The following is a 71,468-nucleotide window of genomic DNA, read 5'->3' as shown; positions in this document are numbered from 1 at the left end:
TTCTTCTTGTTTCTCGGATTTCTCGTTTGTAGTTTTGAATTTGAATTTTATTTTATTTATTTTTTCTTCCCCTTACTGTATTCTTGGTTGTCCTGTGAAGCTGTCCAAGAAGGTTATAAACATGGGTGAATTGCGGAGGCTGGCATCGCAAGGGATACCTGATGGAGCTGGTATTCGTGCAACAGTATGGAAGGTATGAATAGTAGATTAAAATGTTGTAAAAGGGTCAACTAATGGGTGATGTGAGTGTACAAATTTTATTTTTTATTTTTAATTTCTGCCGAGTACAAGTTTACTTCTGAAGTTATGGTTTTAGGTTTTGATTTTGAATAGTAAAATTTTGAATTGAAATAATTATTTGATGTGATGTAAATATGTATTGACGAATGTTTTGAATGTAAAATTAGATTTTAGTGTGCTAAATTAAGTAAAAGTTGGGTATTTGATTTGATGTGTTTGGGGGAAAAGAAAGTTGAAATAGTAAAATCACCGGTAAAATCTCACAAGTAAACGGAACTTTGTTTTTATTGCTGGTATGTCCAATTGAAAACTTTAGTTGTTTCCTTGAAGCATTTTTATGATTGCTTTGTGCTTGAGAATTAGCGTTCTCTGTTTATCATCTATTTGATTAGATACAAGTTTTTATTGTTCGATTTTTCAAGTTAATGCCTCAGTTATTGGTGGGCGTTAGTCGTCACTTTTTTATCTTCAGAGAAAACTCATTTTTGCTTGGAATAAATTTTACTTGCAATACAATGGAAGCCGCTGTTAATGATGCATGGTGCCTAGCAAGTAAAGTATATTCACAGTTTGAAGCCCCCTTTAGTTTTTGGGTTGGATTTTAATGAGAGCGACTTGACTATATGTGTAATAATAGAAGGTATTGGTATCTCAATCAATTGTGTAAGTTGATCTTTTGAGGGGTATTTTTCTGTGGTGGCACACTGCTCTGAATCTCCATTCTATGTATTGCTTACACTTTTCCATATCCAGTTGCCTCTGAATTAGCTGCTGCATATGCCTCTTAACATTATTGAACAATGAATAAATCTCTTATAAGGATGTAGGGGTGTTGCATGCAACCTAAGACTGACAATCCTGCTACCTTGCTTCAAAAGTAGTACTGTTTGTAACACTCTCTTTCTTTCTTTTTTGTTATTTTCTTCAGATTGTTTATAAATGTTGTTATTTAAGCAGAATGATTAAGAAAGATTATTGCTGCTGTTTATTTTAAGACACAACGTGGACTTCCAAATGGCATTTATTGGACTATGGACAATCATGAATGTTATTTAAAAGATCACTCAGAATTTTTTATTTGAATTTCTATAGATTTTCTATGTATGAAATTTACTTGTTGGTTCTTTGCAGCTATTATTAGGGTATCTCCCAGCTGATCGTTCTCTTTGGCCTTCAGAATTGGCCAAGAAAAGATCACAGTACAAGAATTTTAAAGAAGAGCTGTTGATGAGCCCTGTAAGTTCTTGAATATTGCTATTCAGCATTTGCTATCAGCACCTAGGTTCTGTACGCATATGCCCGCTTAGGTAGGAAACTAATATAGTAGCTAAGTTATGTGAAGATTGGTATTCCAGTGAAGATTGGGATTCTAGGGCAGAATATTATCGTAGAAATTATAGTCACATTATTGATTATTTCTATTGCAATGCATCCAGACTTTAATGCATCCTAACAACATAAGGTTAAAAGAATGTCAAGAAACACTAAGCCTGTGTTCTTTTGTGGTTTTTGCAAAAGAATTTTACTATTCAAATTCGTCTTCAAAAATATCAAATCAATCAAATATTTTTTTCTTTTTTATATTATACTATAAATTTATTTTACATTCAAAACATCACATCAGCATCTATTTATATCACATCAAACAACTATTCAAATTCAATTTTTTACTATTCAAAAGTCCAAACCCAAAAACCCAAACCCACAAACAAACACACCCTAATATGTTTTGCAAATTGTGCTTTTGTACCGCCTTGTTTTTGGTGGGTGATCTGGAGATTGAGGCCTAGGACTATGTAAAGTTCACTTTATCCATGGGATAACTGAATTCCTTTATGAGGTAGGCCGTAATTGGGGATAGTCTTGAGATCAATTGGCAAGGTTGTGTCTCATTTATTTATTTTTATTATTTCTGACGGCTGCATTGAGATAGCAGTAAATCATAGTGGTCCCCAAAAAATGAGAAATCTCATGACTTGCCCTGCCCTACATTGCCATATATTATAGTAGAACCCTGCATCCTTGACTTTTTGCCCAAACGTAGGCTAAGCCTATTGATTAATTTTATTATTTTGTAGCAAGGTTTGCTCTTTTGTTGTTCTTTCTTTCTGACTGTTGTTCTGAACGATAGGAGATTACATTTGTTTTCTAGTTCGAGATATTTCAAACTACTGCAATAATCTTCACAGTTATGATTCTGAAACCAAGTGCCTGGTTGGAAAATAATCTTACTACCTGAATTGATCTGTGGACACTGTTTCTACTTTCTACTTATGTTTTGCACTTCTTCCACCACACGCCTTTCATTCTTTTCCACATTTTCTAAATGCTTTCATGGCTAGTCAGTCAGAGATTACCCGGAGGTTGGAAGACTCGAGTCTTGAGAACTATGAACTAAATGGTAAGGGGTATTTGTCGAGATCTGAGATAAGTCATGGGGAGCATCCATTAAGTCTTGGGAAGAGTAGCGTATGGAATCAGTTCTTCCAGGTACTTTGGTTTTTTTTTTTTTTTCATAGCGATGCTAGCATGTTATATCAGTTCGTCCTGGCCATATGCTTCATTGATTCAAATTTGCGAGTTATCATGTTCTCTTGTTAGCTAAAAGCGATGTCTGGACACATTTTAACTCCATCCAATACATGATGCTTTAGGATTCTGAAGTTATTGAGCAGATTGACCGAGATGTTATGCGCACTCATCCAGACATACACTTCTTCTCAGGGGACTCAATTTTTGCTAAATCCAACCAAGTGGGTGTAATATTATTCCTCTATATCATTCTCTGCCTTCATGCGGGCACTTTTACTCATATTTCCTTAACTCCTTTACATTGCTCTTACAGGAGTCTATGAGGAACATCTTGATTGTGTTTGCAAAGTTGAATCCTGGATTGAGATATGTTCAAGGGATGAATGAGCTTTTGGCACCATTATTCTATGTATTCAAGACTGATCCAAATGATGAAAATTCGGTAAGCTAGTTTTCTAGTCTCTTTTAACTTTTAATAGTTTTGAGATGAATGGTTTGAAGAGATTATTATTCCATCTGAAATATCTGGGTTATTTTATACTTTCTAATCATGTCTGGACCAGATTATATGAAAATTTTGGAGCAATCTCCCAGATTACATGTTTGGATGAGGGAAATATGATGGAAACCTGACTAATGTACCTATCAGTTGACTCAATTGCAATATTTGAGTAAATATTCACTTTTGCGTGGAAGGACACATTTCATATAGAAGATTCTAGTTGCTTGTAAGATATGCTGTCCCAGAGAAAACTAAGGATGTGTGTTCCTTTAAGATTTAGATTTAGGTTTGGGGCTTAGTAATAGTACAAATTTATATATATACATTTGAAGCTCTCTATTTTCTTATATAATCAATTTATGCTAATTATGTGTATATATATATAGCGTGCATAATTTTATTCTCTACAACTATATCCGTATTGAATATATTTAGTAAGGTATAACTTTTAAAACACTAAAATATATATTTTAAATTTATTTTTAATCAAATATATATTACATCATAGCTCAACCATCATCAAAATAATTTTTCATTCAACTGAATTTCCAACCACAAACCGAGGACAACCAAACAAGACCCGTAACTCTTAGACCTGGATGGGCTGCACTCAAACAACAGCCAGGGTGTGATTATTAATTTACGATCTGGAAAGCTGAGTTGATGTAATTGTCTAGGATTATTATCATTTTGAAATCCTGCCAACATGTTTGTGAGTAGAATGAGGAACCTCAAATGAGTTAACTTCAAGAGTATTCTCATTTTAAATTTCTTCACTATATATATATATATATATATTTACACCTAAAAATCTTGTACTTCTAATAGAACATTGAAGTGGTTCTATAGTTCTGATAGGCTTACTGTTATTAGAGCTGTACCCAACACATTAAATTTTATAATGCTTTGATAAGAGCATATGCAGTAATGGGATTTCATGCTTGTTGACTTCAAGTTCTAATAAACTTATATTTAAAATATTTCTGCGGTTCAATTTTTGTACTATGTGTAGGCTTCTTCCCTGCCACTAATTCTGTATTTTTATTTATTTATTTATTTATTTTTGGTAAGTCCAGCAGGCGTATGCTGAAGCAGACAGTTTCTTCTGTTTTGTGGAACTATTGAGTGGATTACGGGACAATTTTGTTAAACAGCTTGATAACAGTGTTGTGGGGATCCGTGCTACCATTACAAGATTGTCCCTGCTTCTGAAGGAGCATGATGAGGAATTGTGGCGTCACCTTGAGATGACAACACAAGTAAAGTTCATGGATCACATTTTACAATTTAGTTTTAGGTTCTTTTTAATTTACAAGTCCAAAGTAGCACAGTATATTATGCATGAATATTAAATTTGTTTTACAAAAAATAAGCAGCATGCACCTCAGTTATTCAATAAAGATTGATGCAAAAATACACTTAACTTGGATCTTACTTTCATGCATTAACAAGGAGCTAAATGTTTATTTTATCTTTTCTTTTATAACTTACATGTTTATTCTTGTCATATACAAGAGGTTTTGTGGTAGACATGATATATTTTTCTTAAATTTTGGTGTAAGTCAAATATGTACTTGTGCTCCTCATGTTCAGATGAAGAAAACTGTATTGAATTCTATTTCATCCTTTAGTATAGAGGTTCATGTGCTAAGTAAGCTACTAGAAAAATGCTAGTTTAAAGATTTTATTACATCATGGCAGAAGTTTGATCTTGTTCTTCAAATGATGGTTGTTTATCTGAGTTATTGGAGAAAAGTAATTGTTTTGGTCAATAGAACTAGAAGGAGAATTAACACCAGAGTGCAAAAGAAGTCCTTGAGAATAATTAGAATAGTGAGTTCCATAAGCCCATCGCTTTGGAGGAGGAAGGAGAAGTCAAACTTGTGTACTTGCATGTACCATCTTGTCTTGGATTATAATAATAAGGGAGAACAAAGGAGTTCATGAGCATTAAAGTGTGGTCTTGATTTGTTGATGTGTGCTGTGATATATTTTAGAGAGTGTTGTATATACAAGGCCACAACAACCATTCTTTACATTTAGGGTGTGTTTGTTTGAGAAATTGAATTTTGAGTTGAGATTTGAATAGTAAATATTTTGAATTGTAATAGTGATGTGATGTGATATAAATAGGTGTTGATGTGATGTTTTGAATGTAAAATTAATTTTTAGTATAATATAAAAATAAAAAATAAGTGTTTGATTTGAGTTTTTGGAAGAAAAAAAATTGAATGAATAGTAGGATTTTGGGTGAATCTTTGAAACGAACGCACCCTTAAAGTAGCTATTACACCACCTGGTTCTCATATTGTAGTAAAGTGTAAATGAGTACCAGTGGAGTGCTTATAATTTCCCTGTAAAAGAAAATTCAGATATTCATTTTAGTTCTCTGCATCATATATCTATAACGTGCTTGTGTATGTGCAGGTCAATCCCCAGTTTTATGCTTTCCGATGGATTACACTCCTATTGACTCAAGAATTTAATTTTGCCGACAGTCTAGTCATCTGGGATACACTTCTGAGTGATCGTGATGGTCCTCAAGTAAGTAATAATATATACTATTCCAGTTCTTGATTTTTTTTTTTTGGCAGCTTTGTCCTTGGGGGTGGGGGAGGGGGAGGGGGAAGGGTGGCAATTGCACTTTAAATGAAATTGTTTGCTTCACTAGAATCATAATCAGAGTGTGTAGAGAAAGAAAAAGTTTCAAATGTTCAATCTAATTAATGACTATGTGACACAAACCTTTTCTATTAATGTAAAAACATATGCAATCTACCCCATGACCAATGAATGAACTTTTTAAATATGAGCATTGTGGGTAGTCTTTTGTATACAAGGTAGATTTTGGCAATGATGATTCTCAATTTAAGGTTTCATTGAATCTGATGTGGAAATTATTGAGGATTCTATTTTGCATCCATTAAATATCTTTGAAGGTTTAAAGACAAGAACCCTGCAATATCAAACGGGGTTGATACACACTTGAATAATAAAAATGCAGCTTTTGGAGATGCTAATATTTACAAAAATAGAAGCGTGTGGGGGTGGATGGGGAAATTCAATTAGTAATTGGAATCAAATCGAGAAGAATTAGATCGGGGATGGAAAAATTCAATTAAATAATTATATAGATTATGGAACTGGGAGGTGAAAAGACAGGATGTTAGATCTAATAAAGAAAAAATGTATTTACTACTTCAAAGATAAGCCGCAAATCTTGATGCTTAGGATTATGTTTAGTTTCTGACACATTATTCCCTCTGCATTTATAGAAATAACCCTTCATGAGTATTTCTCATTTTTTCCTTGTGACGGAAAATTACGACATGGCATTGACCAGCCAGATAATTTCGAATCACTGCAGGAAACACTGCTCCGGGTTTGTTGTGCAATGCTCATCATTGTGAGGAGACGTCTGCTGGCAGGCGATTTCACTTCAAATCTTAAGTTACTGCAGAATTATCCATCAACAAACATCAGCCACCTCCTCTATGTTGCCAACAAATTGAGGGTTCCCTTGTCGGGCTGAGCTTTGTGATCCTTTTGGTGGTTATTGGTTTCGTGTATGATGTTGTTTTCTGTAAGAAGGATGGATGTGGTTGTACATGTAGTTTGGTAATAGGCATTGCTCTTTTAGAACTTAGCATTTTCCCATGTTTCTGGAATATCTTGGACACATATTAAATGCACAATACGAGTTACTTCTATCTCAGGTTTTCTTTTTCAAAACCTTTTAAAGGTTTGCATTTAGGTCTTCGTCTTGGGTTTTTGATTGAACAATTATTTGATGTGATTGGATTTTGGTTTGAATAATTATTTGCTGTGATATTTTGGAATAAAAATATTACTTTTTTTTGGCTAAAAATCTGGAAAATTAGTGAAAAACTGGAAAAAGAAAATTGTGTATTTTAATTGAGGAATGTGAAGTTGAGTCTTTGTTTAAATAATAATTTTGTTTGTAGATAATAGTTTGCATAATAAGGAAACTGAAATCACATTATAAATGAAAAGTGTACACTATTTAGCAAAAAAATTTTTCTTACAAACATCCAATTAATGTATTGAAAATTTTGCTAAATAGCATAATTTTAGACAAAATCTTCCAAAAGAACATACTCGATACTTATAATTGAACTAAAATTGATATATTTTAATTATATTATGATTATTATTATTTTTTTTTTCCATTTTAACTATATCAACTATTCTAAATTCAAAAATAAAAAATTTAAAAATATAACAAAAAATTAAAATTTTAGACCGAAACAGAAAAATACACGGCCGTGTAGAATTATACATGGCCGTGTAACAACATGGTCATGTATAATTATACACTGAAATATACATGGTCATGTAACAACATGGCCGTGTATAACTGTACATGGCCGTGTAACAACATGGCCATGTATAATTATACACTGAAATATACATGGCCTTATAACAACATGGCCGTGTATCATTGTACATGACCGTGTAACAACATGACCATGTATAATTATACACTGAAATATAGTGTATAATTATACATGGCCATGTAACAACATGGCCGTGTAACAACATGACAATGTATAATTATACACTGAAATATACATGGCCATGTAACAACATGGCCGTGTATAATTGTACATGGCCGTGTACTTTCTAGGTCAACTGCCACGTCATCTCCGTCATGTCCACATCAGCAATTTCCGTTAGTTTTTTAACGATGGGACCAAAAATGATAAAAATTGTTTATAATAGGATCAAAGTTGATTGAAATTGTTTATATTGGGACCAAAATTGATGAGTTTTTTATATTGGGACCAAAATTGATGAATTTTGGTTATATTGGGACCAAAATTGATTAATTTTGATTATATTGAGACCAAAATTGATTTTTTCCTTTATTATTTTTATATGAGTAGTGTTGTTGGCATTTTAAATATTTTTAGCGTTATATATTAATAAAATATATACAATATGTATATCATTTTGTAGAGAATATAATTTTATATAATGCAAATAAATAAAAAATTAATTTATTTATTTATAATTAACTTAAAACTAATTTTATTAAAAATAAGAAGTTTTAAATATAGATAAAAATATTTATTTATGGAAGAGATAGATAGAAATAAAAGGGGTTTTGAGTGGGTCCTACGTGTAAGAGGTTAGAAATTTAATTAAATTGATTTATATTTGTTAAATATGTTTAAATGAATAAATTTACTAAAAATAGAAAGAGGTCATCTTTAATAGGACAGACAAAAAAGAAAAATGGGTCATCTGTCGCGGGACGGAGGAAGTATTAAATTTAATCTGTTACTATTTCCGTTGCAATTTTTCAACGGACATAATATTCCTCATAGAGTGTGACAAATTTATTCTTTTGTAATATTCTCTCACAACAAATCACAATTGCGATTGTCTCCTATTTGCTTAGAAAATTTCGTTGCACTTTTGTAATAGATTGTATTCCGTAGTAATATTTCGTAGTACTTTTGAATTTTTTTGGAGTGGATGCAGAGAGAAAAGTCGAGGAACGCAAAATTTGTTTCCACATTGTTTATGATCTAAGACACTACTACACTACACTCCGTAAGAACAACGATTTCGTTTTTATACATAATTTGTTTGATTGTATTTTAATGTGTTCTTATAATAGTAAGCAATGACATAATTAGTTTTCAAATTCTGGAGTAAAACTGTTAAGTCCGTTTTAATTTTTTTATGATTAGATTTTTTATCCAACTTTTTTTCTCAAACCATGAAACATCATTTTTGGTTCAAATCGACAATTCAATCTTTGCATAAAATGTAAGAACATAATTGTCTGTTCACTTTCACTAATCCGACACCACTTCTTGGATTTCCTTTGCACATAGCTCGGGTGAAGAAGAACAAGAATGAAAGAATGAAGATGAAGAAAAAGATGCTATTGAGGTTAGGATTAAGATCAATTTATCTGGACTATATTAAAAAGTATATATATATATATATACACAAATTTATACTTAAAGAGAAAAAAGGCTTGATCTCTCCTTAAGATAGGGGTGTGTTTAGCTTGTGGTTGTACTTGTATTTTTTCTTTGTGTAATACTCCCTCCGTCCCATATTTATATATCCATTTATTTTTTACATGAAGTTTTAGAAATATTAGGATTATATTTTGATAAAGTAGGAATAAAGGTAAAAAAAACTAAATTAACCCTATTAGTATTGTATGATATAAAGGTAACGACATTTGTGTAATATATTGTAAATTAGAAGGGTATTTGTAATATTAGGTAGATAGTACAATTACTAAAAACAATGAAATGAATACTTTGTTATGGGACGGACCAAAATAAAAAAAATGGATAGATTGTTAACGGACGGATGGAGTATATTTTAGAAAAAAAATAATAATATATATTTTTTCCTCCGTCTCATACGAAGGATTTCATTTTTTGATTTTTTTTCGTTCCAAAACAATGATACAATTTTTTAATATAGTAATTGTATTACCTACTTAATATAATTTTACAATTTACAAATACCCTTCAAATTTATAATATATTATATAAATGTCATTACCTTTAGACGGTGTTTGGTACATAGAAATGAAAATATTATCAATTCTCTTGTTTGCTTGAAACAGAGAATTTATTGTTGAGAAATAATTGATTTCCTATTCTTGGATTTTATTTATCCCTTACCCCCAGAGAAATAATGAGAATTTAAAATCGAGAAATCAAAAATTTCTTTCTCAATTCTCGCGACGATCACCAGACCCACCCAGCGGCTCACTTCTTTCTCGCGTAGCGACTTTGCACCATCACTCTTTCAGCAGCGCCGCATCGCTGCATCTACACCCTTTCTACTTGCACCGATCAGACTGCAAGCTCTTCTGTGCAGCCTCATTCTTCAACGGACTGCAACTTTTGTGCCAATCTCTCTTGTCACCTGCGTCCGTGAAGGTTTGAAATAAATTTTGTTTGATTTTCTTCTTTTTATTTCTTGTTTGTTTGTGTGCTGTTTGTTTTAATTTCTTGGCATCAAGATTGATCAACTCTTATTTTTGTTTGAAATCGACTGTTTGATTTTATTTTATTTTTTGGTTTTTTGGTGTTGTTTGATTTGATTTCATCTAATGTTATTTATTTATTTATTTAATATTTTGCGCTTGAAATTGATGTGCATATTGGTCGTATAAATGTAGTTGAAATTTATAATTTTATAATACGCATAAGATGAGGATGTTATATTTCTTTTTTAATTTTTGTTGCTAGAAACAATAAAAACTTATTTTGTTGAAGCATAAGTTGTGTACTTTGATTGGATCTGATTATATCAAAAAATTAAATTAAATTTTTAGCACCCACTCACTCAACTACTAAATATTAGATGATTTTGATTTGGATTGAATTGAATTGAATTGGATATGATAAGTGTATTGTATATATATGTTAATGCATTGTGTGTAATGGTTAGATACAAATGGACTATTACTTGCTATATATCTAAATATACTGCCTAGAAGATTAGCATTTGGGCACAAATGAGGAATTAGGAAAAAGGTTGGTGATGCTCTGCTGTTGCTGAATTGGGAATTAGTGTAATCTTGTAATGCATTATTATTCTATTGCTAGGTATGATGCGTCGAAAACAAGACTTGACTTAATTGATTCTGTTAGATTGCTCAAGGCCTGAGAGATGTGACATAAACAACACTAGAGTAGCTACATTTTTTTTTTTTTTTTTCTAAACTAGCAAAACTTGGACAAGGTACTTCTAGAAGTTGCGTGTGTGGGTCGATATTGGATTGTTAGTGCATGGATATTGTTCGCAAGTCTTGTAGTACGTACTTAGGATGGCAATATTTTCCTTATTGTGTCGGTTGGGGCGTTTGTTGTTTGGTTATAACGGAGATGGAACTGAAGGTGGGTCGAGTAGTTTGTAGGCCACTTGTTCATGGAAGTAGAATTGCTGATTTTTTTTTTAATTGTGAAATTATTTGATGTTGAGAAGGTTTCTATTCTTTTTTTTTTGGCTAAAATGATTGTACTTTTTCTCATTAGAATGATATCGTAATTTCGGCTTTTTTAAACTTTTTCTGTATTAGTGAAGAATGCTACTTTTACTGCAGTTTGTTTGTATGTTTTGTTTAATTAATTGATTTCATTGTAAAACTATAATGTATGTTTTGTGACAATTTTGATCTAAATGTTTGTAACATATGCTTGCAAGAAACAAATGGAATCTATATATATATATATATATATAGATCTTCATTTCGAATTTTGGAGTTGAACAATGATAATATACATTACAATCTTTCGACAGCTTAGTTTCTAATTTCATAGTTTGTTTTTGTTACTTCAATAATCAAAGTATTTTTTCTTCTTATATACTCAAATTGATTAACCATTTAAAATTAAATAATATAATGAAGTGAATTAAAAAATTTTGATTGAAGCAAGTAATTAATTTCATATTAACAAATAAACGATAGTTATGAAATAAGCAGTAAAATTAAAATATTTATTCTTTATCCGATATAATAATTTTTTAATTTTAAATTTTAAGCAATATTATTCTCGTGGACATATTATATTAATGTAGATTATCAATGAGTATTATTTTATTTTATCCCATATAATAGTTTTATTTTATTTTCTTGCATCAATGAGTATTTTTATGAAATTATTTATGTGATTCGCTCAACAATTTTTTTTTTATTTTTTTTATCATTATCTTTAGGTATCGTTGATTTTTATTTTCTTTTAATTATTATATGTTGTCACTAGCTTGACTCTATTAGTAAGTAAGAATATTTGCAATGTACTTTATTTGACAGTTGTATTGTGAAGATCTTAATTAATTCGACTATTTTATTGAATAGAATACTTTTATGTGTAGATGACAAGATCACCACTGAGAGCAAGAATAGATCGCAATAAGTGAGTTGCTAATTTAGTTGCGATAGGTACGTTCTATGTCATGTATGTGGTGATTCGTTGGTGAATGATGTCTAGTTTTTATTGGTATCGTTCAATTGAATCAGAGAATGTTACGTACAAACTATTTAATGAGTTACCATAAAAGACGAAAAAATATGATGAGGATGGTTTATGAAAGTGATGTAACAAGTGTGGTTAACATAAGAATGAATATACATGCATTTTCAACACTTTGCCATATTATAGAATTCAAAGGAATTAAAGAGTAGTAAAACATGTTAGTCGATGAGTAGGTTGCAATGTTTTTACATATTCTTGCTCATAATACAAAAAATAGGATACTAGTCAGTAGATTTCATCGATCTGGGGAAACTATAACTCGGTGTTTCAAGTTAGTCTTGAATGTTGTATGTCGATTACACAAAGATTTCTACAAAACACTTGTGTCGGTGCCAGATAACGAAACCGACAAAAGATGGAAATGGTTTAAGGTTAGTCAAACATATTTTTAGATTAGCAATATTAACTGATAATCAAATTTATTAAGTAATTTTTTTTTTTTTGTTTTTTCCTGAAGGGTTGCCTAGGAGCATTAGATGAAACATATGTGAAAGTTAAGGTTCCAGTTGTTGATAGAAAACCTTATCGAACACGAAAATGAGAGATTTGTACTAATGTCCTCAGAGTATATACGAGGGACCTTTTATTCATGTATGTATTAGCAGGATGGGAGGGCTCTGCAGCTAAAAATAGAGTTTTACGAGATGTAATTAGTAGACCTAATGGTCTTAAAATAACTCAGGGTATGTGATCTTTTTAAACAATATACATATATAGAATTGTATATTAGTTAACATAGATGTTATAATTAATTGTAGGAATATACTACCTTTGTGATGCAGGTTATACGAATGGTGAAGGATTTTTAACTCCTTATCGAGGTCAACGTTACCATCTCAATGAGTGGCCTCATCCACCTATGACTGCCAAGGAGTTATTCAACATGAGATATTCATCGGCAAGGAATATTATAGAAAGGTGTTTTGGATTAATTAAAGCTAAATAGGCTATTTTGCGTGATAACGCATATCATCCCATAAAGTCCATGCCACGGATCGTCATTGTTTGTTGTTTGTTACATAATTTTATATGAACAACAATGAATGAAGATCCCAATGATAATGAAGTCGCAGCAAATCACGCGTAACTTACAGAAGACCATGACAATATTATTTGCACGATTGAGACTTTACAATAATAGACTAATCGTACAGATATCCTAGCTAATGAAATGTTTAACAATTGGAACGCTAGACGTACTAATAATTAGTTTTCATTAGAGATAGTCTTATTGTTTGTTTTTTCATACATTTTTCATTTTTCATTTGTCCTCATGCAAAAGATAGTATTGCTACAATACATACTCTATTACAATTGTACTTTGTGTATGTAAATGTGCTATTATAATAATGCTAAATTGTTTTAGTAATTTGTGTATATAAATGTGCTTATTATGTTTATATATTTTTATATAGATATGGAAGATTCAAATGTAGTAAGAAATATCGAAAGAAGCAAACATACTTGGACAAATGAGGAAGATACTAAGTTGATTGATGCATTGATGGATTTACATGCATTTGGGAAGTATACGGGTGCTGACAACGGTTTTAAACCGGACTATTTAAATAAAGTTCAACAATTACTAGATATAAGTCTTCCTAACTCCGGTTTGAAAGCGAAACCATATATAAAATTAGGATAAAAACATAGAAGACTCATTTTAGTATTATGTATGATATGGTGCACACGAGTGGGTTTGGTTGGGATGAAGAAAAAAATTGTGTTATTGCTGAGGAAAGTGTTTGGGACGAATACATCAAGGTATTTTCTAAACACTTATATATACATATCTTAAATGATATTTATTTTAAATTTATTTATAATTATATTATAGTCTTATAAAGGTGATGCAAATTTTTGAGGCAAGTCATTCCCGTTCTATGATAAATTGTGTACTATCTTTGGTAAGGATCGAGCAACGGGTAGTCAAACAATTGATCTTAGAGAAGAAGATCTCATCCAAGAGACCCAAAATTTTTTTCCAAACGATATTGATAACTTTGATTTTGTTGAAGAAGTTGATCAAGATGTTCGTCGATTGATGAACCAATCGGAGTGTTGCAAGCCAACGTAAGAGACGTAAAAGCCCAGACGGATTTGAAATATATTGGGAATCGTGCAAAGAGATGAAAGAAATATTAGTTAAATTTGGAGATATTGGTGAATCTCTAGATGTCAATTTCAAAGAAAATTTAGAAGCTCGTGAACTGTACGAAAAAGTTGATGAAAAGATAAGAATTTTACCGAATATTGATATCATATAACGTTTTAAAGCAGCTGATGAGATCAGAAAGAATGTATTGCGAGCACAAACATTTCTTACTATAAGTCAAGATGATAAAATTAGCATCACTAAAGCATTTGTAAATGGTTCAATGAGATAGGTATTTTATATTTATATAGTTACTTTGCTTATTTTAGATACAGAAGTATTGTATTTTATTTAATAATTTTTATAGTACTTTATTTAGGATTTTTTGGATTAAAAAATTATGTTTTTATTATTTATTTATATGTTTTTAAGTATGATTTTTATTTGTTTAAAATAAAATTTCTTTGAAAAAAAATTATAATTATGCAATTATCTGTTTATAGCTATTAAACAAGATATTTGATTTTCTGTTACATTTCTTACTGAATTCTTTGTTTTACCAAATATAGGAATGAATTTTCATTCTCTATTTCATTTCCATTTATCTGAAATTTTTTCTCTATTCCATTCTCTATACTAAACGTAATCTTATATTATATAATACTAATGAATTACTTTAGTCTTTTTACTTTGAATAAAAACTAATCTTTGAATGTAATATATTAAATAAAATGCTAGTATATAAATATAATTTAATATTTGTAAAAATAACATTCATTTCGTCGGCCAAATTTATTTTTATTTCTTTTTAGTTCGTCGACTAAATTTACATATTACTAATTTTGTAAAATTCAATAACTCAATCTTTAATTATTACCTTTTATTCAAAACTAATTTAAAACCAATATTACTGTTTTTATTACTCTATTCTATTTTTATTTAATTTAATTTTTAACTAAATTTTTAAAAATCATTTCACCTATTTTTTTTAAGTATATCATTTTTTTAATAAAATATTTATTTATTTTTTTAATCTATGTGTAAGACTCCTTAATTTTAATGGATGAATGGAGTAACAATAAACTATCGTAAATAAATAATAAAAATATGTATTTAAAACACACTCGGTTAGTCGTCTTCAGACCGAAGTTGAGTAGTACAACTTCAATGAGCTTCGTCGTACTCGTACCATGCCTACTCATCTACTTAGGCCTAGACCTAGTTGCATCTACGTACAATATAGTTCTTTAGGTTCAAGAGCATTTGGCCGGTCAATTTTCACTCAACAACTTTTCTTTTTTTTTTCCTTTTTTTTTAAAAAAATAATTAATTAATAAATAAATAAACTTTATGTTGGGATATGAAGCTTGATTATATCCTAAAATCTAGGGATATGATTTGTGTATTATATTTTAGATTTTAGAGATATGATTTTGATATTATTGTCAAAGGCTTAGACTATAAATATCCATGTATTCTCACTTTAACAGGTATCTGCATACTTTATAGTAGAATTCCTGGCTTGGCAGCGCCTCCAGACGTAGATCATCGTAATCGAACTGGGTTACCAAATTCTTGTGCTCTTTTGTCTTTATTATCTCATCTTGATTTCCTGGGAATTTCTGTAACAAGTGGTATCAGAGCCTAGTTCGTTGATAGGGTAGATTGAGAGGAATCGGACGTTGGATCGTTGTGGGAATCCCTTGTGACCTGCGGAGGTGCCTTGTGTCGAAAGTCTTCTGGCGGTGTTGGGTTGGTCCCGACTGGTAGGTCAGACAGCGGGTCCCTTTGTGATAGGCGGTGCAAGGTTGGCGGGAAAGGATAAGGGTTTCGGCAAACGCAGCGGAGGAAATATCCGATGTGCTCTCATATCAAGTGAACCTTAGGTTTGTTTGTGGGAGTCAAGATGGGTGATCATCATGTTGTCAAGGTATTCGATGGTATGAACTTAGGTTTCCAAAATATGCATATAGAAGATTACATGAATGGTAAAGATCTAGATGCGGTATTGAAGGAGAAATCCGAAGACATGGATGAAGCCGAATACAAGAAGATCGACAGGAAGACGATGAGTGCGGTTCGACTAACCCTTTGGGAGAATGTCTTGACTGAATTTAGATTTGAGGCAAAAGAAAAGGGTGAGATCAAGTCAAAGTTGAAGCCGAAAAATAAGGACAAAGAAGATGCAAGTCAGGTGGTATGTTGGAACTGAAAGGGGCACTTGAAACGACAGTGCAGGGCGCCGGAGAAGGATCAGGGTTCAGCAAACGCAACGGAGGAGATATCCGATGCACTGATTCTGAGCGTCAGCAGTCCAATGAAGTCATGGATTTTGGTCTCAGGAGCGTCATTTCACTCATGCAGTGATTCGAGAATCATGGGATCCTATACCACAGGTAATTTTGGTGTTGTCTATCTTGCAGATGATAAGACACTGAAAATTGTATGTAAAGGAATGATTCGAATCAGAACACCGAATGATGGGGAGTGGAGATTGGATGAGGTATGTTGAAGTGGAAGATGAAATCAGTCTTCAAGTGGGAGATTGTTGGGATATGAAGCCTGATTATATCTTAAAATCTAGGGATATGATTTGGATATTATAATATAGATTTTAGAGATATGATTTTGATATTATTGTCAAAGGCTTAGGCTATAAATATCCATGTATTCTCACTTTAACAGGTACCTGCGTACTTTGTAGTAGAATTCCTGGCTTGGCAGCGCCTCCAGACGTAGATCATCGTAATCGAACTGGGTTACCAAATTCTTGTGTTCTTTTGTCTTTATTATCTCATCTTGATTTCCTGGGAATTTCCGTAACACTTTAGTTATTAAATTGTGTATTCTGTAACCAAAATTATTTAGTTGGAGTTTTTTAATAATAATTTAAATTTGATATTTTGTGAGATAAAATAATTATATTTTTATAAAACAATAAAATAAAAAAAAATTGGGAAAAATATCACAAAAAAATAAATAAAAATCTTTAATAAACTACACGTTCTACTACCATACTTAGATGCCAACATCAAATGTTATAGTCTATAATCTGTTTTTTAATAATTAATTTTGAATATATTATAGTTTAAAAATAAAAAATGACAAACCCAAAAATCTCGTCTAAAAACGCGATAATACTAGTGTTTCACGTGTTTTGTGGCATTTTCAATATTTTAAACTATTCTAGAAAATCATAAAAATATGTATATATAGTTATAATATTTTAAAATAAATAAAAAAAAAAGCAATTCTTTATGTGTTCGTACGAAGGTTTGGATTTTAATTTTTAATTTGAATATGTTGGACATGGGTCAAAAAGCATCTAAACGTGAAGCAGACTCAAAGATAAAAGTGGAGTCAGAGCTCATTAGGCACGAAGCCGCTCAACATAAATGGAACTTCAAGCCTCATAGTCAAAGACTGCTACCTCCACAGAGCCGAAGACAACAGTTTCCATTAGATTGTGGTGCTTCCACAGGGCCGAAAGCAGCAGTCTCCATGGACCTTAGGGCAGCAACTCCTTGGACTATGATGCCTCCATCCCGGAACAATGTTTCCATAAGATCAGAAAGCGTTGTCTCCATTGGGTTGAAAACAACTACCTCAATTGGACTGCGGTACTTCCACAAAGCAGAGGAAGGTTGCCTCCACAAGATAGAAAGCAACAACTTCTACAGATCATGAGATAACTATCTCCGTTGGCCCTGGATTAATAATTTTGTACTTAACATTAGTGGAGGGCCTATTCACTTTCATATTTTTATTCAAAAAGCTCCATGGAACAAGTCAACAAGAGGACAACGGGAGATTCCATTTAACTTGAGGCTGTTGGGGATACATCCCCGTGGACCGGCTAAGAGTACGATGGAAACAAGTCGGAGTAAGCGGCAGATCTGGTTCGGAGGCAATGGAAGAAGTTCAGAGCAAATGGAACCCAGTCCAAAAGCAATGGAAGCGGTTGGGAGCCGATAGAAGGAGGTTACCAGGTGGTTAAGAGCTGATGGAAGGAGGTTACCAGGGAACTGATGGAAGGAGGTTACCAGATAGTTGGAGGTAGTGGAAGGAGGTTACCAAACAGTTGGAGGTAGTAGTGGGAGGTTACCAGGCAGTTGAGAGTGGTAGAGGAATAAGTGGAACTACCTTATTTAGTGGGAAGAGACTGTTATTCTATCTTAGGATTAAAACTAGGAAAAAAACACATCATACACACGCACAAGAAGATGAAATCGTATTTTTCTCTATTTTATTTTCATGTTTTAGTTTCGTTTTATGCATTTTAATTCGAATTACATGGTTTTTATCCGCTTTCTAGTACATTTATCCGAGTTTTAGTAGATGTTAGTTTAAATCCATCGAAATCGATCGTATAGGCTCGAAGCCGTGCAGGCTCCACCGAAGGAGCCGCCCAAAATCCGATGACGGACAGGCTCTTTGGAGTACTTCCGGAACCCACACCGACAAATCGACAAACTATTTTGGAACCTCCGAATTTTAGGATCCAACAATTGCCACGCCTAGTGGGACCAAAGTTGGATTTTTCGAAGAGTGATGAAGAGGTTCATATGGGGTTCATTTGTACCGCCTGAAAAAAGCTACGGAATTGTTGCAGAACATCCAATGCTTCAGGCCTTAGGGCCGGGGCAGGCAAGATCAGGTTGGAACCAACAACCTGCAGGAAGCTGGAAGCAACAACCTACAGAGGGCTGGTACTACCAGTCTGCGGAAGGTTGGTTCCAACAACCTGCGGATGGCTGGAGCCAACAGCCTGTGGAAGGCTGGCAACAGCCTGCGGAGAGCTGGAACTATCAGTTTGCGAAAGATTAGAACGAACAGCCTGCGGATGGATAGAGCCAATAGCCTATGAAAGGCTGGCGATAGCCTGCGGAGCGCTGGAGCCAATAGGCTGCGGAGGGCTGGAACCCCGTGGCCGTTGGAGTTTTGAAGAGTAGTGTTGAGCCTCCATGAGGGGCAAGCAAATTTTCAACATTTGGCATGATCCCGCCAGGGCGATTAAGCGGACAACCTATGTGGAATGCCCCAACACCACCATGGGATGTCACAGTCCGAACGTGGGTAATCTTCAATGGAAAAGGGTCATTGAAACACAGGGGCAAGGAGGGCAGGCCGCAGAGATACAGCCCCCAACCTTCTATCAGCAGGTAGCCGGAGTGCAGCCGTTGACACCAAATTAACAGAAGGCCAAGCCTCTAATGGACGTTGATGTCATCGCAGATTGCATAAGGAGGACATTTTCAAACAAAAGGTTTGAAAAGAAGCCTAGTGCCACTTTGAGTGTAGAAAATTCACCTCCATACGAAAAAGAAGCTGCAGGGGCAGAGACTCCAGATACTGTGGAGGCTCTAGTTGAAAAGGAGTCTTCGAAGGCAGAGGTTCCAGAAGCAATGGAAGCTCTAGAGCTTGTGGAGGCAAAGACTCCAAAGGCTGTGGAGACTCCAATTGAAAAGGAGTCTGCAGAGGCAGAGGTTCTAGAAGCCATAAAAGCTCCAAAGCTTGTGGAGACAGAGACTCCAGAGGCTGTGGAGGCTCCAGTCAAAAAGGAGTATGCGGAGGCAGAGGTTCAGAAGCCATGGAAACTCCAAAATTTTCGGAGGCAGAGGTTCCAGAAGCCATGGAAGCTCTAGAGCTTGTGGAGGCAGAGACTCCAGAGGCTGTGGAGGCTCCAGTCGAAAAGGAGTCTGCGGAGGCAGAGGTTCCAGAAGCCATGGAAGTTCCAAAATTTACTGAGGAAGAGACTCCAGGGACCGTGGAGACTCCTAACAAAAAGGAGGATGTAAGAGCAGAGGCTCCATATGAAAAGGACTCTGCTGGGACACAGGCTCCAGAGACCATGGAGGCTCCATACGAAAAGGAGGCTGTAGAGGAAGAGAATTCAGAGGCTATGGAGGTTCTATACGAAAAGAAGTCTGCAGGGGTAGAAGCCCTAACGACTTTAGACGAAAAGGACTTTGCGGAGGCAGAAGCTTTGGCCACAAAATTAGCATATGGAAAGACTTATTTGCGTCTGGCATTGATGCCAACCAAAGGGTTTATTCCTTTTGCTAATACTATGTTGGCTAAAGGGCTGATGAAAGACAGGCTTAGCATCCAGCCGTCAAAACCTTTGGTTCAAGATTGTTTAGGACCGAATGCATCCGCTAAAAAAACCGTCTTCACAAGAGTGACATTTGATAAAGTCTCAAGTTTGAACAAGGAGAAAGTAAGACAAAGGATGGTCAAGAGGGAGCTTAATGTCGGTGTCAGAATCCCAAGTCCGAAAGTCTCAAAATTAGAGAAGAGAAAAGTATACAAAGGACCCAAGCCGGAGGCCATCATAGCAAAAGTGAAAGTCACAAATGGGAAATATATTTGGACTGTTACCACGGCTGACCAGATCACCATCATTCCCAAGGCGACATGGAAGCCTTCTATCGCTAAAGAGAATGAAAAATAGATTATGAATGAGCCGAAGCTTTCAACTATGGGGGGCAATAAAGGGACTCACCAGAATTTAAAAGAGGCGAGCTCAAAGAAGAAAGTTGGAGGCTTGTATGGAAGAGGAAAGGTCGCATGTGCCGTCTTCAAAAGAAAAACATATGAAAGAGCCGCCTCCAAAAAGAAGCAAGCTATGTAGCCGCTTCCAGAAAGAAATCAGGCCATGGAGCCGCCAAAGAAGCAGGCTGTGGAGCTGCTTCCAGAAAGAAAACAGGCTGTGGAGCCGCTTTCAGAGAGAAAGCAGACCATGGAGCCGCCTCAAAAAAAGAAGCAGGCTATGGAGCCGCTTCCAGAAAGAAATCAGGCTGCAGAGCCGCTAAGGAAGCAGACTATGGAGCCGCCAAAGAAACTGGCTGTGGAGCTGCCTCCAAAAAAGAAGCAGGCTATAGTGCCGCTTCTAGAAAGAAAGCAAGTTGTAGAGCCGCTTCTAAAAAAGAAGCAGGCCATGAAGACGCCAACGAAACAGGTTGTGGAGCCACTTCCAGAAAGAAAGCAGGCCATGGAGCTGCCAAGGAAGCAGACCATGGAGCTGTCAAGGAAGCAGGCTGTGGAGCCGCTTTCAGAGAAAAAGCAGGCTGTGGAGCCGCTTTAAGAAAAGAAGCAGGCTATGGAGCCACTTCCAGAAGGAAAGCAAGTAATGGAGCTACCAATAAAGCAAGTTGTGAAGCCGCTTTCAAAGAGAAGGCAGGCTGTGGAGCGGCTTTCAGAAAGGAAGCAGGCTATGGAGTCACTTTTAGAGAAAAAAGAGGTTGTGGAGCCGCTTCAAGAAATAAAGTAGGTTGTGGAACCGCTAAGGAAGCAAGTTCTGGAGCCGCTTTCAGAAAGAAAACAGGTTGTAGAGCCACTTCCAGAAAGAAAGCAGACTGTGGAGCCACTAAGGAACTAGACTATGGAGTCTTTTCCTAAAAGGATACAAGTAAAGGAGCCTCTGGAAGAAGTTCAAGAGTTAGAGGAAGTTGTCGTTGATGAAGAGCCTATCTTCGAATGGAATGATGTGGCAACGATGATAGAATTTAATAGGCTCGGGCCTGACCAAAACCAGCATGTCAAGCCTTTGCACATTCGGGTCGATGATGAATGGCTATCCGCTTGACCAAATTCTGGTGGACAACGGAGCTTCTGTGAATGTGTTGCCAATTGAGACCCTACGGAAGTTCGGAAAGACTAGTGACGATTTGATTTCTACATTTGTACGGCTTACCGATTTTGTGTGAAATTCTTACAAATCGGCAGGTATGATCACTTTGAATGTGCAGGTGGAGACAAAGGAAATATCGTCAAATTTCATGGTGATTGATAGTAGGCCATTCTATTCGGCTCTCTTGGGACGGAATTGGATTCATGCATGAGAGTGTGTGCCTTCGACACTCCATCAAACGTTGACGTTTTTGGATGGAAATGAAGTCCAAGAAGTGATGGTCGAGGAGCATCCCTTGTCGACAAAAGTGACCACAGCTTATTCAAGTGAACGGCTCAAAGCAAAAGGACATGGGCTCAATGGAAGCAATCGTCCAGCCCTTTTGAGGAGGGCATTGTTGGACATGGGTCCAAAAACACCTGAACGTGAATGAGGCTCAAAGATAAAAGTGGAGCCAGAGCTCATTGGCCACGGAGCCACTCAACATCAATGGAGCTTCAAGCCTCGGAGGCAAAGACTGCTGCCTTCCCAGAGCCGAAGGCAATAGTTTCCATTGGATTGTGGTGCTTCAACAGAGCCGAAAGCAACAGCCTCCATGGACCTTAGGGCAACAACTCCTTGGACTATGGCGCCTCCATCCTGGAACAATGTTTCCATAAGGTCAGAAAGTGTTGTCTCCATTGGGTTGAAAACAACTACCTCAATTGGACTGCAGTGCTTCCACAAAGCAGAGGAAGGTTGCCTCCACAAGATAGAAAACAACAGCTTCCACAGATCATGGAATAACTACCTCCGTTGGCCCTGGGTTAATAATTTCGTATTTAACATTAGTGGAGGGCCTATGCACTTTCATACTTTATTCAAAAAGCTCTATGGAACAAGCCAACAAAAGGAAAACTGAAGATTCCATTAACTTGAGGCGGTTGGGGATACATCCTCATGTACCGGCTAGGAGTACGATGGAAACAAGTCGGAGTAAGCGGCAGATCTGGTCTAGAGGCAATGGAAGAAGTTCAGAGCAAGTGAAACCCGGTCCAGAGGCAATGGAAGCTGTTGGAAGCTGATGGAAGGATACCAGGTGGTTAGAAGCTGATGGAAGGATGTTACCAAGGAACTTATGGAAGAAGGTTACCAGACAGTTGGAGGTAGTGGAAGGAGGTTGAGGTAGTGGAAGGAGGCTACCAGGCAGTTTGAGGTAGTAGTGGGAGGTTACCAGGCGGTTGAGAGTAGTGAAGGAATAAGTGGAAATGCCCCTTTTAGTGGGAAGAGACGGTTATTCTATCTTAGGATTAAAACTAGGTAAAAATACATCACACACGCACAAGAATGGAATTGTATTTTTCTCTATTTTCTTTACATGTTTAAGTTTCGTTTTATGCATTTTAATTCGAATTACATGTTTTTTATCCGCTTTCTAGTATATTTATCCGAGTTTTAGTAGATGTTAGTTTAAATCCATCGAAATCGATCGTTTAGGCTCGAAGCTGTGCAGGCTGCACCGAAGGAGGCGCCCAAAATTCGACGATGGACAGGCTCTTTGGAGTACTTCCGGAACTCACACCGACAAATCGACGAACTATTTTGGAACCTCCGAATTTTAGGATCCAGCATAATAGTAAAATTTTTGAATTGAAATAGTTGTATGATGTGATATAAATAGGTGTTATGTGATGTTTTGAATGTAAAATTAATTTTTAGTATAATATAAAAATAAAAAATAAGTGTTTAATTCGATATTTTTTTAAAGAAAAATTTTGATAAATAGTATAAATTTAGGAAAGTCTCCCAAACAAACACACTCTATAAATTAAATGTATAATTTAACTGAAAAGAATGCGTTTGTTTTGCGATGGCTTAAAAACATCATATTATTATGTAACAAATATAAAAATAATAAATTTATGTAATATATTAAATCTTATAAAATATATATATATATATAAGATTTTTTTACTAAATAACACACCTTAATATTACTAGAAAACAAACATTTCATCCATTTCAATTCAAAAATATTATTTATTCTTTTTTTAAGTATATTAAAAAATAAAATTATTATACTAATTAGTGTAAGTATATAAAATGACTTAGATACTTTTACCATTATAAAGTCTAAATAAAACAATAGTAATATTTTTGCAATTTGTATAAAAAGTAAAGATACTTTAATATTTGTATATAAATTATTTTTATTATATATTATGAAATAAATATTTTTCAGTAAAACAATCAAAATAATAAAAAGAATATTTTGAATTGAAAAAATATATATATATAGAAAAACCATGCTTTTTGAATTTAATTTAATAATATTTACTAAAAATAAATAATTGTATATTAAAATCAAATCATAAAAATGATCTAATACTCCTTACGCCTTGCATTAAGCTTATACCTTAAATCAGGGACAAATAGAGTAACAAAAACAGCGAAGGAGATTAAACTCAAATATAACAGTGGCGCAGATTCGAATTTAGCTGCGCTGTTGTGTAGGTTTGAAACCAAAACAATTTGATAGAAATCTTTAATTTAATTGAAAAACTTAATAATAAGTCTTATAATCTTTCATTCAGGATATTGCACAAATACCTATTTTACTACTCCATACACTAAAATTCAAACACAAACCTCAACCTTAACAAACACTAGTCAAGAAAATATGCATTGCACACTGACACTCGTGCAGAATAAAAACTGTGCGAGGAAAAACTTAACAGAGAACTTAAAAAAGGATTAAACATCTGCAAATTTATAGGCAAAAGTCCCAACAGAGTTTGAAAAAGCTCAAAATTTAATTTTAAGGCTTAACACCAAACAGATCCATGTAATTTGCGCAACAAAAATTTCAGTTTGAAGATGGTGTTCTTCAGTACTTGATGGGAGCAATGATGTCGAGCTGTTCCCCAAGCTTCTCCTCAGCAACCTTTTCGGCTTTCACTCTCAATTTCGTCAATTGCTTTCTCTTCTCATACGTCGCCTGAGCCCTTTCTTTTCTCTTCTTCTCCAGCTCCTAAGAACAGCGAATATCATCATAATTAAAATAAAAGCAAAGAACAACCTGATTCTTAAGACACCTATAAAACTTTTCATCAAGGGCATGCAAGAAACATTTGTGAAGATGCAAAAATGAATTTCCTCTATACGAGTTAGTATAGTAGCTGAAACTTTACAGTCAGGAGCTCAAGCATTGGTATGAAGTATAGTAGCTTGGGCACCGGGCAATCTTTGTGAACGGTATAGAAATGTTAAAACAAATGTCATACAGCAACAATACGTACCAAAATTTGTTTCAATTTACACGATCGGAAAAAAATAAATAAATAAAATTTTGAACTTACTCTGATAGTGTCATAATGGTTCCATCCAACTTCAGATGAGAGCCTACCCAACAAACAATATTTATGGCCAGCTTGAAGTCTCAATACCCTATTTGTAACATTGTAAAAAACCAAATACATTGTCAAGGATTTAAAAAGCTAGCAATGATACCATTTTTTTAATGAAAAGGTCAACAATAGAATGAAGAGTCATACTTGAGAGCATCAGGGATAACCATCCTCTTAATCTTGTCGTATGGTGGTGGGATACCCTCATACACCTTCAGTCGTGCCAGCGCAGCTTCTCCTCGCTTGGTCTTGTGCGGTATCATACTATCACATTTAAAAAAATTAGTTGAAGAGAGCATTTAATTAACCCAAATGTTAGTCATAAAATTGTAATTAATTAACTTAATAATTTCATCCCACACACAGAAGTATCAGGTCTATAAAATGAACTGAACATGGAAATTATGCAACAGATCAAGAACCAAGCACCAGATGGCATTCAACTCTTCGGAAGGGAGAATGCAATTTGAAAAGCAACTAGCATTTTCCACATTTAGGATATTACAAGGAAATAAAGAGATGCACTATATAGCAACCAGCATTTGATCCGTTAGAGCAGAAACAAACCACAAGGCTAACTCATAGACGCAATCACAACTTCAGAAGGTTAATTCTCCCAATTATAAAACCAAATATAACAATGAATTTCACAGTACCATAGGACAACCCAGCAAAATTAAATGCATGTTATAAATAAAAGATCAGTTGAATATAGTTCATGCTGAATCACATCAGATATTTACGGATTAACTTAGGAAAAACGACTATTATGTGCACAAAAAACCTCTATACATACTATCGACCATATAAAATCGGGCAATTCTCATTAACGAACCTTTGAACCATACAAATAATGAATAAATAAATAAAACGGAAGAGAAAACCACGAGCATACAGAAACCGATAAGGCCAAAAGAGAACACAGAAGAATCCGTACCCCCGAATGGTTCTCCACAGAATTTTGGAAGGCGCGCGGAAGTGAATCGGCCCATGAGAGGGCTTCGTGTTCATCCTCTTGCGGAGGAACCTCAAATACTTCATCTTCTGGCGCACCAATCCGCCCGACAGACAGATCTCCTCGCATCGGACGACCACCACTTTCTGACCATTCAAAAGCTCCTTTGCCAGAATGGATGCCAGGCGGCCGAGCATGTGGTGCCTGGCGTCCACTACCACTCTCTTCGCGCAGATCCCCGAACCCGACACCATGTCTCCGTCCCTCCCTCACTCTCTCTCGTCGAAGCAAATTGGAGGCAGCCGTTTCGAATTAGGGTTTCTGTGACTATATTTATACCATTACCGAGTCGCCATAGGGTTTTTAGTCTTGATATCTATTTTGGGCTGAAGCCCAAAACATACGGACTTAAGAGACAATTTATTGATATTATAGTAGTATAAATTTATAAAATTAAATAATTATATTTTGTATTTGTATTTTTTATAAATAAAAAGTAAAAATAATTAATTATAATATGTTTAATTGGCTTCATTATTACCTCTTTCGCTGTTTTTCAATATATACAATCCCGGACAATTTATGTAATAAATATTGCTTTACTATATTAAATAATAAATAAATAAATCTTGATTAGGGGTATCAATATTGAACCACTTTAAAAAGTCAATCCGTTTGACCAAATTAATTTTAATTTCGAACTTAAGTGTTCGGGGTTTTGAAAAATTCAAATCAATAAAAAAAAAAAAGGTTAGATCATATCGGATTTTAGATTGATTTAATAACCCCAAATATAAAAATTAAATCATCCGACAATTCAAAACTCAACCCCGACCTAATTTCACCTAAATTTAATAATTAAAATTATAATTTTATTTATTTCAAATTATAATATATTAGTATAAAACAAAATAATATATTATTTAAAATTTTAGTATTGGTTTAGTTTAATCGCGACCCTTAATATTGACAGTTGGCCTACTCCTTAGCCTAATTCAATGGGCTCGATCCAAATCTTTTAGTCTAAATCCAAACTTCAAAATCAAATCAATTTTATCTTAAATCCAAACTCATTAGTTTGTTAGGTGTTTGTAATTGTTTGGGAAAGTTTTTACATAGAGTTAAATAGCCCCATGCCGCACACGGGGTTTCCCCATTATGGAGAAACCCCGCGTCAGTTTTTATTATTAAAAAAAAAATCAGAAAAATAATATATAAAATTACAGTTTGGAACAGCGTTGCTCTACCCAGCACTTAGAGCAAACGCGGTAAGTTTATTTTGGATGGCATCACCACCTGTCTTGAGGCAGTTTTTGCAAAAGTAAAAAATTAAATTACACATTAGAGATTAAACCCACGCTGTTTTGAACCGGCTTCCTCTACCCGGCTTAGTGCAGTAGATGTCATATCTGGGGTGTACTTTTTCTCTTTCTTCCTTTCTCCCCCAAAATCTTCCCGCAAAAAACGACTTCTGAAAGAACAAGTTTGTGTCTTTTTCTTCGTAGTGGCCAACTTCCGGTGTCTTCGCCGCAATCATCGCAGTCGGATCAATGTTGGGACAGAAATCGTCTTCGTCATAGGTCCGCTCATCGTCATTCGGTATGTTCTTTAACACAACAACAAGGGTTTATGGTAATCGTTGAAATCAGTGTATATCCAAATCTTGAAACATTTACCAAGTTCAGAACATTTATTCTAAGATAACATTTGTCAATTTCAGAAATATCATTTCTAGGGCAGAAGTTGATTTCGTTTAGAATCTTTTCCTAAATCTTCTTTGGAAAATTCTATTTGCACCAAATATTTGAATCTCTTTATACCTAACTAGGAAAATTCTATTTGTACCAGGCATACCAATCTCTCTAAACCCAACCAGGAGAACTTTTAGGCAGAAATTCCGATGGGCACTTCTTGTTGCCCATATTTTTATTTTTTGAATGTCATTACACCGCAACTATTTTTTACATTTGTCATTTTGTTAATTTCTGTTGTACATATTTTTTGTGGCGATTTGATCCTGAGTATTGTGTCGTATGCTCAAACTTTTATGCTGCTACAATATTATTTTTAAGGAATTGGTCGAATGAGCTTGCCGATGAATGAAATCGTTTGGGGGTTACGTATATTGACGGTTTGGGATATAAAATTGCAGATTCTCTAATGTAATTAGGTTGGGATAAATCAGTTGCTACTAATTATGGGATATATAATCTATGTTTGTTGCTAATCTTTCAAATTTGAGACTATAGTTCTATCTTGTTCAATATTTATAAGGTATTTAACAATTCATAAATATTTGTTGTTGGTTTGATGAATTTTGGGTACATGATAGCTACATCTCCTAACCTTAGTTTGTTTGGATGTATTTCTCAATTTTCAACTTTAGTGCTCCTTTTAAATGCCGCAATCGAAATTATTTATAATTGTGTAATCAAGTTTTCCTACATATTGTGCTTGATATTTGTGTCTTTTTACGTGCATTATTGGATGTAGAGAATTTGAAATTAAATTAATTTATTTCTTCTTTAGGTCTGAGCAATGGCGGATGAAGACGGAAGCCATAGAGATGACGAGGTATACGAGATAAATGATCTATCCCAATCAAATACCAAATCTTCTCAAATACCTCCCAATACATCCGCCTTCACACAGATTAGTCCCAATATAAGCCAACCAGCATATGTCGTCCCAAATCATTTCAATATGAGTTTCGGCCGTCCTTTTTTCACCAATACAGTACTACCCCAAAACCAATTGAATTTCATGTCGCATGGTGCTTCATCTCAGCCTCCATATCCCGAAACTCAATTATCACAAGATGTTGCATTACCATTTAGTCCACTCTGTCCACCGATTCACAATCAAAGTCCTTCGTAAATCAATAATCTTGGTAGGTCGCTGGAGACCAACCAACGCGCAAACAAAAATTGGGACATATATGAGGATTTGGAGTTGACCAGAGTATGGTGCAACATGACAACTGATGCTTATGTTGGTGTCGGCCAAAAGAAACTGAGAATGTGGGAGCGTGTATGGGAGACTTTCGGTGTTTTAATGGAAGAAAAACATGGAGTGAGCAGACTTGAAAATAAATGACTCCTGAAGGATGTGAGAACCGGTGGACGGACATCCGATCACAATGTACTAAATGGACTACTATACGTGTCCAAGCACAACCACAATGTCGTAGTGGTTGGAGCCCAACAGACTTCGTAAGTCACTCTTCTATCTTTATTGTAGTTTTTACTTTTTAGCTTCGTTTGAATTCTTTATATTAATATTAATTGTGTCATAGGAGAGTTATTGTCATCATACATTTCTGGAAAAACACAAGAAAGACTTCAAGTTTGAGTCATGTTGGCATATTGTAAAAGATCAGCCCAAATGGTTGGAATTTGCTATCAAAAAGAAAGACAACAAGAGTGATCGATGTTCTGAGGTTGAAAAGGAACATCTGGAGGAAACACCTGGAAGTGGTAATGTTGATGAACCCTTCCCGAAGACGTCTGTTGATTCAAGTACTGTTGGATTACAAACGGGTCAAGATGCAAACGCAAGGGCTCCATCTTTGTCAGATTTAGGTGGCCCTGCTGTGATTGATTTAGAACGTCCAATTGGTGTCAAACGGGCCAAGACGGGTAACAAAAAAAACAATCAGAAGAAGCGTAGATTACAAAGGCTTGAAGACTCACAGGCTTCAGTGGCTAAAAATATCACTGCTGGTCTAATGACTATGGACTCCACAAGCCGTGAAAGGTGGTCTGCATTTGAGGCTTTTGAAAGCAAAAAAGAAGAAAAGAATGATAGACGCTATGAACGCTTGTTGATAAGAGCTGAGGAAGAGGTAATTCATTTATTTTTGTCCATGGCTATTATTATCGTTAACTTTTACCGACAGCCCATCTGAATCTAATGTGCAATATTCTTGTGTTAATATTAGCATAAAATGAAAATGGCTCGAGAAGCTGGTTTATTGACCAAAGAGCTTGAGGATATCGGCGAAAAAGTGATCGTTGCGTGGGAAAACCTTAAAGAGTTGGATCCTAATAATTTGTTGACAGAGGTCGATGTAAGACGTTACACAATAAGAAAACAGCTGGTGCGGAATTATGAAGTCACTTTTGAAAGTGCGTACGAAAGTGTGCAATTTTTCTTTATATGTTATATGTGGCTAATAACTATTATATTTTTTCAGCGATGCTTGAAACCTTGAATTCTAGTCGAGCGGCGGATTCGAATCACAGTGGAAATTGGGCCAAAAGTCATGCAAGGTGAAAGTAGAAAACGTCTGTTCAATGACGATAACACTGTGGAAGGTATTTAATAACACAACAGTTAGTTTGTCGAAACCGTGACCGGGGGAACTATGTTGATGTTTTCCGTTTGTTTATAATATTGGGGGTTAGCTTTTGTTTTTGAAATGTGCATATCGGATGTGGGTGTTCTTTTGTGGATAATTGTGTAGAAGTTTTAACTATTTGCATGTAGGTTTGTTATGTTTTGGGATAACATTGTAGCAAAACCAAATATATTTTTTGCTAGGTCATCGAGCAGTAGATCAAAGATACTTTGCTGCATGTGCTTTTGTTTATTTAAAAGTTACAATGGCTTTATTTATTTATTAGTTACAATGACAGTCGATCAAAAATAGTTTGCTGCATATCCCGTTATTTATTTAATATTTACAATGGATTTATTTATATTATAGTTACAATGAAAGTCATTATGTTTATTTAAATTATATGGAGTGGTCAATGATGATATATGATTTCAATTGTATGGGTTTGTTTATTTAATAGTCAATGTTGTGTCGGGTTTAGGATTTTGGTTCAAAATAAAGCTTTAGTCAGGTTCGAATTGATAATTTTTTTGTTAAACCCACAACTCAATTCGATATGAATATAATCCGAAAACATGAATTGACACCACTGAATTATTGATATATATAGCATTAGATTTCAAATATTTTAAATTCTTGAATTATTGACTTTTATAAACCACTGGAGTCCAAATATATGAAATCCGTAAAATATTGTATCATAAATAGCATGTATGAATTATACAATAGCAACTTTCCTTTTCATCTAATATTGAAAAATTCATAATATTTATCGCATTTTACTAAAAAGTTATTGTAGACCTCTTGTGCTGGTTTATGATTGTTGACGATCATAACATGATTTGAATTATCTTGATACTAGCCTAAATTCGTGCGTGTGCCGGCAGCATCAACGAAAAAAAAAGAATATTGTAATTTTAATCTTGCATATGAATTTATATCTTTGTTTTAGATTAATAGTCCATTCATATCAAATCAATTTATTTATTTTTCCGTATTAATTTATTCAAAATTAATTTATGCATTTTTTAGTAATTAAACTATTTATAACTTAATGTCGCTATTAATATTTAGCTAATTTACAATTCATATTTTTTTTGAACGGTACATTTATAAAATATTAATACAAATTTTTTAATATAAATAACAAACGAGTAAACATATCTCGACCATAGTGAATATTGTTGTAATATTAACATAGGATTAGCCAATAGAAATATTAATTATCTCTATCGCTAACCACTATTTTATATATTATATATATAAATATAATACAATATAAATATATTATATGTACGTGTGAAGCTTGTATTTTATATATTGTATATATATAAATATAATATAATATAAATATATTATATGTACGTGTGAGGCTTGTATGCTATGTGTGATAATATATGATATATATGTCTATTATTTATTAATATATATTTATGTATATGTATGTATAGTATATTTGTATATAGCAATGTAAATAGACAGAAGAAGGCAGAGACAGACGAGAGAGAATGACTGAGGGAGTTAATTAATGTGTGTCCTTTTCATTCCAAATATATATACATATATATATAGGCAACTTCTACCAATGGTAAATGTCCACATCTATGAATAATAGACATCCATATTGATGAATACACTATGCCTATAAGATGCTACGCGTATGCAACGTAGGATATATGTATACAACACTCCCCCTTGAATGTTTTTACATACGAAGAATGTGTCTCGTTAAAACCTTACTAGGAAAAAAAATCTAGTGGGACAAAAAAATCCTAGTGAAGGAAAAAGATTACAACATTCTTGTATCAATTCGCTCCCCCTGATCTGAATATTATTTGAGATCCCTTGACCGACGCATCCCAATTTTCTTCACGAGTTTTTCAAATATTGCACTCGGTAATGCCTTGGTTAATATATCCACCAAATTATTATCTGATCGAATTTGCTGCACCTTAATTTCACTGTTCTGTTGTAGATCATAAGTGAAAAAGAATTTTGGTGAAATATGTTTTGTTTTATCTCCTTTAATGTAACCCCATTTCAATTGAGCTACATAGACTGTATTATCTTCATGCAATGTAGTCGGGGGATTTTATTGTCGGATATTAACCCGCAATTTTTCAGTATATGTTGAGTTATTGACCTCAACCAAACACATTCTCGACTAGCTTCATATATTGCCAATATTTCAGCATGATTTGAAGAAGTGACAGTTAAAGTTTGTTTAATTGATCTTCAAGAGATCACTGTTTCGCCACAAGTGAATATATAGCCAGTTTGTGACTTGGCTTTATGAGGATTAGATAAATATCCTGCATCGGCAAAATCAATTAATTCATGTCGAGAATCTTTTGAGTAAAATAATCCGAGATCAATTGTTCCTTGGAGATAGCGAAATGCGTGCTTAATCTCATTCCAATGTCGTCGAGTAGACGATAAGCTGAATCTTGCCAATAAATTTACAGCAAATAATATGTCAGGTCGGGTGCTATTAGCAAGATACATCAATGTGCCTATAGCACTCATATATGGCACTTCAGGGCCAAGTGTTTCTTCGTTTTCCTCTTTTAGTCTAAAAGGATCCTTTACTGGATCGAGTGCTCTGACGATCATTGGGGTACTTAGCGGATGTGATTTATCTATCAGGAATTGTTTCAGTACTCTTTTGGTATAATTTGATTGGTGGATGAAGATTCCACTTTCCAACTACTCAATTTGTAAACCAAGGCAAAATTTAGTTTTTTTCAAAATCTTTGATCTCAAACTCTTTTTTCAGATATTCAACACCTTTCTGAATCTCATCAGGAGTTCCAATCAAATTGAGATCATCGACATATACCGCGATAATTACAAATTCAGACCCGTTTTTCTTTATGAAAACACATGGACATATAGGGTCATTTATGTAACCTTATTTTGTTAAGCTTTCGCTGAGACGATTGTACCACATTCGGCTTGATTGCTTGGGCCCATACAAAGATTTTTGCAATTTGATGGAATATGATTCTTTTGGCTTTGATTTGAATGATTCAGGTATGTTTATCCCTTCTGAGATTTTCTTATAGACATCATTGTCTAAAAAGCCGTAAAGATAGGCAGTAACCACATCCATTAATCGCATATCAAGATTATAGTGTACTGCTAGGCTCACCAGATACCTAAATATTATTCCATCCATGACCGGCAAATATGTTTATTTAAAATCAATGCCCGGTCTCTAGGAAAAACCCTGGGCTACAAGCCTTGCCTTATCTCAAGCATCATGAAGTTGTTTAATGAAAAAAAAAAAAAAACAACAACTCAATCATACGTTAATTGTACAAGAGTAGTGATAGGTAGTTGCCTAGCCCTTTCAATATCCCATTGATGCATTCAGACAAATTGACTGTTAATATACCATGTCGCTACCCTTCATCGTAGGCAAGTGTCCATTTACTCTTCTAAATTTTCATAAGCCAATCATAAGATGCCGGCTTCAAAAGCTGGATTGCTGTTAATGTTCCGTTAAACTCTATTGGATCAATGGATGCTCTTACCCTCCAATACATATCTTTCAATCTTACATCTTTAATTCTTTGGTTGAAGTTAAAACATATATGCCGAAGGAAAAATCGATGTTGACCACAAGGTGCGTGAAATGCAGGAATACGATCAACTGCATTTGTGATTCCAACATGTCTATCTGAAATTAGACATGTATGATATCCATCCTGCATAATATACATGCATACACAATAATCAAATAAATATCATTACTAGAATTTTCAAAGTATATATAATTTACAACTTAATAAATTATATTACCTGCTTACTAGCTGGAGAAACCACATCCAAGATTCAGTACTCTCTGTATCAACAATGACAAAAGCTAATGGCAACACATGATGGTTGACATCTATAGTAGCAACAATCAACATAACATGCTTGTATTTTGCATATAAATGAGTCTCATCTACAATAATCACATTCCAACAATGACAGTATGTCTCAATACAAGGTCCGAATCCCCAAAACACATATCCTAATGAGTATTTTTCTTGATTTGCTGCTTCTACATGAGCCCACTCAACAATTATATTGGGTATGTACTTTTGAAGTGTCTTTATATAAGCTGGAAGTTTTTGTACCGAACTCTCTCATGTCCCGTAAACATGCTAAATTGCACGTTTTAATCCATATCCTGCCTTTGAATAAGATATATCAAAACTATATTCTATTTTCATTGATCTTTTCACATTCGCTAGCTCATATGCCGTATTTCTACTAAAAAATCCCTTCAACAAATCCGCTATCATGTTAACATCCAAGTTGCTATGCTCCAACGACGCATCATCCGAAATACACGTGTGATCAGGCAGCATCGTAATAAGTTGCCAACTGCATTTGCTTTTTATCACTAAATGTCATCCTAAAAATCAGAAAAACATTATATTTTTTGTACACATTCCAGTTGCATCTAGGAGTATCGTATGTACCTTGTAGAAACTCCTCCCGAGGCAAATTCTAAAAAAGTTGAGTCGAGGGATGTTCTATCTTACCCCCTGAAAGTGGTATGGTATGTGTTTCATGACATCTCGATGACCCTAGATTTGGACATTATGCAACACCACAATTTTCTTGGTCATCATTTTTTTCTAGTGCTATTTTATCGTCTAATTTTGACAGTGATTCTGGTTCACTATATTCATCTTGACCAATTCATTCACAATAAAAGCCCGAGCTATTTAATCTACACTAGGAGTATCAACAATTGCATTTTCAGAATTTCTTTGGAATTAAAAAAATAATTCTAAACACTTGCAATTGTTGGTTGAATTTAAGAAATGCTCGAGATTAACCGCAGTGATGGTAATTAACCTCAATTTCTGAATACCCCCTCTTTGCGTCTACATTTATGACATTTTCAAATAATAGAATACTGGCGTCAATCTTTTCCGGTCACATAAAAAATAATACCTTCGAAATCTTCAAGTGTACTATTACGTCCAATAAAAGTCATATATTTAGGATCACAGTCATATTCTATTATACTAGAATTGCGAATAATATCCCCATCCCAATTTAATAAAATATCAATATTGCTATTAACACCGGACATCTGTTCAAAAAATAATAATAAAAACATATTAATGCTACACTCATAAACAAACACATAAAATTATTTAAAAATAAGAAAAAATTATAAATTTCATATCAAAATTATCAATATCAAAATAAATGAACAAGAAATAATAAAATACAAATATAAATATATCATATATATTATATATATTATTGTATAAATATATAGAAGATTTTCTAACATTTTACAAAACGAACAAAATATTCTAAATCTTCCAAAATTTTTATAATACTTAAAATTTGCATGAATAAGTATATACATATCAAGAAGATAAAAATAAATAAATAAATTACCGAGCAGGATAAAGTCGTCGAGAGATAATGCGTGTGAACTTTTGTGGTATGATAAATAAATGGAAAGAATGAATTTATTAGTGTAACAAATAAAAAAGTTTCCAAAGCTCCTTAAACTTGATATCCAAGAGAACTCTTTGGAGTGTTATTAAATTCAAGGTGGTGTAGACCATAACTGTACCAAAATGAAATTCTCATAACTCTTTAAATTATCAAATTAAATAATTTTTAAAACTATTTTAAACTCTACTTTTAAAAAAATATTTTTGACTCAAGGACATTATTTTAAAAAACTTCGTAGTTTAATTCACTAGTTCATTGGGGGATCGTAAGTCCCATGGACTTCTTCACATAAAATATACATGCACAGTGTATATTAGAGGGCTGGGCAGCCAGGCCTACTCATAAATCCAATTCAAAACAGACCCCGCAGCAAGGCCCAATAATTTAAATTTAAATTTAATTAAAACCCACTCACCCCTGATCTCCCATCATCTTCGCCCGTATGTTCTTCTTTCATTACTACTTTCTTTCTTCTTGAGCAGGCTTCGCGCGAAAATTGTGTGAGTTATTTAACTGATTCAACTGTTGACAAGGGATCGTAATTTTCCTATTGTGGTGGTGTGGCGAGTTGGCGAAGCATGATTGACATTAAACAAATTACGCCGTCTGTTCAGACAACGCCAAGTGCAACGGTAACCAAAGATGATTCTCACTAACCGGCGACTCAATTCCTCACTAGGATCTGGATTCTGATGCTAACCCGTCGATTAAGACGCGAATTACTCCTACAAAGGTCGAAGCATTCGAGGAATTTTGGCTCATTCCACAATGGACACCACATGTTCGATGAAATTCCTGACCCACCGCTGGTCTCCGTTCATCGCACGATGCTCAATCTCATACGGCAGCATCGCCAGGGCGAAGCGCTTGGATTTTTCAAGAAACATCTTCGAGCGGGTCTTTCTGGAATCGACGAAGTTGCGGTTGTTATTGCTTCCAAGGCTAGCATCGGGCACCCCAAGATTGGGTCTCAAATCCATGGCTTTGCCCTAGTCTCTGGCTCTATGCATTATGTTTCAGTCTGCAATTCGTTGATGAACATGTACTGCAAGTCGCGGGATTTAATGAGCGGTCTACGCTTGTTCGAGAGCTTGAAAGATCCCGACACTATATCTTATAATACAGTGCTGTCAGGATTCGAAGAAAGCAAGAGTGCTCTTTATTTTGCTAGCGGTATGCATTTGAAAGGCAAGAAGTTTGATGCCGTGACGTGTACTTGCGTGCTCGCGCATTGTGCGGATGCTCAAGAAATTGGTCTCGGACGGCAATTTCATTGCCTTGTGTTTAAGTTTGGTTTGGAGGCCGAGGTATTCATCGGGAATGCTTTGGTGACGTTGTATTCGAAAGGTGGGAAAATTGCTGATTCCGGCAGAGTGTTCGGCGAAATGATTTTTAAGGATTCGGTTTCTTGGAATGCACTTCTCTCGGGATATGCTCAAGATGGTTTTTACGGATGCGAAGCTGTTATGAGGTTTGTTGAGATGGTGAAGTGCGGCGTGAAGCTTGATCATGTCGCGTTCACGAGCATAATTTCAGTTTGTGGTCAGGACAGGGATTTGAAGTTTGGAAAGCAGGCACATGCTCTGTCGATTAAATGTGGTTACGGAGCTCATGTTTCCGTGTGTAATGTATTAATGTCAATGTATTCCAAGTGCGATATGGTTGGAGATTCAAAATTGGTCTTCAAGAATATGGCCGATCGGAATGTGGTTTCTTGGACGACAATGCTCTCCATAGACGAAGAGAATGCAATGAATTTGTTTAAGGAAATGGTACGACAAAGCGTATACCCAAACGATGTTACGTTTGTTGGATTGATTCATGGCTTGACAAATCACGATAAGATGTGCGAGGGTTTATTGGTCCATGGCTTTTGTGTTAAATCGAACATTCTTTCTGAAACCAACGTGGCGAACAGTTTCATTACTATGTATGGGAAGTTTAGTCTCGCGGAAGACAGTCTTAAAATTTTTATGGAGATCGGCGACAAAGAGATTATATCGTGGAATGCTTTGATATCGGCTTACTCGTTAAATGGTATGTACCAAGAAGCTCTACATGTGTTCTGGTCAGCTTCGCAAGATTTAGTGCCCGACGCTTACACATTTGGCAGCGTCCTGCACGCAATCGCCATGTCTGAATCGATCTCCCTCACACAGGGTCGAAGATGTCATGGCAATTTAAGAAAACTCGGATTGGATACCGATCCAGTTGTCTCGGGCGCACTTCTTGATATGTATGCGAAGCGGGGGTGCATTCGTGAATCTGAGAAGGTTTTCGATGAACTGGACGAGAAAAACCTGGTTTCTTGGACAGCTATAATATCGGCTCATTCGAAGCACGGGGACTACGAATCGGTCATGAAATATTTCGAAAAGATGCTCACTGAAGGTGTGAGGCCAGACGCGGTCACGTTCCTGTCTGTGCTGACATCGTGCGGTCACAATGGAATGGTCGACGCAGGAATCGAAGTTTTCAATTTGATGGTTAGGGAGCATTCGGTCGAGCCATTTCCCGAACATTATTCTTGCATTGTAGACATGTTGGGGCGGGCCGGGAGGCTGGACGAGGCGGAAGAGATTCTGAGGCGGATCGATATCCCGGGAAGGCCTGGGATATCTGTGCTGCAGAGCCTGCTCGGGGCGTGCAGAATTCATGGGAACGTCGATATGGCGATCCGGGTGTCGGATGCTTTGCTCGCCATGGAGCCTACCGAATCCGGGTCGTATGTTTTGATGGCTAACTTGTTCGCAGAGAAGGGGAAGTGGGAGAACGCGGCGAAGATGAGACGATTGATGCGCGACAGAAAAGTCGCTAAGGAAATAGGATTTAGCTGGGCGGATATCGGCGATGTGTTCTTACATGGATTTTCGTCGGGCGACAAGACGCATCGGCGATGGGAGGAGATCTACGGAATGGCTGAGCTGCTGCTGCTGGGATCTGAAATGAAGAAGCAAGAAGACGACGACGATGATAACGGTAACAATTTTCATTCAAATTTGGGTTGATAGTTCCATTTCGATTTATTTATATTCATGGTTCCTCCTCGTGGTTGTGGTTGTCGTCGTCGTCTTCTTTTTCTTGTTGGTACAGAGTGTTTGTAGCTCCTCGGCTACTCGGCTCGCCTCTCCCTCGGCGTTCTCCCTCATTTCCTTGCTCACTCGTATAGCTCTATTCCTCAAATCCTCGCAAAACGGTGTCTCGGCCATCACCATACTTATTGTCTTGGCCATCTCTTCGCCTGTGTATCTTCCATCTCGACTCTTCCCGACCTCCACTCCAACGCCCACCTCCGTTGCCAACCTAGCATTAGCCGGTTGCTCGGATTTCATCGGCATGGCTATTATTGGAACGCCAAAATACATGCTTTCCATCACTGAACTCCATCCGCAGTGGCTCATGAAACTGCCGATGCTCCGGTGGGCCAAAATCTTCGTCTGCGGTGCCCATCCTCGAACTATCATTCCTCTCTCGACTACCCGATCAAGAAACCCTTTCGGCATTGCTTCTTCAATCCTTCCCGTCTTCTCTTCCGAAGGAAATCTCACGACCCACAAGAAGTTCGCGTCGCAAAGTTCTAACCCTTTTGCGATCTCTCCTAGCTCATCCCCCGACAAAAAGTACTCGCTCCCAAAAGAAACGTAGACGGTCGAGCGCTTGCTTTTTCCGCTTAGCCATTCCATGATCTTCGCGAGCATCTCCTCGTCATCGTATGGGTACGCTTCGTTGGCATCTGCAATAAGCGGACCGGTGATCACAACCCGTTTCTTGCATATATCGGAGAGGTAATCGATGTACTTTCGCTCGACAGCCCGGCAGCTTTTCATCAATATGACGTCCCGGGACAAGGCGAAGTTCCCGAACAAGAACTCATTATCCTCAGCATCTTTTATGCTCTTACGAAACCCGAAGTCGATCATCTCATAATCCTGTAAATGTATTGCCGGATAAGGGAACGTCGAGCTCGTCCCCTCCATGTACATATGGTAATAAAAAGCATACGATGCTGCGCCCGAAGCTGCAAAGAAGGCCGAATCTATGCCTCTAGAGAGCGCGATCTTTGGTGCCCACGGTTGGAAGAAGTCGTATATTAGAAAATCGGGCTTAAGGGAGTCGAGAATGTCCTGGAAGCTGCAGCTCGATTCTTGGAAGGCCTTCAAGAGGTTCGGCCAAAGACGGGGAGGCAAAGCTTTGGTGGTGTGGAACTGTGGGGGGAGCTCCGGCGATGCTGCCATGGGAAGCTCGACTAGTTGTATCGTCGGGTACTCGTTTCGGATGTGTTTTCGGATGGAAACGAGGTTGATGGCTGTCGAACAAAAGTAGACATGAAAGCAGCTTCGTCTTGAGAGATGCTTGGAAAGTTCAATGAAAGGAAATATGTGTCCATGAGCTAACCATGGAAACATTAGGATTCTAAACTTGCACTCTTCTACTTCTCCTTCTTCTTCCATGGCTAAGCTAAGTTCACTTCTTAATTCTCAAGACTTGTTAAAGAAAAGTTATGCAAGTGTTTGTATACAGTGTGTGTTCTTTTTACTTTTCAATTTTTTTTATTTTTTTATTTTTTTTTTGTTGTCTGATAGAATAATTGTTGATTTTAAATATGGTTTTAATAGAAATGATGAAATTGAATAATCATAAAATTGAGAAAAAGAATTATAATTAAAATAATGAAGTCCACTTCTCTTCTCTATTATTATTATTATTATTATTTTTTCTACTATTATTAACTAAGAAAGAATTATAATATTATATAGTTATTAATATAGGATAACCTCTATCATGCCTACAGGATAACCTTTGCCATTTGCATAGTTTGGCTAGTATGATTATTCTAATTAATTTTCGACGTCAAAGAGTAAAAATTAAATTATATAGCATTATTCTATACTTACTTGAAACCATACTTCAAGTGAGCATTTTGGGGGAGTTTTACTTTTATTTTTTATTTTTTATTTTAGTAATGAATGGTGAGAATTATATAAAACGAGACACATATAATGAAATAGTAATGAAAATAAAACGACACATATATAATAAAAAAAATATAAACTTTGAAAACCTTAAAGTAATTTGTTTTCACTGTCTTTTCTTTAATATGTAAGTAAAAGAGAATTATTATACTTTTATAATTATTTAATAATTTTATTAAAATAATAATATTATATTTAATATAAATAGATTAATAGCCGACATTATAAATAAAAAATTACATATAAAATTTAATAAAAGCACAACTGATATATTTATCTATAATATATATATATTTGACAAAAGGATTTAATTTCCAAAACCACCATTTTTTGGAATTATTTTATATTTTAATATTAGATTTTGGATAATTAGTAGAATTATTAATTATTAATTTTTATTTTTTGGAATAAAATTAAAGTTTGTTGCTATAATAATTGTTAATGTGGAGATTTTAATGAAAATAATGTAAAATTAAAAAATATATTTCAAACTTGATAAATTATGCCTGAAATTCAGATCCCTAAGCACTGAATTTGATTACACTAAAAACAGATTACAAAAAATAAAGATTAGAAAGTAAAATTCTTTCAAGATATTTTTTTGGGTTCTTGATGATGCCCCCATCAATAACGACTTCGAAGTATTTATTCTGATCTTCGGTAATCGTTCGGGAGGTTACAATTCAGCCACTTAGATTGTGGGATAACCGCTTGACGATTATACTCCGAAAAACTCAACGGTCTCAGTCGGGTGGTTGGAAGCATCCTGATGTGCCAAACTGGCTTTCGGGAGTATCTCCATGGGTTGAATTGTAATATTCACCAACCAACCACGTTCCTGAATCAACATTCATTGGGCTACCGACAAGCAGTTAAGGGTTCAACAATCTGCCCCCTCCCACAAGAATGTTAAGGGTCACGTCTCTGAATACTTTGAGATGTGACTATTCACATGACAACCTCTCTATGCTCGAGTGATGCAGACGCATAATTGCGACAGTCAAATGGCACGGAAGGGGGTTAATAAAACCTTTTGTCCGTCATTCTCGCATTCTTCTTATTTTTCTTCGCGTCTCTGCAATTTCTTTCAAACTTCAACCCTCTTAACCTTCGTGCAATTTCCCTAAAAAAATTTGAGTTTCTCGATCCCCTTTCCCTTTTTCTTCCGAGAAGAGAGATGAATTCTACCATACCCTTCGATGGATCCACACTCTACCCTGCATTGACTTCATCTCCGGCCACCACTCCAGTGGTTCGGTCTTTTATAGAGCTCCGACTTCCTCCAACACAACCGCCATCTGACCATTAGCAACGAGGCTTTCAATGCCACATGCTTGTGGGATGGGATCAAAACCAATCTTTTGGACCCCAAGGAAGAATTCCGCACCTGGTATGAGAGGGTAGAGAAAACCTTCGGGAAATAATGTCAACAAAAAGGCTTGGACAAAGCCATCCAATTCTCTTGCCAAACCTTCAACATCCGAGATACCATAATTCGGAGAATGGCTGCTTTATGGATTGAGAGGTTAGTGTTTTCTTGCTACCATCTTGCCCCATCAACCCGAGCTTGCTAGATGTGGCAATGATCGCTCAACTCCTAATTGTGGGTGAAGAGCCCGTGGTCGAGACCCTAGATGGTTCAGAACTAGAAACTGACCACCTTGGGTGGAAAGTGAAGGCTAGCCCGAAGAACAAGGTGGTCATCTATGGGCTCTTCATCCCCATGCACTGCGGCGCGAAAGACACCCAAGTGACCGATGAAGAGCATGTTGCTTTCCTTCTGTTCTGTCTCTCCAGGTATGTCATTCTCCCCATTTTCTTTGATTTACTTTTATCAATCCATATCGATATATTCCTTTGCTATTTGTTTGGTTTTATAGGTACATTATCTGTCTCTATTCCAAATCCATTTCTTAAACCCATACCGATATTGCAATTCATTTTTCAATGGCCGATTCTTATCAATCTTTACCTTATTCTTGGACAATTTTTTCGAGGGCCTAGCCAAACCTCTCTAAAACTTTCTAGCCCTTGAAAACTTAATACCATTTGTTCCAGCCCTGTCTGGTCTTTGAAATTTTTTTCCTGGTTGTACTTCCCGACCATTTTCTTTGGTCACGTTACTCTCATTCTTGATTCAGGTATCTTATTCGGCCAGTACCGCCTATTTTTGTGTCTTGATCGGAAAAGCCACAAAGATCCTGAGGTTGTGATCAAAGCCATTTTGGAAAACCGATCTCTCTAACTCCAATTATTATCCTTACTCTCATCTTTCTGCCTTTGCAACTTTGCCCTTATACTTTCTTTCTTCTATTCCATATACGCACCCGCTTCCGATTTCCCTTCCATATCTAACCTTCTCTTACTCCTAGGATTCGGCCTTGAAACCCCGATCCTTTTTTGCTAGTAAAAAGATAGATTAAAGTAGGAAAGCCTACGCCATATTCCCTTACCAACCGCATTACCTGACCCGCCAATTCAGGTGTCTCCAGGACATTCCCGCCTTAGTGCCCATTCCCGTCTTATTCGTACCCATGCCCAAAATAGTGTAACATCCTACACCATTAAACCATACACCGATCATCTCATTGCTTACCTCAAAAATCATACCTACACCCCATTTAGAATTTTACCAAATAACATTCGAGCTTTTCGGGGATGGAGGTCAGATCTAGCCTGGCCCGTGGTCGGTAGGCCTGTCGCTGATTGCATGTGTATTTTTTTTCCACCGCCAGCTGCTCATTCGGGGTCCCAACTCATATTTCTTCCCCATCCTTTGACAAGGAAAATTGCTCCGGGGCCCCCACAACCCAAATGACAAAAAATTGCCTAGGCTGAAGGTGCCAACTCTTCGTGCAAGAAAGCCAAAACTACCACAACCGTGCAACCTGCCTACTCGGAGACTCGTCGGGTGGCCAAGGAAGAATATATGACTGATCTGTCAGTGGACTTGTCCCTTTTCCCAGAGTTCTACCTTTCCGCATCACGACCAACTCCTCCAAGTAAAACCACCCTACCTTAGTAAATTCGAAGACTTTAGTCACTACTTGTTCCCTCATTGTGAACCTCCGTCAACCTGACTTCTACACCAACCATCCATCAATCCAATCAACCAACTGCAGTGGTAGGCCGACACCAAACATCAATCCCCACTCCTATCGAAATGACACCTCATGCATCGGCCGCACACAAACTCCTCCACCCGAATGGACCCCTGCTCTTGAGGTATTTCCCAAAGTTTACCTCTTTTGTTATTCCAAATGTCCTAACATCTCACTTTAATGTTAGGGACCTGCTGCCCGAGATGAGGCTAAACTAGTCGAGCTACCGATTTTCCGATTACTCACCAAGGTGCAGGGGCACCGGTCGAGAGGCAAGACCCCCCATGGAAGGCCACTATAGCTCGCCTCTTTCTCAGGTATTTTTTAACTCTTCCGTTTCACTTTCCATTTCCCTTCTTACTTATGCCTTTTTTTTCTTTCATTGTTTTGAGGTTTGGCGAGAGGCCGAAGCTTTCATAACTGACCACCAGCCAATGATCGACCAGAATGTTGAGGTGTTGGTCGAGAGGCAAGATCCTCCTGTTGAGGTCCAAGATCTTTCCAGCTCGTCCTCTCATTAGGTGCCCGACAAGGCTCCATTTTCTGTAAGACATCCCGGAAAATGTTTCCCTAATCTATCTCCCCTGAGGTCCGACAGGTGTTATCAACAATATCGGGGAGGGCCCTTGCCAGCATATCCGTAGTTGAACTGAATAACCTAATGGACAATCTCCTTGACTTACGAGCACCCAACTGATTGGATCTCCATCCATCTGTGTTCTCCACAAATTCTAGGACGACTATCCGAAGTGGTCATAGATTTTCCGTCCTCCAGTCGGCAACGGCTCAAGACCTCCAACCGTACATTTCCCCAAGTAATTTGAAAAAAAAATAAATGAAGTGGACACTGCTCTGGCATGATCACAAGAACAAATTCATGCCCTCCAATTATCTGAAGAGCAACTATCTGCAAACATTGTCTGAAACCAACAAGAAATTGAGCACTTGAAGAGAAAGCTCGAAAAACAGATAAAAGAACTGGAGGAGATAAACATGTTCCTATCCAATGAGCAGCAAATCGTGGCAAATCATTCACATCGTCGTGCAGATCTCGAGAACTAGTGAAAAAACTTGTAAACATTCTTGTAAACACGTGGCTAACTTCACACCATAACCCTTGAGAACTAGTGAAAACAACGCACATACATTAAATAAATAGCTAGCATCTTGCATGTTAAACAATTGTCGATCTTGAAACTCTTGATAACAACATCTCTTGATACTATCAATGATGTCTTCTTAACAATCTCATGTTCGTGTCCCAACCAGGAATTGAGAAAATGTTCTTTAACCTAACCTGGTTGGCCAACACCCTGTATCCGGCCATCCCAACGATTTAGTTTAACTTTTAAAATATCTTGATTTCAAATTCAAGTTCTCCCAAGGGGACGCCGAACCCTACACCAAACTACCCGTTTAATGCAACAAGTTGTGGATGGTTATAAAACTTCCAAAGCCATGCTCAATTTCTTCCCCCAACTTGCAACATCATATGGATTTGATAGAACACCATGTGATGGCCATTATGCCTGACCTTAGCTGGGTATGTGAATTCTCTTAACAAAGAGCAGCTTTCACTCGCTTATGTGTGCACCTTGATCAAGAATGTCAAACCCTAGAGGACATAAAGAAAAGAACTGAGAGAAACGTCAAAAAAATGCAAGAGCAATAGGAGAAATATCTTCCCGATCTGGATGATTTATTAGATGAATAACCTCCATTAGCAGTCAACCCTTGGAATCCCGAATACGATGATGACGATGATATCCCATGTATCACCATCCCTGATGAAGATTAGGAGGACCCTGATTGGGTCCGAACCCTTGGCTAGGTTTTGGATTAAAGTGGTTGTTCAGTTGGCCTCATGATTTGAAAAGGCAGGTAATACCTTTTTAAGTACCTGGCATTAATATAATCATGTATTGATTTTCCTTATTGATTAGTTATAATAAAAGTTCCATTACCTATCTCCCTGTGTATTATGTAGGTCCCCTCCCAATTCGGGGACCATTTCCCCAATTAGTCCACCTTTTATAAGTTGGTAGGTACTCTTTTAGACTAAATTACCTTATTTAACTTTTATGGCACTGACCTTCTTATTTCAATACTTTATTTGGGCCTGACTTTCCTAGTGCATGTGATCAATTGGCTCAATTTGAATTGTATCTAGCTATTCCAATTGTTGACACATTTCTTGCCTTTTTTTTTTTTGCCAAGTTCTACCATTGTCAAAGATGGTCGGTTGTCAGCACCCTTACTTCGGCTGGCAAAACTGCATCTTTCATAAAAGTAAGTCAGTACGGTGAAAACCCAATAGCCGAATTCGACTATTTTGATATTTCCACAAGGCTTGTGGCTGTAGTAATTGCCACTTTTTGGGGTTGTCAAGAATTATTTCTTAATGATAGTAATAACAATTTTGTTGACTGCCTCATCTTGTCTATTTTCCTGTGGATAATATGGTGAAGAGTGATACAACTTAATATTAAATTCGGCCAGAAAAATCAATGAAAATTTCTCCAGTAAACAATAGCCCTTGATCGGTTACGATAGAATTTGGGATCCTAAAATAAAAATAATATGATCTCGAACAAAATCTATCACCTCCTTCTAAGTTGCCTTTTTTAATAGTATAGTCTCCACCCATTTAGTGAAATAATCCGTTGCCACCATAATATAACATTGTTTAAATAAAAATGGATGAATTTTACATATATTATCCATAGCCCATGCTTTGAATGACCACAATTTGATCATTGTCTGCAATTCTGCATTCGGTAGGTGATTTAACGGCCCGTGCCTTTGATATTCTTTAAATCCTCTGGCAAATTGAATGCAATCGTAGAATATTTTAGGCCAATAATATCTCAACTGGTGGATGGCCCACCTCATATTCAAACATGTCCGATGGGCCTAATACATTCTACCTTGAACCTCTTTCATGACGGTGAATGCCTCTTCGGGGCCCACACACCGAAGGAGAACATCATCTAGTGTCCTTTTATATAATGAGTACCTGATTAATCGAAATCGTAACGCTTTTAGTCGGACACCGACGAAGACTGAAAAGTTTGAAATTTTCGAATATCCTCCGATCTTATCTCTCCAATCACCTATGGTATCTTTTTTGCACCCACTCTGTTCAATCGCTGCCTGACGACCAGCTCCTTACGCCTGTGAGCATTCTGGGCCAAATCATTGGCCCTACGATTCTCTGTTCCGGCAATATGCTCAAAAGTAGCCTCAACTATTCTCAACAGTAACTACAAACAATTCATTTTTATTTTTGCAAATGAGGCAAGTTGCAAGCATATAAACCCATAACTTGATTGATCACAAATTAAGAGTCTCCCATTATGACCACCGACTGCGCCCTTTTCGTCACCAGAGCCTTCAACCCAAGAATTAATGCTTCATATTCTGCGGAATTGTGCTTCATAGCTTTCAATTGTAACCACAGCTTGACCTGCTGAGACCCGGGGCCTTCTAAGACAACTCTAGCTCCCGGACGCTCTTGAGTACTAGAACCATCAAAGAACATAACCCAAGATCAGGCTCTCACATAGCTCTCTTCACTGAAATCTTCCCGACCTGAACCAGTGAACTCTGCCAAAAAGTCAGCCACCACTTGCCCCTTGATGGCCTTGATTGGCTTATAGGTTAATGCGAATGGGGCCAATTTGATTTCTCATTTAATCAATCTTCCCTGCATGTTAGGCCGTTGAAGAATTAACTTAACAATATTAGTTTTAGCAATTACCTCGGTCTTTCTCGGAAAAAGGTAATACTCTAGTTTGGTGAAAGCGTAGACTAATGTAAAACATATCTTTTCAGGCATGGTATAATTCAATTCGGGCCTAGACAGCATTTTCCTAAGATAATAAACCGCTCTTTCCTTGCTATCATCCCCTTTCTGAGTTAACAAACTACTCACCACATCAAACGTGTTCGCCAGATAGAGTTTGAGTGGTCGGCTATATCGGGGAGGAACCAAACCTGGTGGTTCGGTCGGAGCTTGTTTAATAGCATCCAATGCCCCATGTTGCTTTTCTTCCCAAGTGATGGTTGATGTTGCCTTAGCACTCAAAAACTTGGTAATTAGTTTCAGTTTACCGGATGCATTATCTATGAACTTTCTCTCAAGTAATTCATTTTTGCAAGCATGCTCTGAACCTCTTTAACCATTCTTGGAGGCCTAATATCCAATATAGCTTTATTATTATTAGCATCCACCTCAATTCCCCTATAATGAACAAGAAATCCCAAAACTTCTCGGCTGAAACACCGAAAACATATTTCAAAGGATTCATCTTGAGATGTAATTCATCATTTGAATGATGGACTTCTCGAGATAGGATAGATGTGTTTTGAAATCGGTTGATTTAACAATGACATCGTGAATATAGACTTCCATGGAGTGCCTAATCACGTGTTGAAAGATAGGATTCATGGCTCTTTGATAGGTTGCCCCTGTATTTTTCAAACCAAATGGCGTGACCGTCCATTCATAGATACCCAAAGATCAAGGGCATTCGAAAGGTGTTTTGTGAACATCTTCTTATGCCATAAAGATTTGATTATAGCTTGCGTAACCATCCATTAAACTCAAATTTTGGTGACCCGCGGCCAAATCCACCAATATATCGGGTATTGGCATAACGTACTCAGCCTTAGGGGTGGCTACATTCAGATCTCTAAAATCGATATAGATCCTTATAATACTATTTGTCTTAGTTTCCAGAACTATATTTGCCAACCATTCTATGTATCTACATGGCTGAATGAAGCCAACCTTGAGGAGCTTTTCAATCTCTTCCTTGATATGAGACATTAGTTCCGGTGAAATTCTTTCGGGGGACTTGTTTATAAGGTTTGAAGCCCTCTCTGATAGGGAGTCGATGCTCAATCAAACTCCGATCGAATCTAAGCATCTCTGAATAATTCCAAGTCAGGCAGTCAACATGCTTCCAAATCAAATTGGCCAATAATTCTTGTTGCAGTTGCGATAATAATCTGCTAATATGAATAACTCGTAGGACCTATTTGGTCTGCAGATTGAATTCCATTAAAGGATCTTGAGACATAAAAAATGGCTCTATTTTTTCAAGAAGATCTGGCCACTTGAACTGGACATTTTGGTTTTGAATTTCAAACCTTAACTTAGAACTTTTTAATCTAAACATTAGTTGTTTATAATAGTAATCACAAGTAATGCTTCCATATTCCATAGTATCCCAATAATTCATCATAAAAATATTGAATGTAAAGTTCTGGCTATCCACAACCACTAGAAAATGACACTTTTGTTCTTTTACAAGAACACATATCCTTGATTGGTAAGCCTACAACTCTTACATGGGTGTTCGGTTACTAAAGCAGTCTAAGAGATAAGTGGAAACTTACCTAAATAGAAGAAAGCTTCATTGAGAGTATCCGAAGGGTATAAAGGATTGCTACTAGCTTCCATGGTAAGGACTTGGGTCTCTTCCCAAAACATCAATTGCTGGTGGAGTGATGAGGGCACAAATGCGAAACATGTATCCAGTCTCGTCCCAACAAGATGGAATAAGTGGTGTTTGCCTCCACAACAAAAAAAGACTGTAGAAATGGTTTTCATCCCCACCTCAATAAGAGCGACCATCATTCCTTTTGGTTTGGTTGGCTGCCCTGTAAAATTGATCATTTCAATATCTACCAGCGTAAGATCGGCCACTGTTTTTCCCAACTTATACAAGGTTTTGAGAGGCATAACATTAAAAACTATGCTATTATCAATAAAAAATCTTACTCACTGACTTCCCACATATATGAGCATCAACATAGACAGGCTTCAAGTGTGGCGTTGTTCTTTAGGGTGTAGAAAGTAATACGACTGGGGGTGATCCAGATGATTCATATGGTACTAAAGACGCCCATTATTCTTCAGATATCTTATCATCGAAAAAATGGGCCTATATTGGTTCTTCTTCAACGGGGCGAATCCCCAACCTTCTCACTTAAAATAGGTGAGCATCTTGATGTCAGTCCCCTCCGTGGCTAACGGGATCTTTCCGAACATATGGAACTTGACTCAACCGCATAAGATCCTGGATCGCATTCGGGGAGAAAGTCCCAAATTTTATCCCTTCGGATCCAACACTTTAGGATCTATATTAATCCGAAGATAGAACCAACATCTAAAACATTGAACCTTTCTTAGAAAATACTCCATACTCTTCGATCCTTCTGCTCGTTTAAGTATCTCAATACTTTTTTTGGGAGCTTCGTCTGATTCATTGGGAATTTGGTTGCACCGCTCATTTTTCTTCGGTCGATTACCCTGCATCACCGCATATCTTCTTTTAGTATTTCTAATTTGAGTGCCGTTCATACTTGAAAATCTGAGATCAATGTTGATAGGTAATGGCCTTTTGTCCCGAATCGAAACATTGGTCGAGCAATGCCGAGAAGAATGCCAAGGGGCGCCGAGGAAAGAAGAATGCAGAAGAGCACCGAGAAGGGAGCAACGCAGAGGAGAATTCCAAGGAGTGCCGATGAGAGAGTAGTGCCAAAGAGAATACAGAGAAGCGTCGATAAGGGGCTTGTGACGCGCAAACATAAAGAGGCTAGCGGAGATCCTTCAAGATGTTCCGGAACCTCTTGGAATGTTCCGGAACCTTCCGGAATGTTCAAGAATCTCATGGAATATTCTGGAACATTCTAAAAGTACTGAGATTGCCATTTCGACCGAGTTGGTGTTTATCCATTAGACAGTTTATTCGTATTTCCTTATTTAGCTATCTTTATCCGTATTTTGTAAAAATAGAGTCTATCCGAGTGTGGATATGTTTTGGCCTGTGTTAGGCCCAGTCCATTAGAGTGTCTATGTATAGGGGAGGACTCCTCAGTTGTACTTCACTTCAGTTTTCAGACAGCTAATATACAGTCTACTTTGACGGGTGCATTTTGTGGTGTTCTTGCTTTCTAGCTGAGGGTGGAGTCGTGTGCGAGGCTGTACTAGCAAGTTCTTCGTGAGCATCAGAGATTTTCTAGGCCGACGGGAAGGTGTTCGAAGAGGAACCATCAGACCTGTTACAAGTGATATCAGAGCTGTGTACGAAGACATTAAGAACCAGGTCCCGAGGTGGAACCAAGTTTTCAGATATCATGGGACCATTCGAGAACAGGTTGGCCAGGGTGGAGCTGACCGTCAGAGATCATCATGACAAGTTGGATAAGGTGGAGCAGCATATCTACAAACTTGAGCGTAGTTAGTTACGGAATAGGATGCTGGCCTTGATCGATGCCGAGAGGGAGGAGTCTCGGAAATGAGAATTGACAATGATGGAGCTTACCGAGGCGCTGAAGGCCGAGGTGGTCACTCTGAAGAAGACCGTGGCGGAGTGTAAATTCAATTTGCAAGGCTAGAGAAAGCTAAGGTTGCAGAACCTTCGAGTGTTCAAGAAGAGTTGACAATTTTGAGGGCAGCGCTAGCTGAATTTCAAGCAAGGAGACTGATCGGGTTGCCTCAACAGCCTCAAAGGGGAATCTACCATGTCCGGAGAGCTATGCCGGGGAGCGAAAGGCTCGCGTTGTGGATAATTTTCTCTATGATATGGAGAAATATCTTGAGGATTGATGACTCCAAATATGAGCATATTCCTCGCTTGACAAAACTACGTATTACTTGAATTTCTGTATAAAAACTATCACAATAACTGATTTATGGCATACTTTATTGATTTATCTCGTTTGGCATGATCCAGAGTTGAGCTGTTGAGATTATTAACAATTTTTGCCCTTTTCAGTGGTGTTTTGGATCCGAAAAAAGCTAAGGCAGATGAAACAAACGATAGTCATTTCCGTTCACAAGCGATGACTCCATCACTCAGAAAAGCTAAGGCAAGAGAGGCAACAAGTAGCTTTCACCGCTTGCAAGCGAGAGCTTCTACCGCTCGCAAGTGACACTTCAACGCTCAAGCCAGCGATCAGACACCCACTGCAGCGAAGCGACGGCAACTCAACTCAAATATTGCTAAATGTCCAAAATGCAGCGGTACAGCCATTCCACTACCAGCCAGCACAAGCAAGCCTATTTAACTGCGGTGATGCCCTCCAGTCATCCGGCAAGCAAGGAAGATCTGCGCCCTTACAAGCCCACGCAAGCGAAGCGAGGACCCTGGGAGTTATGGCCAGTAACTGTTTCAACAGAATAACCATCACCAACTGCCTAACTACTTAGCGGTTGAAACCACTTTGTAACTGCTTGCAACCGCTACTTCCATCTGCTATAAATAGGGCCAGAATCTGTATGTAAAATATACTTCGAGAGGAGTATACTAGCACTTATTTTTCGCGCATTCTAGTTGTCTTCCTGTTTTCCGAGAGCTCCAACCTTGTAAGAGAGTTCTCCATAGGAATGGCCAAGGGAGTTGAGATTTCTCTTCTCCCTTGGCCACCACTTTACTGCTTACTTAGTTTAGTTTATTGTTTTAATTACAGTCTTTGTAGATTAGAAATTCCAGCTTTGGTAGTAAGTAATTAAATATCATTTGCTCTTCGTTATCACTTCCTCCACACTTTTCACACTTATATAAACCCTAATTGTAAAGATTTTTTACTTCACTGGTAAAGAACACAAAAAGATTATCTAAGCCTTGTCTTTTGTCACAAACATATACAAGGTAGTTCAATGTAGTTGAGTACGTGGGAGCCTTGTCGACCTGCTTAACTACTGGTTTGAATTAAATCTTGATTAAAAAGAGGTAACAAAAAGGTAAAGCCACTAATGAGGTAGAATTTGGGATAATTAATGGGGCATAGACGGTGGTCTATTGGGTCGCAGAAACTTCTAGTGACAGTAGGGTTTCTTTCTTCTAATGTTCTGATTTTGGGCGTCATTGAAGTCTTGTTGTAAATCCCTTAAGGTCAAGTACCAGCGATAAAAATTCATTATAATCTGGTTTATATATTTACATTATCTCTTTATTCCGCTTTCGTATTATACATATATGTTCGCTTAAACACCAACACCGCTCGCTCACTTCCTCCAAGAAAATCTAGCCATTGAGTAACGCGCGGTTCAGACACAACTCCTCTCCTTCAACCTCTACCATTCAATCTATGTACATATATGTTGTGCCATCCGCTCATGCCCCTCTTGCTCATCCATCGTTGGCACCTTGCCCGCTCACCACCGCTTACTTTCTACCGCTTTCCTTTCCAGCTTTCTTTAGATTAAGATTTAGAGCCGCTTTGAAGCGGGTCCTTTCACTGTATTTCCACCACTTTTATGAGATCGATACTTGACTTAAATTCGTGACTTAAAATCCCTGTGTTCGACCTGAAAACTCACCAGTCAAAGAGTATAAATAATTATGATAACAATTCAGGGTCTACAACAACAAATGTTTACTATATTTGATCGCTCTCAATAATTCATTACATCTTAATCTTCGAACAAAAATTCCTTGTAATCTACTATACATATAAAAAACAAGTTATCATAATTTGGCGTCGTTGTCGGGGATTTTAAACTCAAGGAATTTAATCTTCTTAAGATCTTCTGAAGCGCCATAAATTACCTTTAAATTCTGTAATTTTTTTTTTCTGTTTTTTGTTTATACTAATAATGGTTCTAACTTTTCATTTTGTGTGGCTATCTTTATGTAGGGGTCTAAAGCGTTTTAGCATTCTACTAGTCTCACTCTTTCTGCTCACTCACTGAGACGTCTGTTCAGAGAATTAACTAGAGAAAGGATTATGGCAAACGAGGGGATGGAACAAGGGGATGCATGAAAATGAGGGAGGCATCATGACTTGGAGAATATTCAAGCGTGAACTTAAGGCTGAATTTACACCGGCCGATGCCGAGGAGGAGACATGGTGTACAATTCGTTTGTTAGAGCATCGAGAGACTCACTTGAGGGAGTACATCGAGAAGTTCTCAGATCTAATGTTGGAGGTGCCAAATATGTCCCCTAAAGAGGCGTTGTTGACGTTTTTGGAGGGTCTAAGGCCATGGTTTAAGTTGAGGATTAAAGAGAAACTCCCTTTAAGTGTCAAAGAGGAAATCAGGTACGCTCAATGGTTGTTTGAGGTTGAGCGGAATGTGCCAAGTGAAGACAATCAGTCAAGTAGAAGTAACCAAGGCAGAAGTGGGGGAGATCAAACCTGGCAGACTCCATTGTTTAGTGATACCGGCGAGACTTGGTAGCAACCCGCAACTTGGGTCAGGAATATGAGAAGGCCAGGGCCGACATCTGACGGGTGCTTTGTCTACAGGAACAAAGATCACTATGCAAGGGACTGTCCAAGTTGGGGAGGCATTGTGATGGTGGACGTGCAACCGAAGGCGACAGAAGGCCAGGTGACCTACACAAAGTCGGCCCCTACTAATACTCTTAAAGAAAGGATGTTCATTAAAGCATAGATAGGTGGAGGGTTGGTGACGTGCTTACTCAACCCGCGCACTAATGTAACTACCTGAGAGAGCAACTGGCCCGTAGGATTGGCCTACGGTGGGTACCTTCTGGAAGACGATTTAAGAGAGTCAATGGTGGGTGGACTCCCATATCTGGTGTGGCTAGAGATGTGCCCATCCAGCTCGGCGATTGGAAAGGTACATAACTATTTAATATATCTTTTATGGATGATTATCACGTGTTTTTAGGGATGAGGTTTATGGACCATGTCAAGCCCATAATGGTGCCGCACGAGCAAAGTTTCACAATCATATAGGGTGGGATGCTGTGCAATGTGACAATTTACAAGGAAAGTGAGCTCAATCCAAAACAGAGCAAGAAGGGTCAAAGAGAAACGGAGTCGACTTTAGCGGCTACTTGGACTGATGACAGCATCCCTGGTGATAGAGAGGAAGACGTCGGAGGCTCTCCTAAGGACCTAGGGTGAGCCCTCAAGGGAGTTGAAGAAACCACATGGGATGATCTGTCTAAGTGGCTAACTCCTCGTAGGACTACCAATTTTGGTATCGACTTTGTGAGTGAAGCTAGTAGAAGTATACGAGAGACCGAGCCAGCCAAGACTACACCTTAGCAAGCATTAACGAGGTTGTGTAGGAGTTGTGGAATTCAACTTAGAGAAGTCTTAGCAAGGAGTGAAGATGTGGATGGGCTAGAAGAGGGTGTTCCGATAGTGTAAGAAATACCCCGGCCTGGCCGTGTTCGAGGAATGCACAAGAGTATGATGTACAGGTATGAATACTGAACTCCGGTGCGGAACAAAGCTGACAAGGTGGCAGAAGAGATCGTAGCGGACAATGGGGCCTGACACCAGAGTCGACCACTGTCAATGAAGTTTCCGGCCAGATGGCGTGGATTATCTGAGTCCGAGGCGAGCTGGAGGGAGACCAAGGGTGTATGGCTATTCGAGGGTTCTATTCGTTAATTTGAGGCATTGAGGGCAATGCTTAGTTTGAGTGGGGGAGGATGTCCCAGACCAAAAAATTGGTCGAGCAATGCCGAGGTGAATGCCATGGAGTGCCGAAGAGAGATGAATGTAGAGGAGTACCGAGGAGGGAGCAACGCAAAGGAGAATGCCGATGAGCACCGAGGAGAATGCAGAGGAGCGCCGAGGAGAGGTCTATGGCGTGCAAACATAAAGAGGCTAGTGGAGATCCTTCAAGATATTTCATAACCTTCTGGAATATTCCGGAACCTTCCGGAATGTTTTGGAACCTCCTGGAATATTCCGAAACATTCTAGAAGTATTGAGATCACCCTTTTGACCAATTTGGTGTTTATCCATTAGACTTAGTTTCTCTGTATTTCTTTATTTAGCTATCTTTATCCCTATCTTGTATAGATAGAGTCTATTCAAGTGTGGATATGCTTTGGCCTGTGTTAGACCCGGTCTGTTAGAGTGTCTATATATAAGGGGGACCCCTCAGTTGTACTTCACTTCACTTTTTCAGAGAGATAATATACACTCTACTTTGCCGGGTGCATATTGTGGTGTTCTTGTTTCTAGCTTAGGATAGAGTCGTGTATCGTTGTGCTAGCAAGTTCTTCGTGAGCGTCGAGGATTTTCTAGGCTGACGGGAAGGTGTTCGAGGAGGAACCATCCGACTCGTTACACTCTGATTGCGGTTCCATTTATTGTCTTTCAATATTTCAGGTTTCGCATAGCCTTGTTCCATACCGAAGTTCCATCTTTAATTTCCACCTTAAACGTACCGTCCGACCTATCCCATTTGTCGGCCACTCAGGACGGGATTCGTTTGATCTTTTCAGCCTAATTTCTTTTAGTAATTTCAACCATAGCCATGGTCACTTTCGAAAATGGATGTTGTTCTAATCGTATAGTAAAATACTTGAATCCGCCTTCTCTATTTTCCTTTTATATTTCTTTTCGGAAATAAGTGCACTGGCTCGTATTATAGGTGAACAAATTGTACCACTTACAATAAGATCTCCCCTTAATTTCTCTTTTGATGGTGAACCAATGCTCCTTGGATATTTGAATTTGAACATCATCAACAAGATATCAAAAATATTGTCCGCCTTCGAAGTCTCAAACATTGGTTGATCCTTATTTGGCTCCGTTCCAGGTGCAGACTTTAACTTGGGATAGACATATGACTTTTATTTGATAATTTTGGCTTCCATCTCTTTGATTTCCTTAATGTCGGCCAAATTTGAGGTATATGCGCCTCTATCCATACTGGCCATTTGTTGCAACTTCCCCCGTCTGAGATTTTGATTTATTTTCTTAAATAAGGCTTCTAAACGACTCGTTTTGGATGCCAGCTGGGCCAAATCCCAAATTTCATGGGCAGTCAGAGCTTCTTTTAGCCTAATATGCATGTTACAGACCACTAAATTGGTCATTTCTCCCTTATTTATTACAATCGGGCACTTCCCTTTCATTATCCGAATGTGTTCTATAAACTAAGTACACTCTCTTCGTCCATCTGCCTTGTCTCGAACAGATCATTTAGGGATACAGTCGGGATAGGATTGAAAAATCTAGCGTGAAGAAAATGATTCTAAACCTTCCCATGTGTGGATTTGCCCTGGTGGTAAATGACAAACCAAGAGAATGTTGTTCTCGTCAATGAGAGACCAAACAATTGCAGGTTTTGATGGGTTGTTACTAACCTCTCCTAGTTGTGCGATGAAGCGATCCACATGCTCAATAGTGGAAAAACCATTGTCTCTTGAGAAAATATGGAAATCGGGAGGTCGGTAGTTCCTTGAAATAGTGTGCTCATTGACGATTCCTTTTGTAAACGGCCTTTGATATGCAGATCGGTTAGGCATCTAAGAGTTCATGCCAAAGTGTACTCTTAACACATGCGTAACTTTTTTGGGATCGACTCTATGCGGTGGATGATCAGGAATGGGGATGGGATTATGAGCCTATCCTACTAGTCGCTCCTCTCGTGAATACACTTGGGGAATAAGATCAAGCCTGCTTCAAGAGGGACATTGTTAGGATAAGTGAGATGGGACTTTCCTTTTTCTATCCTACTTGGGATGGTGACACTCGGGATCATGCTCTCCACATAGGATGGTCTAGCAAAATTGGCCTGAAGCTTTGAATGAGACATTCCTAGTGGCACAGGAATGGATTGTAATGTAACCCTCGAAAAAGCCTGATTCAACATATTTTGCATTAAGTTTTGTTGATCATGAAACATTGGCTGCACGGTTTCCGTTTACTGATTGTTCAACTGTTGAACATATGCCAACCATTTGGTTGGTACTTGAGGCACTCCTCCTATAGTCGGGACGGTAGGTGGAGCCGTCATAGTAACTCCATGGATGTGCTAGAGGTTTGGGATTGAAAACTTGCCATGTTGATCCTTTCGATGATTCAGCCACACTACAGACATAAATTTTTCGTCAGATATAGGATCAACAATCTTGCCTCGACTCCCATTGTTGTCACCAATTGGAAAGATTCCAATCAACCGAGAGAGTTATTGTTTGAGCCTTCGGAATAAAACTTACGTGAGAGATGGAAGAAGCATCTGCAAGCCTCAAAAAACTCGTAAAGATTCATGAAAGTATATGCTCGGGAGGAGTATTCGTCAATGAGTCTGAATTATCCAATCAAGTTTGTTTTGCATTCGATTCCACATCCTTGATTCTAAATTTTGAATTGAATTATAAATCATAAATTTATCCTATTCATGTCATAAATTTGGTATTAGAGCAGTTATCAATTGATTGTTTTGATTTGTGTTTTAAATGCGTTCGATCATTTTTCTCTATGTCTAGTTTGATCCAATTCATTTTTGATATAGCAATTTAATCCAATTTGTTTTGAAAAAAATATGTTAATCCTGTCCGTGATGAATATTGTTGAATTCGTGTAGAAATTTGTGAATTCATGTAATAGATTAGCCACATTCATATTAGTGTGTTGATTGGAAATAGTCGATAGCTGCTGGAAATAGCCATGTTGTTGCAAAAATTTCATCTCTAGTGGAAATGAAGGCTATTTCCAATGCATTGCTAGTTGACAAACAAGAGTGGTGTTCTTTAATTTGTTCTAAAAAACACAAATAGTAGTGATTTTTGGGAGGTATTAGCAAGTCTATTTCGTAGTTTTCTAGCTTTCTTATACCTTAATTAATCAATATGGTTGGAGTAGAGTCTAAGCGTATCAAAGTGATCAAGAAATTGAGTGATTTGGGGTTTAATTGAGTGAGGTTTTGAGTTTTTGTTGGTAAATCGTATTCTGGTCATAACTTTTGCATCCAAACTATGATTTACTATTGTGAGTAGGTTTTGGAATAGTCATTGACTGCTTTATACATCCAGTGTAGTTTCTCTGTGCTACAATCTAAAAATCTTCAATAAAAGGCTGGAGACAGTTTTCGGTTAGTTCAAAGATTTTGGATCTAAACTTTCCGTTTCCTATTTTGAGCAATTTACTTGTTCAAATTACAGCTCTTAATTGATTGAGAATTTTAAAATTGTTCTTTTTGTGTTGTTAGATAACTCCGTAAAGTTAATTTTAAATTTTGGAATCGTGAAATTTGAAGTTGAATAGCCCACTCTAAAATTGTATTTGAAGTTGATTGTTGTGCACTATTTTATGTTTGTTAAAAAGTGTGGTAAAATTATAATAAAATAGCCAAAATGGCAAATCCGATTTTTAAAAAGGAAGCTTCAAACATCAAGTAAAAGCATAAAGCATAAAAACAAAGCAAAAATAGAAACAAAATAATAAAAAGAATGAGCAACACACTGTAGTTTTGTATTTCAGTGCATCAACCCATCTTGTTGCAGTCATATTATATTTTGAGGGTTCCTAGTGCATGTTGTGAGAGTTCTTTCTGTGGGATTGTCTATTGAGTGTGTTGAGAGGTTGTCGATGGTTCTTGATCACCTGGTGTGTTAGGATTTTGATTCTTACTAGTTGCTTAATTGATCACCTTTGTTCATATTTTGTGTTTGTAGTTTGAAATAGAATTTTCTAGTTTTGTTTTTCTAGTTGATGGGTCTCTGTTTTTGTACTATATAATACTTTTCTTGAGTATTGCACCTGAAGGATTCCTACGTTGTGTTTTGAAGTAATTGCACTTGTTTATTCCATTTTCTAATCCTGGTTGTTTCTGACGTTTTTTCTGAGTATTATGAGTGAAAGTAAGGATACTGACTTTTTGATATACATATATAGTTTCTCTTTGAGTGCAAGATGCTTCTTTTGAACAAATAAAGGAACTATTGGAGTCTAATATGCAACAATGGGAGGCCAATATGGAGAAGAATTTATCCATGCAACAAAAGGCGACTTGGGATCATACAGAGTACGTCATGAATAAAAAGTTGGAGAATATTAATCATAGGTTGTCATCTTTGGAGAATGCTCGAACATAGATTCTTTCTGGAATAGCTGCTGCTCAGGGAAAACAAACTTCGGTTGAACATTCACATCACCGTGATGTGAGTCTTTCGATAAGATCAACTCACACCATAGTCACAGTTCATATTACTTGTTCCATGATCAAACTCACCATCGGTGAAGTGAGTTGTATGAAAATCTCTCCACCATTAGGATTACACCTATCCGTTTTTGAAGGATTAGGTGGAGCACAGGAGTTCTTTGATTGGATAACAAAGTGTGACATGGTCTTTGACTGTCATAATTATTCGAAAGGCAAAAACTTCTGCATGGAAATTTTTGAATTAAGAGATTATGCCTTGACTTGGTAGGAGAATGAGAGACGTTACCAGGAGCAACATTGAAGAAATTCCATTGATACTTGGACCCGACTAAAGGAGACCATGAGAAGATGATTTGTACCAGATAGTTATGAGTGAGACATGAATGTTACGTTGCAGTCCTTGGTGCAAGGTTCAAAATAGGCAAAAGAGTATTTTAAGAAGCTGGAGATTTTGATGATGAGGCTGGATATTGATGATAGTGAATCCTTGACAGAGCCTCGATTCATTAAGGGTTTAAGACGTGAGATAGCTGATACAATTGAGCTGCACCATTTTCATTCTCTTTAGGAAGCTATGGATTTAGAAATCCAACGGGAGGAGCATCTCAAGAGACAACCTTCAACCAGATTTTCCTATCAAAAGAAGTTCCCAACAAGCTCTGCAGCTCCGGTCGTTCCTTCCACCGGTTTTAAAGGAATTTTTTTGCTAAGTCTTTTGATAAAAATATGGATAGAGACAGATCTAAAGTAGTTGATAAGAAGGATGAGACACCAAAGTTCAAAGGAAAAAGGTTTGCACATTGAAAAGAAAAGATTGTAATGCGTTATAAGTGTCATGGGCAAGGGCACTATACAGACCAATGTCCCAATTAACAAACTGTTGTGATTTTAGAGGATGGAAAATGGGGTTATGTAGAGGATGTCGATGGTGATGAAGTAGTAGGTGTTGAAAATAATGATGATGTTGTTAGAAAAGTTTGGTGATAAGGATACCTTAAGTTTAGTCGTGATGCAAGCCTTGACAGGAGATAGACACCGTGAGGATGAAGAATAACAAAAAAATTTGTTTCATTGTCATTGAAAAGTAGCAGGGCATATCATATCTATGAGAGTGGATTCGGGCAGCTGCACCAACATTTTGAGTTTGTATGTGGTAGAGATATTGTGTTTAAATACTACCCCTTATCCAAAGCCATATAATTTATATTATATGATTGATTAAAAAGCTGTTTGTGTCGATAAAAGAGCAAGAGACATCTTTTGCATTAGTCGTTTTAGCGATTATATGCTTTTTTTATGTGTGTCCCATGACTGCATGTCATTTTCTCTTGTGACGTCCTTGGAAATTTAAACGGTGTGTCTTGTACAACGGATATAAGAATCAAATATCCTTTACTAAGGATGGTAAGAAGCTAAGCAATTCCTCCCTATCACTCGAGGCCGTATACCGTGATTTTGAACACTTCGTAGGTCTATGCATGACATAGTTAAACAAAAATAGGGTGCCACTACAGTTTCAGTGAAATCTTTGAAGGGAGATGATAACAACCTTTTGCTTAGTCCCAAAAAGTTCAACAAAATATTTTTCCAAAACAATAGCCAAGATGAGGGAAGTTATTTTTATATTATTTTACTCAAAGTTGTACTTGTTATAGATGTTGATTCATTTTCTCATTAATCTCCTCCTTTTATAGAATAGCTTAAGGAGTTTGAGGGTGTCTTTCCGGATGATATACCATCTGGATTACCACCGTTGTGAGGTAAACGATATAGAAGCGGTGAACTGCACGTTAGGTAATCTGTTACGTGCTATAGTAAATGATAGTGGGTGGGCATGATGAGATATTTTGATTGAGGAGAGTCATATGCTTGGATATTTTGGTAGACATGCTAATTTTGATATTCTTAGTATTCATTTTTATTGGCCACATATGTGTAAGCATGTTGATTCTTTTGTTGATAAGTGTCTTGCTTGTAGAGTGACAAAGAGTACATTAAAGCCCCGTATGTATACTTCTCTTGCCACTCCGGAGAGACCTTCGTTGGATATTTCTATGGATTTTGTTCTTGATTTACCTCGAACATAGCATGCTAAATATTCAATTTTGGTACTGGTTGATAGTTTTATGAAATGGCGCACTTTATACCTTGTGCGAAGACAGCAAATGTGAGTCATATGGTGAAGTTGTTTTCCTGGGAGATTGTGAGATTGCATGGGGTTTCAAAAACGATTGTTTCAGATCGAGATATGAATTTTGTGTCCTATTTTTGGAATTCTTTGGCATAAAACTAGGACGCGCTTGCTTTTTTCTACCACATGTCACCCCCAAATGGATGGCCAAATGGAAGTAGTGAATTGCACGTTAGGTAATCTTTACGGGTTATGATGAAGGATAGTGAACGGACATGGGATAAGTACCTTCCCTATATTGAATTTTCTTATAATAGGTATGTTAGTTCTACTAGACATTTGTCCTAATTTGAGATTGTATATGGTTTTAACCCCTTAGTTCCTACAGATTTGTTGCGACTACCTAGTAGTGAACATTGGAATTTTAGTGACAGGGATCGTGCTTAATTGATTAAAGAGTTGCATGCCAAGTTACGGGAGAACATTGACAAGGCAACTGCGATGTATTGATGCTATGCTAATCGCGGAAGGAAGCGTGTGGTATTTCAGCCCGGAGTTGAATGTGGGTGCACTTGCATAAAGAATATTTTTTGGGGTTGCAGCGTGGGAAACTTTCCCTCATGGACCTGGTTCATTTCACGTGTTTGAGTGCATTAATGACAATGACTACCGTATTGCACTGCCGAAAGTGTTTGACATGAATGCGACCTTCAACGTTTTCAATTATACTCTATTTGACCAGGTCGATGATGTTACTACAGAGACGGAGCTTAGCCTTGAGGACAAGGCGGCCGAGGAGGGAGAGGATGACATAGTATTGAATTATCTGAACCCGATTATTGACGGATCATCCAACCTGATTATCGAAGGATCCGCCACGAAAAAAATCCGTTCGAAAATATTAGTTTATTTGGAGGTTGTGAGTTGTTGATGGTTAGGATAGATGCACGGCCTAGATCAGATTACGCCATTCCTAGAATATATACTTTGCATTCTACTTGTTGAAACATTCATGTCATTCATTCCAAGAAAATTAACGGCTATTCATGAAGAAGTTTCCTTCATTTTGCAGAGAGTCCAACCTTTCATTGAAGAGTTTCAATCAACCGAGAGGGTTATTGTTTGAGCCTTCAGAATATAACTTACGTGAGAGATGAAGCATCCGTAAGACTCAAACAGCTCATATGGACATGAAAGTGTATGCTCAAGAGGAGTACTCGTCGGTTGAGTCCAAATTATCCAATTCGGTTTGTTTTGCATTTGTTTCCACATCCTATTCTACATTTTTAATTGAATTAGAACTCATGAAATTGATCATATCCATGTAAGTATTTGTTCGAAAACAAAATGAGAACAATGAGATTGACATATATAGAGCAAGGTATGTAGCCCAAACTTTTTCACAAAGACCTGAAATTGATTTTAAGGAAACATATTCTTCAGTAATTGATGAAATAATATTTCGATATCTTTTTAGCTTGATAATTCATGAAAATTTTGATATGCGTCTGAGGGGCATTGTAACTACTTATTTATATGGATCATTAGATACTTATATTTATATGAGAACCAATGAAGGATTTAGTATGTCTAAAACATTTAAATCAAAGTTAAAAGAATATTATTCTATTAAATTGTAAATAATTGTATAGGCTCGAGCAATCTGGCGGCATGCGGTATAATCGACTTAGAGAATCATTATTGAAAAAGAGATATGATGTCTCCCCATGCATTTTTATAAACAAAAATGAGAGAAAATTTGTGATAATAGTTATTTATAGGAACGATTTGAATTTAATTTGAACATTTGAAGAGGTTTAAGAAACTATTGAATATTTGAAAATGAAGTTTGAAGTCGAATATTTAAGAAAAATGAAATTTTGCTTTGGTCTACAAATTCAACATTTGAAAAATTAATTTTTCATTCATGAATTAGCATATACCCAAAATGTATTGAAATATAATGATTTGCAATGGATAAAGCACGTTCATTAAGTACATCAATAGTCGTTAGAACTGTTGATCCTATCAAAGATCCTTTAGACCCAAAAAAGAGAGTGAAAAAATACTTAGTCATGAAGTACTATGTTTAATTGTTATTAACGCACTAATGTATTTTCAATTAAATTTGTATAGATTCTATAAAATTTCTAAATTCACTAAAGTCTACAGATTTTTATAGTCCAAACAAATCTATTAAAATATTAATCGAATACATCACCTCTAAATGAACAAATCCAACAACAACAACAATATTATTATTATTGAATTTTTTAAAAATTTCGTCAACTTTTAACCAATTATTGCCCGCAATACGATGCTCATAGAAATATATGTTATAAACTAATATCTCATCCGCTATATAAATTGCGTTCAAATAGGTTTTAATAAAATAATAATAATAATTTTTAATTTTTTATAGTAAAAAATATAAAGAAAATAATATATATTTTTACTAAAACACAAAAACAAAAACAAATTTTTATATTTTTTTATAAAAGAAAAACATAGATTTAAATGGCGAAAGAAACAGACGAAAATAATCTATAATAACATAATCGTAGTAATAATCTATAATTAAAAATACTATTTCAATTTTAATCATTTTCCGACAAACAATTACACGTAGAGCTGGTCAGCTCAGTAGTAGAATATAATACTCCCGTCCGGTTATAAGGGTCTCATTTACGTTTTGCGTGTTGATCTTTGAATATTAATTATTATATCAAAACGTAGAGCAAATTAAGAAAAATTGCAAAAATACTTCGATTAGTGTCTTATAATACTAATAAAAGGACATTTGTACAAAAAATTATAGAAATATAAGAATATTTTTAATAATAAGTAAAATGATGCAAAAAATAAATGTGACCCTTATAAACGGACGGAGGGAGGACGGAGGAAATATATTGTGATAATTATTTTAACTTCATTGTTATCTTTATTTCTTCATGCATATCATATTCAGATTAATATTTAAATATTTTTTAAACACGGGCTATTATAATTACTTTTAATTCATTATTTTTACTATTTAATAATATTCATAATAATTTATTTATTGTTATTTGTCTAATAAGATATAAATTATATTTTTTACATTGTACTCTTCCCATTCAGTACAAACACTACAAAAAAATAGTATATTTGTAACGAAATTTTATTTCTAAAGTTCACATAGCTAACATTATTTTATCTCTAATTTCGTCTATAATATCATTAGTAACAGAAAAAGTAGATTTAGAAACGAAAAAATCTTATTACAAAATTGATATTTTCTTATTGTGAAATCTAACTATTTAATTTTAGTACATAAATTTTAGAATAATAATATTTTTACATATAATAATAAAATAAAAAGACATTTTTATTTTTAAATTTATTTACTTTTTAATGATATTTGTTGCAATATTACTTGAAGTGTCAAATATATATATATATATATATTTGTTTTATTAGAGTAAGATGTACAATTAAAAAAAAAAAAACAATAGATATATTGAAAGTGGACATACTAAAATAAAAAATAATATATTTTATATAGTTGGAATAAAATATATAATATAACTAAAATAACGAGTTAACAAAACGATGATTATACTTTAATTTTAAAATATTAATTTATATAAATTATGGTAATGTTATATAATTATAATTATTATTTTAAGATATTAAAATTATTCGAATTTATGTCATTAGTGTCATTTAAAAATTTTAATGATTAAAATAAACTTGATTGATGCATTGTCGAAAGAATTTTAGTTTCCAAATGTTTGATAAAAGACTTAGTTTAAAAGATATTTTTCATTGGTTATTTCTTTGAAATTGAATTAAAATTTTTTAAAAAAGTAAATATAAAAAATTAAAAAGCATATTATTGCAAATATGTAAATGGACGCGATATTTTAAAATGAATTTGAATTGTATCTGTATGAATAAATTGCTGATGAATTTAAAATTTAAAATTTTAGTTAATAATTAATTAATTTTTAATTTTTATTGAAAGTAATCAATTCTTAGAAAATATAATATCAACATGATAATAGTATTTTTTTATTTTTGTAAAGATAATTAGTCTTGTTATAATGAAAATGAGAAGATAATAAAGAATATGATCCAAATAAATACTTTTATATAATTTGCATTGCATTAATCACGCTTAACTATTGCAGCTGCCCAGTCATTATCGATTGCGTCACGTGAATAGTATATTTGCTTTTCTTAATAGTTTTGGTAGTTGTGAAAAAATTCAAAAATAATACTTCATCGTCTCAAATACTGTATAATATTTTCTTTTTGGTATGTCTCAAATATCCTATAATATTTTCAAAATAAAAAATAATTAATTATACTTAATTTCTATTTTATCCTTTATTCCGTCACATCATCCAAATAAAAAAATAAAAGATATATTTCTCTCCCCATCATATCACCTAATTTCTAAATTATCCTACTTAATATTACCTACCTAAAAATTCGTGCCAAAGCCAAATGTTGCACCTGATTGAGACGGACGGATAAATAATAATAATAATAAACACGAAATAGGAAGATTTTGGCAACGTCATTGATCATGTAAATAGTTAATTGATGACTAGTTTGCAGCAAGGATAATGGTGAATATTAATTTATGTAACGTGCTCACCCACAGAATCTGGACTCCATCAAAATTTGCTGCCGGGCTTAATTAATTAATTAGACCTCTTAATTATTCTAACAAATGTTAGAAAACTGTCTCACCAAATTTGTCTATAATATATAATAATTAATCTAAAGTTAGGATCACATCTCTATGAAATCGCTTATTCTTTATTTTATTCTTATTATTAGTACCCGGAAGAAGATTAATTAATCATATATGAGCAGTTAGATCTTAATTTTAATTTGTTGATGCAAAAATTAAAAAATAAAAAATAAAAATAAAAATAAAAATGCAACATTACTTTTGTCTATTTAATTTATTTAGTAATCCAACTCAAATGCGGTTTTCACCGCTGTTGAAGTCATTGAGTTTGTAGAGAGAAATTGATGGAATCCGAAGATGCGGTTATCTCTAATATGAGCTAAAAGAATTTGTTTGATTACAATTTTGTATATATATATATACATACGTTGGTGTTTGAGAATTGATTATTTTGGAATCGATTATTTTGTGAGTGAAAATGCAACGGACCAGTGTACCAAATTAATTAGATTAATTTGGAAGAAATAAATAAATATTATTTATTTATTATATATGAGGTTTGGTTAATATTTTAGCTATTTGCCGAGAGAAACCAAATTGTACAACCCCAAATTAAACCCGGGTATATGGCCTAAGTCGCAGTATTATTTGGATAAAATATTATCCGTTTGATAGACTTATTATAATCTCAAACGGAATGCTTGAAATTAGAATAAATTACAATCATTTCAAATGGAAGGTTTGAAATTCGAATAAATTATGATCGTTACAAACGGAAAGTTTGTAATTAGAATCAATTACGACTGCTTCAAACGGAAGGTTTGAATTTAGAATAAATTACATCGATAATTAAGGTCGTAATTATAATCGTAATTGATCCCCTGCCATTTTGGCTGAGTGGAGACGCCTATATAAAGGGCCTCCCCCCTACATTCTAAACACCAACACAAACAATTCTTTCCTCCTTCTCTCATCTCTTCTAGCTTTCCGGCAGCCTCCCCAGCTCAGTTCTTCTCTCATTTTTTTCACCGGAGCTCTAACGATTAGAGGTGCCACTCTCATTAGAGACGGAAACCGTTTTATCTTTGGATTAGAATGTCATCCACCAGAGGCACTACCGAGGCGTATCTAATTTTCGAAAAAAGAATTCATCCTCGACTCGGTTTCACATTTATTCTCGCAATACCCATATATTCCAACAGTTGGGCTGAAAAATCTAAAGAAAAGTTAAGAAATAAAATCCCAAGAAAGTAGGAAGCAACCCACCTTTGAAGAAAGACAACAGTCCAAAGGCCAAAAACAAATTTGAATAGTGCAGGAGTAGAAGAAGAAAGAGCTTGGTGGCTGCGGAAAAGCATGCCGATGAGAAGACAATTACGAAAAATTGCAAATGAAGAATAAATATTGCGGGAAGCTCAGGGGTTACTTGGGGAAGATTAATAATGGATGATTAAAGACGAAAGTTACTCCGATTCAAATAATGAGGAGTTAAAAGATTCAATACCTAGTGAATATTTAGTCATAATGAGTCATTGACGATTTTGGAAATTATAAAGAGAATTAATGGAGAACTTCAAAGAAGTCGATTGAAGACACTAAAGGGAGTCTATAAAAGGAGATTGAAATCGTCAAAGATGGGGTTACCGACCAACACAATTTTCAACTTTTATATTTTATATTTTAGTATTTTTACATTTGCAATATTTTACTTTTTCCACACTTTGTCAGCTTTCTTTATCGCTTTCTTTTAATTCCGCTTGTACTTTTTCTTTTCAGTTTAATTAAAATCTACTCTTAAGTCTTTTTCTTTCCATCTCAATTGTCGGATTTTCTGTCGATCCCAAATTCTGCAGACACGAAATGATTACCTAAGGGCTTTCTGGAGTACCTTCAGGAACCCTTGACAACATTCCAACCGTTTTCATCGAGCCCTCGAGAGACTCAAATATGCGGATTTCCATATACAATAAATTGGCACGCCCAGTGGGACCATGATCACTTTGTGTCTCACTTTCCATGAATGCAATTGCGGGGTCCACGATTGCCACTAATTATGCCACAAAGAGTCAACGCTGCTGGTAATGGAAGTCGAGAAAACGCACCTGGGGATACCGATCTCATTATCGGGACACATCAGCCCCTGGTGGAAGTGAGGGGCTAGCAGCAGTCTTATCTATTTTCTCTGGAAGCACTAGAGAACATATAAGGGATGAGGTGCGATCATCTTTGCATGACTCCGCCTTATTGTTGTCTAAATACTTAGACGATATGGTATGGCCGACCATCCATAATGAAATGACTTGGTTGAGAGGAGAGAAAACTAGAAAATGAAAAGCACCATTAAAAGAACCCACTGACATTGCCTCGTCAAATCAGCCGTCGCAGGTAACAAATCTATCTTTTCCTCATTTGCAGTATGACATGTTTCCATCCTCCATCGGGATGGAACATCAGTAGGCACATCGGCAAGTGTGCTACCAGCAGCGGGAAACGAATTTCCCTCATTTTTCAATCATCAGCCCAGCCAACCTGTTTGGGGGGCAGGTTGGCCCGTGGAAACATCAGTAGAATACTATGAGCCAGGAAAAAATCTTCCATCATCATTGTTATTTGGGCCTAGGGGAATTGGAATTCATGGAATCAACTACCGTATGTTCTTCTATCAAACCATGGAAACCCTTGAAGTTCATATACTTCGCACCCACCGGTCCACTCAGTGGCTGGGGGCAGACGACCGGGGGAGTGTGGCCACCATGGCACTTTCGTATGAATTGCCACCATATGTTCCTGAGAACATTAGCCCGAGTTTGCCTCAGTGGATTCCTTCGAAGAGATTGATTCCTATCAGTCGACCTATTGGAGCACCACCAGCGGCTGCTCAGGAAGCACCACGACCCAGACCACCGGAAAGGGTGCCCGGACAGTATAATTTGCCACCTTCAATGGAAAATCCTCCAGTCCCAGCAGGTTGAGGGCAAGCGTTCCAAATTCTCCCATCCGTGCAGAAGGAGCGCCCAATTATAGATCCACTTCAGCAGATTTCACCAAATTTCGCACTGCAAGAAGGAGCGTAGCAGAATTCTCTGGTGGACCCGGAGGCACTAGAAAAGCAGTGCTCAGAGTTTACGGATATCATCTGCAGATGCCTACCATGTGGAAGTATCAACAGCCATTTTTGGATCGATTTATCGAGAAACAACGCTTCCGAGACATACCTTGACCCCGGAATTTACCTTGTTCTTAGGGAAGATTCTAGATGCACTATTGAATATGTGAGTCGTTTTATGGCTCAATGCAGCAGGGAATACGACAACAACATTGGTATAAATTAAAACTTTTTTCCTTAGCACTAACAGGGCCAGCATTTAGTTGGTACGCCTCTCCACAACCCAATTAAGTGCATAATTGGGCGGACCTAGAACTAGCATTTCATGATGGTTCTATAGTCCACTACCCAAGGTGACAATTATAGATCTGACTAGCCTACGACAGAAGACAGATGAGTCAGTGGCACAGTTTCTCGAGCGATTCCAGCGGGCATAAAGCAGGTGCAAAGTCTGCATTCTCAAGAATCAAGTGGTGAATATCGCTATTGAAAATATGTATCATAATCTCTAGGAGAAGCTTTCTTTGCAAGGTTACCAGGACTTGAAAGTGTTGACATCCAAGGCGGCTAAAGCAAAGCAGATTCTTAAAGATGCCCAAGCAGCCCGAAATCAGAGATACTGTACAGACGCCCATTGTGTGCAAGTTCAAGACGATCTAGATTTGGAAAATAACTTGGATGAGACATGTCTTGCGGAAATTGTGCAGAAAATTATATACTTGTCCAGCTCTACAAAAATCTCGATGGAAAGAGGCAATCCTTAGCAGCAGTACTCTTTTGATATTACCGACACTGAACAAATATTTGAGTATTTTTTGCGAGACAACCATATCCATTTGAAAGATGGACCAGACGAAGAATTTGATGGCAAATTATTTTGCAAGTGACACAACATTTATGGCCACTAGGTTGGAAATCGCATAGCCTTCCGCAATGCAGTACAACGAGATATCAAGGAAGCATGGATGAAGTTAACAGACAAGCTAGACATGAAAGTTGAAACCGACCCATTCCCGGCTCCGGTCAATGTGGTGGGAGTAGAGCTGGATCAGCCGCACCTCAACAAGTTAAAAACATGGAGACCAAAATGGAAGCCAACAAAATACAATGTATTTAAGAAGCTAGGGAACGATGATGGCTCGTTTGGGAGAGCATCCACTTCGAACCAGAGAATTTCAGTATGGGACAGACTTTCAACACATAATACGGTGGTGGAAGTTAGCTTCTATAAGAATGGATGAGTATGGAGGGTCAGTTCTTTGGATTAGGTTGTGATCAATCCAAAACTCACTAAATGCCCAGAGTAGCCTCCTCGGATAGGCAATGGGTGATCAATCAGTGGAAAAGTTGGCGGAAGCCCTTGAGTAGATC

General features: G+C 36.5%; 7 protein-coding genes across 10 annotated transcripts in view; 5 read left to right on the top strand and 2 right to left on the bottom strand.

Annotated features, from left to right (window-relative positions):
- LOC127249208 (uncharacterized) overlaps positions 1-7,033 on the top strand; it is a 7,597-nt gene extending 564 nt beyond the window's left edge. For 2 of the 3 annotated variants that reach the window (XM_051271910.1, XM_051271912.1), the window contains exons 2-9: positions 101-193; positions 1,372-1,476; positions 2,587-2,730; positions 2,895-2,993; positions 3,086-3,214; positions 4,351-4,533; positions 5,702-5,818; positions 6,642-7,033. In XM_051271910.1, coding sequence (XP_051127867.1) covers positions 101-193; positions 1,372-1,476; positions 2,587-2,730; positions 2,895-2,993; positions 3,086-3,214; positions 4,351-4,533; positions 5,702-5,818; positions 6,642-6,806 — 1,035 coding nt within the window. In that variant the 3' untranslated portion in view covers positions 6,807-7,033. The remainder of the gene's footprint in view (positions 1-100; positions 194-1,371; positions 1,477-2,586; positions 2,731-2,894; positions 2,994-3,085; positions 3,215-4,350; positions 4,534-5,701; positions 5,819-6,641) is intronic. The other variant, XM_051271911.1, reaches the window with a different exon arrangement.
- A 12,593-nt stretch (positions 7,034-19,626) lies between these two features.
- Positions 19,627-20,867, top strand: LOC127249162 (uncharacterized). The gene is made up of 2 exons (XM_051271855.1): positions 19,627-19,992; positions 20,034-20,867. Exons 1-2 carry the CDS (start codon positions 19,627-19,629, stop codon positions 20,865-20,867), a joined length of 1,200 nt encoding a protein of 399 aa, XP_051127812.1.
- A 204-nt stretch (positions 20,868-21,071) lies between these two features.
- Positions 21,072-21,500, top strand: LOC127249161 (uncharacterized). The gene has a single exon (XM_051271854.1). It carries the CDS (start codon positions 21,072-21,074, stop codon positions 21,498-21,500), a length of 429 nt encoding a protein of 142 aa, XP_051127811.1.
- Positions 21,501-24,768: 3,268 nt separating this feature from the next.
- On the bottom strand, positions 24,769-26,709 carry LOC127249366 (60S ribosomal protein L13a-4). Its single transcript, XM_051272124.1, has 4 exons — positions 26,370-26,709; positions 25,580-25,696; positions 25,385-25,472; positions 24,769-25,056 (listed from the first exon to the last, which is right to left on the bottom strand). Exons 1-4 carry the CDS (start codon positions 26,639-26,641, stop codon positions 24,913-24,915), a joined length of 621 nt encoding a protein of 206 aa, XP_051128081.1. The 5' UTR covers positions 26,642-26,709; the 3' UTR covers positions 24,769-24,912.
- A 1,155-nt stretch (positions 26,710-27,864) lies between these two features.
- On the top strand, positions 27,865-30,933 carry LOC127249334 (uncharacterized). Of its 2 annotated transcripts, none has more exons than XM_051272087.1 (5): positions 27,865-27,986; positions 28,917-29,599; positions 29,683-30,231; positions 30,328-30,486; positions 30,583-30,933. In XM_051272087.1, the coding sequence occupies exons 2-5, from the start codon at positions 29,480-29,482 to the stop codon at positions 30,598-30,600; spliced, it is 846 nt and encodes a 281-aa protein (XP_051128044.1). In that variant the 5' UTR covers positions 27,865-27,986; positions 28,917-29,479; the 3' UTR covers positions 30,601-30,933. The 2 variants fall into 2 exon arrangements, with proteins under 2 accessions (XP_051128044.1, XP_051128043.1); XM_051272086.1 differs by having other exon boundaries at positions 30,328-30,514.
- Positions 30,934-36,632: 5,699 nt separating this feature from the next.
- LOC127249393 (pentatricopeptide repeat-containing protein At4g32430, mitochondrial) lies at positions 36,633-39,414 on the top strand. The gene is made up of 2 exons (XM_051272164.1): positions 36,633-39,183; positions 39,298-39,414. Exons 1-2 carry the CDS (start codon positions 36,897-36,899, stop codon positions 39,306-39,308), a joined length of 2,298 nt encoding a protein of 765 aa, XP_051128121.1. The 5' UTR covers positions 36,633-36,896; the 3' UTR covers positions 39,309-39,414.
- Positions 39,227-40,725, bottom strand: LOC127249394 (beta-D-glucosyl crocetin beta-1,6-glucosyltransferase-like). The gene has a single exon (XM_051272165.1). The coding sequence runs from the start codon at positions 40,653-40,655 to the stop codon at positions 39,228-39,230; it is 1,428 nt and encodes a 475-aa protein (XP_051128122.1). The 5' UTR covers positions 40,656-40,725; the 3' UTR covers position 39,227.
- Positions 40,726-71,468: the final 30,743 nt, after the last annotated feature.

Source organism: Andrographis paniculata, unplaced genomic scaffold, assembly GCF_009805555.1.
Source record: "Andrographis paniculata isolate CXL003 unplaced genomic scaffold, ASM980555v1 Contig35END, whole genome shotgun sequence".
Classification (NCBI taxonomy): Eukaryota; Viridiplantae; Streptophyta; class Magnoliopsida; order Lamiales; family Acanthaceae; genus Andrographis; species Andrographis paniculata.
This window is presented reverse-complemented; position numbering and strand designations above follow the sequence as displayed.

Excerpts from the sequence above, each read along its gene's own strand:
- LOC127249393 (XM_051272164.1), top strand. The coding sequence starts at position 36,897 with ATGCTAACCCGTCGATTAAGACGCGAATTACTCCTACAAAGGTCGAAG.
- LOC127249161 (XM_051271854.1), top strand. The coding sequence starts at position 21,072 with ATGGAGCCGCCAAAGAAGCAGGCTGTGGAGCTGCTTCCAGAAAGAAAA.
- LOC127249162 (XM_051271855.1), top strand. The coding sequence starts at position 19,627 with ATGGACGTTGATGTCATCGCAGATTGCATAAGGAGGACATTTTCAAAC. Across the intron at positions 19,993-20,033 it reads AGGAGTATGCGGAGGCAGAG|GTTCCAGAAGCCATGGAAGC; the intron begins GTTCAGAAGCCA and ends TCGGAGGCAGAG.
- LOC127249366 (XM_051272124.1), bottom strand. The coding sequence starts at position 26,641 with ATGGTGTCGGGTTCGGGGATCTGCGCGAAGAGAGTGGTAGTGGACGCC. Across the intron at positions 25,697-26,369 it reads CTGTGGAGAACCATTCGGGG|TATGATACCGCACAAGACCA; the intron begins GTACGGATTCTT and ends TAAATGTGATAG. Across the intron at positions 25,473-25,579 it reads GTTATCCCTGATGCTCTCAA|GGTATTGAGACTTCAAGCTG; the intron begins GTATGACTCTTC and ends TGTTACAAATAG.
- LOC127249334 (XM_051272086.1), top strand. The coding sequence starts at position 29,480 with ATGACTCCTGAAGGATGTGAGAACCGGTGGACGGACATCCGATCACAA. Across the intron at positions 29,600-29,682 it reads GTTGGAGCCCAACAGACTTC|GAGAGTTATTGTCATCATAC; the intron begins GTAAGTCACTCT and ends ATTGTGTCATAG. Across the intron at positions 30,232-30,327 it reads TGATAAGAGCTGAGGAAGAG|CATAAAATGAAAATGGCTCG; the intron begins GTAATTCATTTA and ends TGTTAATATTAG.
- LOC127249394 (XM_051272165.1), bottom strand. The coding sequence starts at position 40,655 with ATGGAAGAAGAAGGAGAAGTAGAAGAGTGCAAGTTTAGAATCCTAATG.